Below are 72,089 nucleotides of genomic sequence, written 5' to 3' on the forward strand. Positions count from 1 at the left end.
GAAAAATCTGCAAATAATATCAAATGATAGAAAATATGTAACAATGGCAGAACATGTCCCGTATCGGCACATCTCGGCACGGCACATCCCGTATCGGCACATCTCGGCACGGCACATCCCGTATCGGCACATCTCGGCACGGCACGTCCCGACATGTCCCGTATCGGCACATCTCGGCACGGCACGTCCCGACATGTCCCGTATCGGCACATGACATACCGGCACGGCACGGACCGTCCCGTAGACGTTGTGATACCTATTGTAAGGAAATAAATATTTGGTACTTACCTTTTGCTTGGGTCGTCTCTTTTGAATCTGAGTAGATGGATTGCGGATGGTAACTTTCTCAACACCAGGTGAATAACTATCCTGTCCAGATAGAACCAACTCAAACGCAGACGGGTCACGTCGAGTAGACGTATCAACCTTCAGTGAAGCGCGCCCACGTGAACCGGTCTTCCGTTTTGCAGGCTCTAAAAGAGGTGTACTATCTGGACTTGCAATCTCTCGTAACTTCTTGATCATCTGCAATTGAGAAGCCCCATCTAACTTCTTGAATCGTAGCGCAATCAAATCTAACTCTGCATCACAACTCAACTGAATTGGCTGCACGGGGGGGGTAGGCAGAATATCAAGTTTCCTCCAATGAGGATCTATGCAGTCGAGAGGAATGGGCCGACCTTCCACCCTGTACCGCGCAATCTGGTGAGCACATGGTATACCATGTGTGCGTCGAATAGCGCACCCACAATTTGAATCATCAAACCCAACTGAATTGGCTCGTTTCGATTGGGCGAGGACATGATTTAACGCACTTATAGATATGAAACCTCGCAACTCTTTGAATTCAGCTGGCTTGAAGTTGTGCTGCACTACCAATAAACTCTTCTCCAATGAGGCTTTAACGGAGCTGTGCTGCAACTCAATCAATCCATGTATTCTAGTCCAAGATGACTCGAAACTTCCTTGGCTTGATCCAAGCTGCTTTTTGAGCTTTGCATGTGCACTCTCGACCCTAGTAAACAAATGAAAGTTAGATATAAGAATTGAGGCAAATTAAATTTAAATGAGTCTTTATTTGTGATACCTATTTGTCGTCACATTTCCGTAGTGCCTGCATGTATCAGTCCACGCCGCAACAAATCTTTCCTTGTATTTGCTCAGCAAGTATCTGACACATACTGTAGTGCATCTGGATAGGTACCGAACTCTCTCTGCAGTGCACTCCAGCGATCATTATACTCGTCTTCCGTGGAGGACAGCACTAGTACATTCCAACTCATAATAAATTTATCCCATTTCTCCTTCAATTCGAAAAATTTTTTGCACTTGGCCAAAACATTCCTACTAATATGCCATCTACATAATAAATGTCTAGCAGTAGGAAATACTCTATGAATTGCATTCATCAAAGCCAAGTCTCTATCTGTAACAATCAACTCAGGCAAAACATCATCAGCTATGACACTGCGCAATCTCTCTAATGCCCAAGTATAGCTTTCTTCCCCCTCAGAATTTAAGTATACAAAAGCAACTGAAAATGTCATGTCAGTAGATGTCACCCCCACAATCTCTAAGAGCGGAAGACGATACCTATTCGTCTTGTACGTGCAATCCATTATCAACACACGGGGAAATGCACGGAACAAATCAATGCTGCCAGGGTGTGCCCAAAATAAGTCATGCACAACATCCGTATTAGTACAATTCCTATGCCACTCAATATATTTAGCCTCTGATAATTTACCTAATAGATGTTGCATTTCAGACCTCCCGGCTTTCTCTGCAACCTTAAACCGTTGACGTACATTGTAGATAGTCTTGATAGTCGTAACATTGAGGGCATCTCTTTCCTTCAATGTGGATAATATGTCCTTTGGACGAACCAAACTCTTCGACATATCCACTAACAATTTCGTCTCCTGCTCAGATAATCTCCCTGCATATGAGTGCCCCTCCAGATTCTCTGCAGCGGGATGATTGTGCACTCCACATACGACCAGTAATATCCAATCATCCGCAGTATCCAATTTCTTTCCTCTTAATGCAAAAGGGCATCCACACTTCTTTGTCCAACAGGCAGTCTTTATTCGCTTTTCTTTTGTGGTTCGGTACGTCCCACCCCTCTCACAACCTAACGTAATTCTGGGTTTCTTAGAAATGGTACCTGCATCGGATGATTTGATTACAACAATAAAACCATTTCGCCTCCCAGCTTCACGACACCAATTACACAAGTCCTCTCTACTCTTGAAGATCTATACATTAAACAATTTATGTAAGTACACATTTGTAAAAATAGCTCGCTAAACTAATACAAAATTGCACAATATATTATAATACCTCGTAAGTTGTAAATTCGCTTGTGTAATCCAGTACAAATTCTGATCCAATTATACTCGATTCGGTTGTAGCATAGCCCTACATATAAAATAATTTATCACCAAGAATTAATGAATCAGAGGATCTGTTCGGCACAAAATTCAGCACGGCACGCGATTTGGCACGAGAAGGCTTCTGTTCGGCTGCAGAGTGCCGAACAGAAGCCTTCTGTTCGGCTGCAGTGTGCCGGACAGAAGCCTTATGTTCGGCACTGTGCAGCCGAACAGAAGCCTTCTGTTCGGTAGAGCGTTGCCGAACAGAAGGCTTCTGTTCGGCACTGTGCAGCCGAACAGAAGCCTTTTGTTCGGCGATCCAGTGCCGAACGGAGCACGAACCGTGAAAAAAAAAAAACTTTCGAAACAAGGTGGAACACGTACCTTTGCGGCCGATTCTTCGTCCCAAATCACTAGTTGCTTGTCCATGCTTCGAATGGGGCTTAAATCTCCTTCAAAGATCGCCTAAACGATGTAAATGGATCGAGGGGTTTAAGGGGGGTTTGAGGGGTGGTTTTTTTTTTCCTTTTCAAAACGAAACGGAGGAGGAGACGGAGGAGGAGGAAGGGGGGTGTACTGAGAAAATTTCAAGGGCAATATGGTAATTACACTAAAGGTTAGTTCGGGTATTTTTTTTTGGTTTTTGGGGGGTGTCCTGAGCAATCGGGGGGGTGTATTTAGAACTACCCTCTCCTTTGGGGTGGTTCTATATACACCCCCCCTATTGCTAAGGACACCCCCCAAAAACCAAAAAAAAAATATCCAAACTAACCTTTAGTGTAATTACCATATTGCCCTTGAAATTTTCTCATGCACCCCTCCTCCTCCTCCTCCTCCTCCTCCTCCTCCTCCTCCGTTTCGTTTTGAAAAGAAAAAAAAAAAACACCCCTCAAACCCCCCTTAAACCCCTCGATCCATTTACATCGTTTAGGCGATCTTTGAAGGAGATTTAAGCCCCATTCGAAGCATGGACAAGCAACTAGTGATTTGGGACGAAGAATCGGCCGCAAAGGTACGTGTTCTACCTTGTTTCGAAATTTTTTTTTTTTTCACGGTTCGTGCTCCGTTCGGCACTGGATCGCCGAACAAAAGGCTTCTGTTCGGCTGAACAGTGCCGAACAGAAGCCTTCTGTTCGGCAACCCTCAACCGAACAGATCTGTTCGGCTGCACAGTGCCGAACAGAAGGCTTCTGTCCGGCACTGTTCAGCCGAACAGAAGCCTTTTGTTCGGCGATCCAGTGCCGAACGGAGCACGAACCGTGAAAAAAAAAATTTCGGGAGAAGCCGGCGAGGTGGTTCCGGGAGAAGCCGACGAGGTGGTCGGAGATCGGGAGAATGCCGGCGACGAGAGGGAGAAGGGGGAACGGGGGGGTTTTGGGCGTTGGCGAGGTGTTTTGGAGGGGAAGAGCGGGGTGGGGGGGGGGTTTGGGGGGTGTAGAGAGCAATTTAGGTGAGGGGGTGGGGAGGGTGGGGGGTAATTTAGGAATTTTTAATTTTTTAGGGGTGTCCTTAGCAAATGGGGGGGTGTGGAGAGTATTTAATTTTTTTTTAATTTTTGGGGGGTGTCCTGAGCAATAGGGGGGTGTATATAGAACCACCCTCTCCTTTGGGGGGCTTACTCCTTTGGCGGTCGTCTCACCCAGCGTTTGGAACGAACAAGGTTTGAAACTGCAATCATCAAAGGCGATTGAAAAACATAAAAAAAAGAAAGGGGGGCTTACTCGTGACGATGTCGGGCAGGGTGTCATTTTTGCGATGCTCGCTTCTCTTCCCTTCGTTCCTAGTCCCCCTTCCCCTCCCAAAACCCTAACCCTAACGACTAGGCGGTCTCTCATCTCCTGGGCCACCGCTCTCGTCTCCTCCTCCTCCTCCTCCTCCTCCTCTCTCCTCCCTTCATCGGCGGCGTCACCGCCTCTTCCACCTCGCGCCGCGGGTTTCTTCGAGATCCCGGCCTCCGGTGGGGTCAAGGCTCTGGACCTCCGCGTCGGAGCTGGAGAAACCCCTGTTGACGGCGATCAGGTCCTAAAAACAAATCTTTTGGATGCTTGTTTTACCTTTCTGTTGTAACGTTTCAGTTTGGGCCATACCTTATCGTTTCTTTTATAGGGTCGGACGTATTCTTCGAGAAAAAAAAAAGAAAACAAATCAACTTTTTTCCATTATTTAAGGCATTCTGTGTCATATGATATAACATTTTTTATTTGGTTGTTGATTTATGCTCCGAAATGATAAAACTTTACAGCCTAAAATCTGATGTCCTTGCAATTTCACTTTAAGCAGTATCCCAGTGAATTTTCTTATTATCAATTTTTTGACTTAGCAATTTCAGTGACTAGAAGTCAAGAAGTGTATATGATGTTATCTTTGTGATAATTGCACACATATTCTCTTTAGAAATGCGATTGGTTTTCCCATTAAAACAATGTTGTTATGTAGATATTCATTTTTGTTTTTGTTTTTTTGCTCGTTAAAAGGTGAAATTACTTAGAATATCTTGTTCTTTTTGTATTCATTTTTTTTTTTTGCTTTAAAAAGTGAAGTTGGAAGCAGAGTTAAGTTTAATCGGGTTTTGATAAATATGTTATGTTTTGAAGCTTGTTGCATGACCTTTCAGAGGAAATTATGGTAATAGTAGAGTTAGTTTACCATTTCATGGAATTGGCTGCTGGTTGTAATTTTGGATTAGTAGCTAGTGTTTCCCCTTTTTTTTTAAGGCTGTCCTGTATAATTGGCATGAAGCCAAAAAAATTGGCCAAAATATCACCTCCAACATTAAGTGGACAGTTCAATCATTCTACTTATCATCTTCCTCTCTTCTTCCTTCATATATGTTGCCTATTGTCTCAACAACTGTTGTGATTCATAGACTAACTCGGTTTGTCTTGTGAAGAAAAATTTGTTCTTTGATTGAAAGGAGCTTCTTATTCTGAGTTCAGGCTGAAGACCCTTGAAGCATTGAAAGTGTGGAAGATTTTATCTGCTGGACCAGTCTTTGAAGATCAAAGATTGGGAAAGATCATGAAAACTAAATCGCTAAATTGCTAAAGAGCCAGCTGACTTTCAAAAAGAAGATTGAGTGAAATGTGATTGAGGTTTTATTTTTTGATTTATCTGATAGGAGGCGTGCACAAACTTAATGTTTACTTGGAGAGAGAGATTATTCAGCCTTCTTCTTTACTTAATTCTTCAGAAGATGATGATTCCAAGGATTCCTCAAAGCTGTTTCGTATCCTTCAGCCTATAATATTACTACAGAATTATCGGTTGCTAAAGAATTTTGAGGTTCTCTTGAATATATCAAGGATGATATTATGATGAAAATGGGGATATCTTATGTCTGTAAACTGTAAAGCATGTTTTATGAATGAGAATAACGAAGATACTTTGAAGATTATGTTGTCATTAGTCTCACTTCAAGAACAAGTACCTTTTTTTGAACTGTATGAGGATATTTTCTGTGTGACATCTCTCCTCAACTAGATGATCATTGCAAATGTTCATATTCACAAACAAATAATCTCATGATTTTCACTTATTGCTGAACATAACTAATAGCAAGTACATCACAAAAATATTGGTTTAGTGAAACGTACTCTGAAAGCAACTTTGCATGTTTTAAAATAAAAAAAAACAATTTTCTTTAAAATCACATAGTTCTGACCTTTTGTATAAGGATCCAAAAGTTTTAAGTGTGCAAGGCTTGACTTCAAGACAAGCATTTCCGTAGTGTTAGCTTATTGCTGAAAGAAGGCTCTAGATCCAGTGCAATTTAAGTTTCTGAAGTTTCTGCAGCAATAGCACATGGAATTGTTTTTATTTTATATCGATATGCATTTTGCAACTTGAATTCAATTGGTGGCTCTAGATCTATGTTTTGGCTTACAAAGAGTTTGTCCTAGCTTGGTTAGGCTATTCTGATACAAATTCTTGTTTTCAGATCAAATTAAATCATAACTTGCTAAATATTTTAAAAGTTGAGATTAGTGTTAATTTAGACCATATAATACAGACTTATGACATCTTGGAAAGCCTTTTCAAATTCCAGAATTGCTAAAATTGTCAGTACTGAATGACTTGTCCAGTTGGTAAGTGGGCTAGCGGGCTGTGAAAGTGAAATGGCAACATTTTGGAGATTAATGATCATATCTTGTTTTCAATATTCTAAGGGAGTAAAAGTGTTAGAACTAGTTTGCTTAATGGTTCCTTTGAGGTAAGATTTAAGTAAAATGATCTTTATAACTAAAGTTGAGGCTGTCCCTATTAATTTTGAGAGTGATTTTCTTACAAAGTTACACATTAGGTACCTCCTTTCTCTCAAAAAATACATTAGGCACCTTATGTGGTGGACTTAATGATTTCTTGAGGTGGAATCCTTAATTAAGCCCCTTGTTTTCTTCTTTTATTCCATTTTTTAACCCGACCGTACATCAGCATCATACCAATATATGCTACCAAAATTTATTTTGTTTAAATTATGTTCCTTTACTCGGAGAAGTTCATGAAAAAAAAACATAAATGTAGATGTGAATGTATAAAATGTATATGTTCACTTAGAAATGTACACTTAGAAAGGGGAATGCATATGTTCTCTCAACCTTTGGCAACTAATCCTTCAAATGAAGTACTCACACTCTCTTGCATGGACATCATAAGGCAGGTGCTGTCATGTTGCACTGAAATTTCATCTGAGATCCTCTCACTAAACTTCTCATCCCATATAACCTTTGGAGAAGTCAAAGAAACATGTCAGCTTTTGGGATGACGGATCTGTCTATCCATAAACATTTTAGATTATTAAGCGATTTTATGCAAGCATTTTGGATATTTAATCATCTATCTATCCAGATGTTCTGCATTGAGTTCATCTTTTCCCATAAATGAGGTGGATGACTGGACTATCTATATTAAACCATGGGGGAAAAATATGGCTTTCTTTGGACACCAAACCTTGGCTCCAAAGGAAATGCTTGCATGCCTGCTTACAACTTGGATGTAGGCATAAAACAAATTTTATAACCAAATCAACATGGAGCCATGATCACATCCCTCCATTTGCATTATTAAGATTCTCTTACTGGTATTTGATGTATAGCTATTGGTGAATTGTCCTTTTGTTTATGATGTATGCCAGCTTATAGCTGATGAAACATATAAACTCCAATTTATTCTTCTAATTTTGTAATATCTTTTTGCGTATTGTCATGGCCTAAAAATACTATGTTGTTGGTATTTGGCAATGAAGGTTGCAATTCATTACTATGGAAGGTTGGCTGCAAAACAAGGATGGCGGTTTGACTCCACTTATGATCACAAGGATGAGATAGGGGATCCTGTTCCCTTTCTATTCATTGTTGGATCTGGAAAAGTAAGATAAAGCTATAAGTGGTATTAAATTTATAGTAGTACATGAAATAACACATATTTATTCTAGTATCCTTTAAGCCAAAGAGATATGTGCCCACACGAGCTTCAGAGAGATGTTTTTGCCACATTCTAGAACATGAATGTCCAGGAAAATATTTCGAAAATCTGAACAATATGTTTTCTGATTATCTGTTTTCTGTTTGTTTTTATTTTGGAAATTTGTTTTGGTATATAATGTAGATCTTTCTTCACAGGAGAAAATCTTTCTGTTTGCTTTTGCTGGTCAGAAATGAGGATTGCATTCAACATGATGAATGGCATCAAGAGTCATTCTGTCACTAAGACTTTTGGGTAATATGTCACATAGGTATCTAGAGATCCATCTTTTGGCTATGCATAGATGAAATGTTGTGGTGAATATGGGGTAGAATTGCGAGGGATAGAGTTAGGGATGAGCATGTTTCAGAAAGGAAATGAGATAAAAACTGGTTGCATCATTTCCTGGACATGGCCCCCTTGAATTCAAATTAGAGGGTGGTATGTATTCAGAAATGATGACCAAGTGGGCTTGCATGTAAATAGTGAAATTATGGGAAGATTTTTCATTTAAGAGGACTTCTCCTTGGTCGGAACTAGTGAAGACTTGTAGTTCATTTATTGGCTTGTTTGGATGCCTGGCTACTGTATCCACTGAGTGCTCTCCAAATGCGAGAATCCATGAGGAGGAACAGTGATAATTGGAGAATTTGGATTGGGAGGTTGGTCGGTCCCACATTCCCATAAACTGAAATATACTTGGAAAGGGGTCAGCATGGAGTTTAGAGAGTCTAACAATCTCCCAGCTTTCCTTCTTCCTTCTCTTGTCCTCCTTATCTCAGTTGACTCCTGTTTTTTGGGAGTTATTGCGGGTCGAATATTCAAATTTGCACCAATTGAAGAATGTGGTTGTTCACGGTTGATTGTGCAATAACATTTAACAATGAAAACTTGAATATCTGACAAATAGATCTGATTGAATCTCAGTATACTTTATCAGCGATGCTCTTTTAGCATTACTTTTTTTGCCTCCTTGTGCTTGTAGGAGTGCTGACCTTTTCCCTCTGTTTTTGATGTTTCTAAAATTTTCAAAAATGGTAGAGTAAATGTGCTTTAAGATCATAGCTGAGCATCTTCGGGTCATGAGAAACTATTCATACCCATCTTTCTATATTTATGTGGAGATTCTAGGGAGATCATTTATACTGAAATTTGAATTGCTTTATATCATCATACAGGTTATTTCAGGCATCCAAGCTGCAGTGAAGTCAATGAAAGTAGGAGGTATCCGCCGTGTCATTATCCCCCCATCACAAGGGTATCAGAACCCATCCCAGGAACCCGTGCCACCTAATGTATGTCTCTTACACTTCAGAAGTCAAATTCCTTCAACTGGTTATGATACGTTCAGTGGCTCTCATGGAAGAACTTCCACAATCAAACTATGCTATATATTAGAAAAACACCTGCAATCAAAATGATATAACTTAGCCCTTATAATTAATTAGCTATGTTGTAACCATCATTCATTGAACACCTTCCTATTGTAAATGCTGCATTAAACACAGCCTGAAATCCCAATTAAAGCTATATGTACATTAAAGTCTGTTTCTTTTTGCATTTCAATTATTGAACTGTGTCTTTGAAATTATAATTTCTATTTATGAGTTTGATATATTCTCCTCTAATGTTTCTCTATAATCTGCAGTTTTTTGATCGGCAGAGGCTGTTTACCACCATTTTTAATCCGACTCGTCTTTCCAATAGAGAAGGCTCTACCCTTGGCACTCTTATCTTTGATATTGAGCTTGTGAGCATAAGGCATCCATGAAGGCAGCTATCTAGTGCTTATGCTTGCCTTGCCAAAGAGAAGATGCATCGATCTTGTTGAAGGAAGATAGATTCAATACACGCATCATATGTTCATATATGGAGGTTCAATATACTGGTGGTGGAAGTGCTCTTGGATATCAGCTTGTAATGTTGGGTTATCTTTGGTTATTGATGAAAATTGATGAAATTGCAAACGGGCAATGAAGCAATTCTTACTTAGTTGTATCAAATTTTGAAGCGAGATATTCACAATACTAACGCCGCGTACCTTATGATTGGTGGACTTATTGGTTCATCTGCAGGCGGAACTGTTAATTACTTAACCATCATTTTTGTCATCTTATTAGAAGTATTTTTTATTATTTATATAGCCAAAGATTACGTGCTAATATTTTGGAGATGCACTTTTGTTATTTTTGCTTAAACTAAGAACTACATGGAGAGATGCATTTATTAAAGAAGAGAATGGAGGAGGCCGGGGAGAGCAAATAGCATGTAGATTCGGCCTTTAAATATTTACATTGAGAAAAAGATATGTACATTGATACACCATGCAAAGCCAGATTCATATTATTGATTGCTTCAAAAAACATGCTATTCTAATATCAAATTCAATTAGTAGATTTATAAATGACTCAGTATTACATGTGTTGTTATCTAGGATTGCCGAATTGGTTACCGGATCATACCGATTAGTAATCGGTACGGTATGGGGGCATGTACCATCAAGCTATTCATTGCAAACTATCTATTCCAAGCATAGCTGCATGGTCTTATTTACTTTAAGCTGCTAATTTAATCGTGGAATCATGAAAGGTGGACCTAATCATTGGATCACCTTGTGAGAAACATGGATTTGGCTAAATCTAAACAAAGGTGAACTCTAAAAGCAAGAAACCATTTTCTTGGAAACAAAAAACTTTAAAAGCAAAAGCATAATATCTTTAAAAGAAAGAATCTAAAATATTGAAATTCAAAAACATTAATTTTTTCTGCCGTATGTATTATGCAGAGTGGAAACTTGTTTTTTTATAGATAATGCTTCTATCTAGAGTGTAATGGTGGTTTGTTGGATAAAAGTTCTATTAATCGAGTCTCACAAGTTGTGCTGCTATGATTTATATTATATTGCCTACTTTAAATACAAGAAACATTAGTCTTTGAGCATTTTACATCATATATAATGATTAACTATATTGATTTTTCATTTTGAGAGATAATTGTTGATATCTGTTGAGAAATATCTTAGCCAAATGCTTCTCAACATCTTAGCCAAATGCACTAAAGTAAGATCCATCATTGATATATATTGAGAAATATTATATATTACCTTCTTCCCCGCTCTTGCTCTTTCTCTCTATATAAAGACAAATGAGAGGAAGGTATCTTCTTGAAATAAGACACCTAAATCAAAGATCCATATTATTAATCACAATTAAAATTACTAAAAATGGCTAAAAATCAAAAATTACATATTTTAGTGATCTCTAAACATACTATATTTTTGCAATTAAATTATATAATTCAGAAAACTTAATACACAAGCAAAATATTTTCAAAATCCATGAGTTTTTGCATGGAGACATTTTAGAGTTCATAGTCAATAGTTTAGATTTTGGATTTGCAACATGGATTGTTGAAATTTTTGATGAGTTTGAAGTACTCTTCGGCTATCTACCACTACTCTAGCTCCCCCACTATTTTGAAATAGTAAAAAATAAAACTTTCATACTTTACGTAGTCCTCGTTTCTCCCAGTCTTTTCTTTCTGTTTCTAAATAGACAAGAGATAACTCCTAACAGATAAGTTTGTAACCTTATGATCTGAACATTAGCTCAATGGTCATACCCCTCCATTCACAAATAGCGGATTTGTGGTCGACTTAAACTTCGATTCATAGCCAATCTACCAACTTGTAACGGATAACTTGTTTATGGACCAAGGCTATTTAGTTTTAGTCTTTTTATTAAACGGGCATATTATTTCTTAATAGTTTTGGACCATTAATGCTACAACTTGTCTCCCATTTTAGGTCTAAGCCATTAGATCAATGATCCAATAACTAACATATTATATAATTTATAATATATATATAAATATTGATATAAATATTTCAAAATATATATTATGTAACCCATCTTTTAATATCATCGATTGAAGCATCCTGACTTGAGCTCGACCGGACAGGTTGGGATTGGTTGACCATACTTGACCCATGAATCCAACAGATCAAATATAGGCTGAGTGGAGTCAGATACTTATAATATGGATAGGCCTCTCCATGTTAGGCTCGTTCAATGTCTTCAAAAATATATATAAAAAAAATTCTTCGTACACTTTTAAACTTGATGAAGAATGAAGGTAGTCACAATAAATGAAAGAGATGTATAATTTCTTCTTAAGTAAAACAATTAACATGCGGAAAAATCAAATTAGATTAATCTCATGAACACCATTAAAACAAGAAGCCAGATAAAAGCTTCTTCTTTTTCTTAAAGAATACAAATTAACCCACAACAAACACAATCTCCTTTTCATAGGAAATATTGATCTTCGACTTTCTTTTCTTTATCATATTATATTTTATTTATCTTATAAACAAAAATATCACCTTGTCTTTCTAGAATCTAGCATTGCTAAAAATATATATCTACTTCTCCACCTTTCATTAATAAATATATATATATTTTTAAGTACAATGGTTGCCCACATCAGCCTAGTGTGAAAAATAAAATGGCATAAAAAGAAGAAGCGGACTATGTCTAAAATATCTTTTCAGAATGATAAGCAGCGAAGAAAGCGATCAAGTCAGCTGCCTCATTTATCTTCCGGTATACATAAGGAGCCTGAGATGCTTAAAGTTATTTTTCAAATACAAAGGTGCCCATCTATTCACACAAAACCAATACAACATGCCACGTGCCGGCTCTACGAGCAGAGCAAACAAAACCTTTTCTCGTGACACAAATGAACACCCACTCATCCGCATGTGGCTACACACGTTTGAGCCAACGAAAGGATGTGATGTTGGGTGTCTCGCCGAAGTGGGTGCAAATCCAACATTTTGTAATCATCCGCTATCTTGTCCGCATACTTTTTTGTTTTTTTAAGTCAACCTCTTAGATTTTTCATGGCAAAAAGAACACGAAAAGCTTCAAAATCCACGCCAAAGCTCACGAAAGCGGAAAACGGGGGCACTGATTGGACGGCCCTGATTAAGGCTGGGATACGATCACAAGGACGACTAGTCCTGGGCGGAGCTCACGGTGCCTGCGAGGATTTCTTCGAAGAGACGCGAGAGAGCTCTCGTTCCTTTATCTTTGGAATCGAAGAAGAAAGGAGACCGCAACCCTGTTCTCGAGTTCATCCCCACTGCACCGAAAACTCGTAAGTTCGTAAGATTTTTAACCTCTTTATCAATTTGTTACCTTTTGCTCCTTTTTCCCCATCAAAGGATCTTTGGTGGAGTTTTGGTGTTGTTTATTCGTTTTCTCTCTGTGAGAAATGCGAGTAATTTGATTATATTCTGAGTTGTGATAAGATTTAGGGATTAATTTGCTGTCTGTGTTTTTGATATCTCAGTTTCGGATTGGGTCTTAATTGTGGAATTCCTTTAAGTATCAAGCAGGAATTGTTATTGGTAGAGAGATCGACTGGGTTAGATTGGAACGAGTTTGGAAATTTGTCTGGGATATTGAGTTCTTTATTGTTGGCATGTAGAGATATGATAGGCTATTTGTGTTTCCGAATGAAAATGAGAATAAAGAAAGGATCTTTTATGTTGATTGTTATGGTTTCTGGGGCAATTCATTTGGGGAGGAAACCCGAAATGCCCTAAAAGATTATTTTGATGCTGGTTTTCGTAAAAGGTGTTTCTAATTAATATAATTAGAAGCCGGAATTTGGCAATTCTATGCTTTATCTAGTGGAAAAATTTGTTTCCCTGATGTAACTTTTATTGGAGATAATGGTAAAATCATCATCATTTTTTGTTAATCATGAGGTTTCCAAACATCTTCGCCACAAAAGAAAAGTATGTCTCTGTTATGTCTGCAGATTGCTGTAGATCCATCTAGAATTTTATTATTCATTTCCCTTTGGAACGAGTGGAGTTGCTCTTTGCAGTGCCTAGTTATGAGAATTTTGCATGCCAAAAAAATTTTAAATCCTTCTTTTCTTCCGTTTATTTATTTATTTATTTTGGGTTGATGGAGAAATCTCTTGTAGAAAAAGAAGTGACAGGAAAAGTGAGATGAGGGAGAAAATAAAGGATGCCTATTAATTCTGACACATCAAACAAAGACGAAAGGATAAGAAAAACAAGGAAAAATAACCCCATCGAAACTAGCACCTCCAAAGAAAAGAGCACATCTGATTTGAAAGGTTGAATTCCAATTCCATAACAAACCTATATCATCTTTTGATGCATCAATTGAAATAAGTTTGAGCTCATAACTATAACCTAAACATCCATTTTTCTCTCTTGCTTTCTTGTAAACTATAAGATCATTAGATATGGCATATTTTAGGTCTCCACCCTTTTACATTATAAAGGTAAGCCATTCATCTGACACTTAGCTTAGAAAAAAGTATAACCTCCCTTTATCTCTGCTGAGCTACGGGATAACACCCAAACACCTACTTTATCCTCATAGGCTAAGTATACCCAACATTTCAATCAGCCTAGGAATAGTGGGTCTAATGAGATAATAGGTAGGTTTTTTTGGTGGGGGGGGGATTGGGAATTGGGTATAGCATGTTTGACACGGTGACTTAAATTCCATTTATTTGGAAAATGCCCCTTACTCTTATTTAAATAATACATCGTATTTAATAATAATATTATTATTTTGTAGTAATTTTTGTTAGAATATTGTTTTATAATTTTATTATAGTATAATATCTTCATACTATAGTAGATTATACAATATTATTAATATTATATATTTTAGTACATTGTAATATTACACATATTATAATATATAATGCAATACTATATAATAATATACTACTATATTCTTTATTAATTTATTAGTTTAATGTATTTAATATAATATTACAATAATTTAATATTATTATTTGTTATCAAATGGCCCAACAATAAAGGAAATTGCAAGTACAAATTTGTTATCAAATAGGCCTTATCCCAATTAAACCTACCCAAAATCAAGCCTATCTAGTTTAAAACCTATTTATCCTCAAAAACCTTATTGCTTTTCCAAACTAGGCCATCATGTGGAATCTTCAACACAATCTCACATGTCCATATTATTTTAATTTTTCATGGTTTCTACCTTACATTTACCCTTATATTTTGATCTCTATCATGCTCATGTTATGCTTCTAGACCACCTTGATTGCTTGACACTTCGACTAGTATAATATTGCATGCGTCACTATTATGCCAAACTGTTCCTTAAATCTCAAAGGTATGATTGATCACACATTATAGGTCCCCATACATATAAAACACCTGACTCTAGTTCTCTCTCTCTCTCTCTCTCTCCCCCCACATATATAACTACATGCATTCATGAATGCATATATGTATTTTTATTTGTTCTTCCATATATCTCTTCTAGTTTCAACAATTCTAACTTTCTCATACTCTTGGTGTGTGTTAACATGCATGTGTGTGGGTCAAGGTTTGAAATCTTGTATATCTCCTCTCATTGTTCACATATTAGTATGGTAGAGATGTGGTATGCTTCCCACATGTAGTCATGGTTTGCAGAACTGGGTTATACCCTCTATCAATATGAGTCAATACAGCTTGTGGTATGTGTCGATATGTGTTCAAGACGGTATTGTATCCTAGACAAGCTGAGATTAAGATAAGTCACATTATCTATTACCATAAATTTGACCCGAAACTCATGTTCATTCAATTAAAATTGCATTCTATATGCTTCATTTAATATTACTGACTTTTTGATATTCAAACTCCAAAGTTTTCTCTGTGAACTTTAATCTACCTTTCAACCTTCTCTCTAAGGCTGCGCTTGGTTGTGGGATAAACTGAGATTGGGGCGTTGGGGTTGGGGGGGGGGGGGGTCGGAGTAACCAACTTTTTCTAGTTCATTTCATTTTATTTTATTTATGAGGGTAAAATAAGAAATTAATGAGGCAGTTATCTCTCACAGATTGGATAATTATATTCTGTCAAAATGTCAGAATATAGTTGATCTAATTTATCCCATCAAATTTTATGTCAAGCTATTCTTCACCCCAGCTACCATGACAATATTATTCCCCAACCAAATAGGGTCTTAATGTCTCTCATGTATTTATACTTTATGATTTCTTAATAATATATGCTCTAAACTCTTATGAATATTAACAGTTAATAAATCTATGTTAAAGTAAACAAAATAATGGCCTAATGCCAAACCCTAGTAGGATCAAAATGACTTTGCTATTCCTTGTCTCTTTGCTAACTATCATAGTATTCATATTAAACACCTTTGCATTATGCTATTTTTCCTTAACATTAACGATATTATCTCTTCCATTACATATATCATTAGGGGCAGAGTGAGGATTAGCTTTGATGTTGGGAGGGGGCAACTAAAGAACTATATTAATAATTGTCATTATGTCAATGCTAGTGTCAGTATGGTAAAATAGTTTCTTTTTTGTGTGTGTTTAAATTATTGCAAGTTTCTTCCTATTCTTTCATTTTAATAATTAAACTCTATATACTAGAAAGAATCATATAAATGAAACATTTGTGTTAAAGGAAAAGCATCTCGCATAAAAAAAACGAAATTAAACCCCTCTCTAGGGAACAATCTATTGCAAACAAAGTCCACGAAATAATATTGTTCATCTAATATGAGACTCCAAACAAAGATAAGTAGCAGCTGCAAACATAGATTCCAAAAAGACCGAAATTTAAGGGAGAAGAAAATGGACTTCCAACATGCGAAATAGGTTAATGCCCAAATTCTAAAAAATATTCATTTAACCATTTTAAGATAAAAACAGTTTGGCCCAAACCTGATTAGAAACATCTTCTGTATAATAAATCTTTTAGTTTGTTTTAGGAACAGCTAACAGGAGCTATCTACTCACACGGTTTTACTGAAAATGTCTTCAGTCACAATTCACAACACATATGAAATATTTAACTAAAAGATTTTAAAAGTCCCATGACATAAGTGGCCACTCCTCTAAAACTGGCTCTCTTCATTCATTCTCTTTATCCTTCTGCCTAATGTAGCAATAAGCAATAGCAAGAACACACTATATACATCTATTGATTAATATTGCTAATGAGAAAAGTCAAAGATTATGGCACTATCCTTTCCCAAATCCTGAAGCTTCCACAACTTCAATTAATTTTGAAAATCCACACATTATCGGATGCCTTCTTGGAATGCAATGTTTAACAAGGGAAGTATTTGTGCTTCCTATAACTACTTTTTATTGGAAAATAAAGGGCCTTATTTGGTACTCTAGAATTCATGGGGTTTCCTTGGTAAGTTTTGTTACATTAATTGGAGCCTGGCTCTGCGGGAATTCCTCGAGAGTCTGCATGATACCTGGTGGCTTGGGGTTGGGGGGCATATATTTAGAAGAAATGTACAAGATTTAGAGGGAAATTACTTAGAAATTTTAGGATCTGTGGGTCCTGTGCCCCCTCCACCTCTGTAATGCTTCTCGAAGTCATAAACCATTATATTTTTTTACACCCTATGCAAACTCGTCCTTCAGTTGCTTAATTGAAAACAATAAAATCCATTGTAGTTCATATACACTCTTTATTTCTTATTGTAGTTCATCTACGCTCTTTTTTTCTTATGTATTTGTCCAATAACCTGGTTCTATAACCAATTTAACCAAATACTGTAGTTTTCAAATGTAATTCTGCATTAATTATTGCACTTTTGTTGTATTTATTTTTACAGATAGTTTTTGCAATTTATTCTCCAATTATTTTGAATTTTCTTTATTATAAAAAATATCATTAGATAAACTAGTTGACTAAATTAATCTAGTTTTTTCCACGATTCACCTCTTAATTTATACACTATTAGATGATGTTTACATTTTTTAGTTGCTTTGGTTGTAAGAAGCAGTGAGTTTTTCAGATGGTTGCAATCTTATTTGACTCAATGACTGTTGGATCTATAGAGGTTTTTACATAAGTAGCTAGTTGAGTATTAACTTCTAAACTTCTACAGATGAGACAGAGATGACTTCAGTAAAAGATACATGTACCTTGCAGTAGTTTTTATTGGTGTTTGCAATCAGCTATTCTAGGCTCTCTCTCCCCCTCTCTCTCCCCCCTCTCCCTCTCCCTCTCCCTCTCCCTCTTTGGGATAGGTTCTAGTTGTTTGTTTTGCAAGTTGTTGTCTGCTTTATATTAAAATGGTGCATTTTGCCTTCATTCCATATGCTAACATATGCCTTCTGATTTACTTTACTCAACTTTTGTCTTCTATTAGACAAATATACTCTTTGATGCTGCATCCGAGTGAGCTATAATGCTTTTTAGCAAATGCTCTCTTTAAGATAGCATGTCCGAACAGCCTGACCAAACTTCAAAAAGCTCTAGTTCAAGTCTGAGCAGCAGTTTACAGGATACCGAGGATGACATAACTATTGGCAGCATTTTAGCTGAAGCAAATCAGAAAAATGAAAGAAGTCTTGGAAAGCGCCTGTCTCATTTGGACTCCATTCCAGTATGACCTCTTCCAGTACAATTACAGGCTGTTAGCTATTAAATTAGTAATTGCAAGGCTCTTTTTTATATATAAAATATCAACAACTTTGCATAAGCATTGCCTTGTCAATATTCTTAAGTCTCTCTCTCTCTCTCTCTGCGCGCCCCCCCATGCATCTCCCCCCACCGAAATCTCCACCCGAACACTCATTATTAATAAATGTGTGTGCTTATCTATACATTGAAATGTTGACTATATTTTCCTACTATAGTTTTAGAGTTTAGTAAACATTTTGTGAGATTGAGAGTCTCTTAGTGCTAACACCTAGAGCTTCTTGTTCTATTATTTGACAGCACACACCTCGAGTTAATGGTGAAATTCCTGATGTTGATAATGCAACCTTAGATCATGAAAGGCTGCTACAAAGGTAACAGTGCAAGATATCCTTTTAATATGCCTTTTTTGTTTTTTCTTTCTTTGTTTCTTTTGATAGATAGCATACTCATGTTTGATCTGTGTGTAATTTAGTGTACTAATTTAATGCTTTGGCAATAACATTTGTTTTGTGCTGTCTTCAATACATTTATGTTCTTGAATCTGGATTGATTAAAGAAAGATCTAAAATGTAATCTACTTGTAATCATCTACTGCCATCACTTCAGCAAAAGCCCAATGAAGCCCTTGATGAAAATATATGCCATTATTTTCTGCAGATGGCGACTAAAGGGAAACAAATCTAATGAGATGTTTTTAGCAGAGAACATAGCAAGTATGTGGTATGAAAGGAATGTTTTAAATCGGCAGTCAGTCAAGGAAAAAAAGATGCCGATTGCTAGTAGTGAGGAAATTGCCTTTAAGCTAGCAGCCTATTTATTTATGACTTTATGTTCATTCTTTTCAATGCTGAAATGTGAAATTATGAAGTTATGATATTTAGGTTAGCCAACCTTTCTACCTTGGCTTTTGGTTTATCCTACATCAAGATGCTAATCCACTAAATTAACATGCTAGAAGTGTTTTGAGACATGCTATATTAGACTATGTATCAAAATTTAATATTTGCTTCTAGTTTTCTTTTTCTTTTGGTTCTTTTATTTCTTCATTTTCCTCTTCTATTTGTCTTCAACCTCATGGCATGTTCCAAAGCACCTAGTGTCAGAATCAGGTAGCATGCTATTTGTATCCTCTCTGGCACGTGGACATGTGACAAGAACAGCTAAAGTTATTTGTTGGCACACATTATGCTGCTGGACATTTTTTAAACTCAGTTATATTGAATACTTGATAGGATAGGTTAGAGTAGTTCAAGCAACCATAGATCTAACATCCTTGATGCACAATTAGGTTCTCATATATAATTAGACCATATAATTAGATAATATTGATCATTCTATGACATAAATGCAGTGAATTACACACTATAAGTCAAGCAATGCGCCCCACCCCCACCCCAGAAAACCACCACACCACCACCACACTATATGCTGTATGTTATCATTGACACTCTTAAACTTGCTTACTCAAGGCAGCAATGGGCAACATTCTGCTTAAAAATTTGCAGATACGGTGTCATCGTATGACATAGCTGCGGTTATTGTCATTACTGCCAGTAAAATGCTGATGTCTACTTAGCTGTAAGTGAAACCTTAGTGTTCTCTGAACATAATAATTACCCCATGTTTCTTAGGTCTATCTAGCTGGTAGATCATCTATTAGTATATGATTTGATTAAAATTATTTTTTCCCTATGCACCCCTGTTACTCATTTTTTTCACTCTTGCCAAGTAAGATGCCTGGATCCTTGTCCAAATCTGTTTCTTGTGTTCTCTTTGTGCAATGCTGATTGGCATGATTTATGAGGCTTGGAGTTTATGCCATTCCAGTTAGGCCAAAAAAGAGTTTGTATCAAATGATAGGTTCTTACCTCTTTAAATACCATTTTATAATGAACTTTCCTTACATAGTCGAGTGAAACAATCTCATGATGGGATTGAATTTATTATTTCTAAGGGTAATTGATGGAGCAAGATTATAAGAGGATTACAATGATGTGAGCCCTGATTTTCTCCAGCATGCTAGCAAGCACCATGCTGGTTTAAAAAAGATTTAATAGAAGACCTAAATTAAAGATTGCGTTTCCTATATGAGATTGAACTTTAAGGCAATTCTAACTGATATCTGCCATAATTGATGGTAGTTCAAAAGGTTTTGAGAAAGAAATATTTCGAATTATATTGCTAGGGTTGCAGGATTGATGATTATCTAACTCTTAGTATGCAGGTTCACAAAAGGGTAAAAGGAGAATTTAGATAAGAGATCCAAGATGAAGAGAGGTCTTGTAACTATAGCAAAGAAGGGAAAATTGAAAGGTGCTATTTGTTTATTTTGCCATTGTTCTACTGCTGAGAAGAAAGAAACGAAAAAGGGAAATAAAATGAGAATAAGGGAAAGAGCAAGAAAAAGAGAGTAGAACCTTGGATTTTCATAGAAGAGAGAAAAAAGGAATGGAGAGAAATTGGTAACCTTGGATTTTCATGGAAGTAGAACAGAAGGAAAGGGAGAAGACATTAAATTAGGATTGCCAACAAGATTGATCTAAGGATTATTTACTGTCCATCATCATCGTACAATGCATAGATATATTGTTTAACTAAAATTGAACTGAGAGAGTTCTTGGAAAACTCTTTGCCTACCATCTAATTGAAGCTTGATGGGATATTGTTATGCCTACGAGGGAGATGAGGTCACTACGTACATCATCAAAAAGTCTTCCATTTATTGAATGACTTGAATTGTAACGATATGCACATATAGTTGGTCTAGGATAGCCTTTTTGTTTGTTTAAATTTTTTTTTTAAGTTGCTTCTTATAGGATAGAAACAATCTTGCATTGTGCCTTATGATCATCATTTGCTTATGATTAATCTAGTGCTTAATAATTTATCATTTAATTCTTAATCTTGTCTAATAGATGAGAACCTTCAAAGTTCTGCAGCAGATTTATTTTTTCTTTTTGTAATGGAAAAAGTGGTAGAAAATGTATCTTTTTACAAACAACATGGTCTGCGGAAATGAAGACTAACCTTTAGTGGATATTACTACTTATAAGAGCCTTTTTTCGATTGGTAACAAATAATTGAACATAATTTTAAATTATCCATGTTTATGACTTATGCTGAACTGTTAGACAGAAAAATTGAACTCCAATTCTGAAAAAGGTCCATAAAATGTGATGGATAATTTATCTAGTTTTGTTGGCTCAACCAATTTGTTTTCATCTAGGATGTGAGATTTTAGGTATAGACATCACATATTGATGGGTCTATTTCACTTAATGGATTACTGAGAAATGATAATTTAATTGATTGCAAGGGTATACTTACTCTGTTATATAAGACATACATATGGTCCATCAATAATGTATAATTTGCACGTAAACTTGTCTCTGGCAAATTGGAACATGGTATGCTGAACGACCTGTATGTACGGGCTGGTTCAGCACATACCATACTGGTTTGGTCCCTGACCGGTACGGTACGATGGTAGAAAATGATACCGTTACAAACTGGACCGGTTCGCACGGGTACAAGCCCGGTACTATTTTGTACCGGTGAGAATTAGACTAGTTCGCACCTGTATGCGCGTTCTGTGGCATTTAAAATCCCACAGCCACAGGGTGGCATTTTCTTTGTCATGCCATAGAGTGGCAATAAATGCCACTCTGTGGCATTTTTCATGCCACAGCGCGCCACGCGCGCTGTTGTCGGTCCGGTACCAGTACCGAACCGGTCCGCTACCAGTACCGAACCGGTCCGGTACCAGTTCGGCATACCTTGAATTGGAATGGAATTTGATATTGCTTTGTACATCAATTATATTATTGTTTCAAACTCAAATTCAAATGAAATTTTCAGATATTTGCATGTCTTTCTAGAACTGTCTGTATCTTTAGTCTATATATTTCTTTTGCCCCGCACAGTTTGAGTAGCCACTTCATTACATATGCGGACAAGATTTTCGAGATGAAAATTTTAAACTAATGTTATCACTTTTTTGGTTCCTCTTAAGCACACAGAAATGGAGTGATAATCATCAATCAATTTGGGTGATGGTTTATTTCTCATGTGGCATTTGAAGTAAAAGCTACATAAGCAAATTAAAATGATTTCGTGCAAGTTACGCCGTGTCGGTACCAGGCTTCGTACTAGTGCCACCCTATCACTATGTTGGTACCATGGTCTGCCGAATCGGACCGTACCGGCCGGTTCGGCCCGATACGGACCGGTACGCATGCGTATCGGTCGTGTACTGGCTGGAACTGGTGCAAACCAGCCGGTTCGCACCGGTACGTTTTTTTTCTGAGGTAAAGCGTGCGTGGCCCTTTCGGCCCCGGGCGCAGGGCAGCACGCCCGCGCGCGGGCGCGCGATTCCCAGCTCCACACTGTGAAATGCCGCGCAGGTGATTCCCCCGCCCGCGCGGGGCGGGTCCCCAGCCCGCGCAGGGCAGCACACCTGCACGCCCACGCGGGCTCATTAATGTCCACTCTGTTCCCGCGGGCGTCCGCGCGCAGACGTGAAAACCAGAAGATAAAAAAATGCTTACCGGTTCGTACCGAACCGGTTCCGGTACGAACCGAACCGTACCGGTCCGGTAGGCGACCGGTACGTTTACTGGTACCAGTACGGCAGACCTTGGTACAGTATGATAGGGGGCCCATTCGGCATTCCGAGTGTCGATATGCCCTCCGTACCATGTACCGATACCGACTAGTATGTATGGTATGCTCCGTAGCTCCCGATTGGGTATAGTGTGGCGTACCATGGTTCAATAAGTATTGTGCTTATGGTGAATGTGTATTTGGTTTTATCTGTGTTCCACAGTGGTTGAGAATTTACACTAAAATGCAGATTTATGAGCCTGATGTCAAACCTGCTTGTGTTTCATCTCTCAAGTGCAGATGCAGTGTCTCATCTAGATGTACATCTTGTAATTTGCCTATTCTCTTCTCATTCTACATATACTATATTGAGTTGGAGCTTTTGTTATCAGGCTGACCACATATGGTTTAGCTGAATTGCAAGTTGAAGGAGATGGCAATTGCCAGGTTTGTAACAACAAACAATATACTCTGAGAAAGAAAAGTAGCTAGGTTTTGCACTTTGACACTATTGCTATTCAGAAATTAAATTACACTTCAACAAGAAAATTATATGCAGCTCTGTTAAACTAGTAGTTGTATTCATTCACAGTTCTTTGCATTATACTCCTTGATAAACAGTTTCGAGCTTTGGCTGATCAGCTTTTCCGCAATCCTGACTATCACAAACATGCTAGAAAGGCAGTTGTAAAGCAGGTATTCTTCTTGTCTCACTGATTCACTTCTTGTTCTAGGTCTAGTTTTTATAAATATGACACTTTGGTTATAAGTATAATTTTTTTTTAAAAAGAAAACTTGCAGTGACCAATGCTGTTCAATTGATAGGCTTTATAAGTTCTCTATCTTTATCTTCTTTCAACTCCATGCTAGCTGATTCCACTTCCAGCATGTGAAAATGGATTTCAAAATGGATGCAATTTCTTAGCATTTAAAAACAACTTGAGAAAGCCTTACATTGCTTAATGTTGAGTAGCTACATGTCTCATGCTACATGCATGCAGTAACACAGCCACACAAACGCGACTGCGCACTGCGCCACACGTGCGCCGCACACTTACATAGAGAGAGAAAACAGGTGATAATCAGGGAATAGTGATTAAAGTTACTAGCTAACTCTGTTGACTTTGGTGTAGGAACAAAAAATTTGATATGTAGACTGATGACTAAATTGGTTTTGGTAAAGTTACCATTACCTTGTAGATTTTGAATGTAGACCTAACATTAGGTAGACCAACAAATCATCTGTATTTTTCGTCAAACTTGCTCCTCAAACAAATTTACTACTTTCATTTCTATAGCTCAAATTAGCTATGATAATAAATTTCTTTCCTGAATATATGAACCATATATTGGTATGGGCCTTACATTGCTGCCTGCAAGTGTTTTGAGATTTAGTCATGGGTGCATTTTTTATGATGTATGTTGTTGGCACTTGTGGGACCATATAACAGCCACTTCTCTTTGCTGGTGGTGCTCTTCCAGGTTATGTGAAGCAATGGTTCTTGCATCAGTTATTTATCTGTAACTAAAATTGGAAAATGTCAAGTTTAGAGTTATGATTGGTTCGCAAGATTTTTGTGGGTGAGGCCAAACCGATGTTTGATGTAGAGACATAATCAAGCCCTTGACAGAATCATATACACTAATTTTTGAGCAAGAAGGAAAGCATAACCTTGCTACTTGTCTTGTTAATTTTTTCTTTATGTAAATGCCAGAGCATATTTTACTGAAATTTCCATTTTATTAATAAAAAAATATATGATGTGGAGTATTTGGTGTTGCTTGGGAATATTTGCTGAGTTGTCGCAAAAAGCTGAAGTTAGTTTCTCTAGTTGGATAAACTTGACGTGTATAACATACTTTTGGCTGTTAGAATCCTTCCTGCAGATTGTTTTGGACATGGAAAAGGAGATTGGGAAGTTCTGTGCATGGATAGAAAAGTATTAGTGTTGTACAACAAAAGTCTGATCCAACGTCCACCGAACCGGTATAGGGATCCGGATTGGTTGGCGACCAGTATGGGTCGATATCGGTTTGGTACCGTACCATATGTCGGTACGGGTAATCACTCTTTTTGAATTTTTTTCAGCAATTTTAATTTTAATTTGATATTTTTTGATGTTTTCTTGATATGTTTTGATTTTTTTGATGTTTCTATGATCCCGGTTTAACCTAAATAATGCATCTTATTATTTTAAAATGACACAAATCATAAAATGATTAGTGAGATATTGCTGCTACAAAGAACAACATAAAATATCCTCAAATCAAGTAGTGACATAAAATTTATAAAATAATACAATCACTTGCATATATTTAAAGTACAACATATATACCGCTATATAAAATCGGATCGAGTGGCGATGCCTCTAATAGATATCCGGATCATTAACATAGTCAGGAGGCACATCAGCCCATCCCTCGAACCAAGCTGCATTGTAGTCCTGTACATTCATCCCATAAGGAATACGCGCCGGATTATAAGCACTCTCGGATCTCTCGTTGAAGCTCTGATTCTAAAAGGTGTCTTCTGGCTGATAATATGGCTATATGGAGAGACCCATCCGAATATGCCGATAACAAAATCCGATCCGTAAGATGCTCCGGGCTGCGTAGAGTAGTGGCCACCGGAAGATGCCTCAGACGCACCATATCCATATTCGTATTTATATGGGTCATAGGCTGCCTGTGGTTGCAGATAATAGGATCCAACATACGACTTGGAACCTGATAAGTCTATGGATCCTGCTCTATGTGCGAGGTCATCTGCAGCTACGTGTCCTCTTGAATAACCTTGAGAAGCCCGTCTTCTATATACAATCGTATCCTCGTGGGCTCTACTAGATTATGCACCGCGGTTCCTACCTATGTTGCATGCGTAAACTGGGACTCACTGGTGAATCAAAGACCATAACTTCTGCTCATGGTCTCTACCTCAGAAATTACTTCTGAATTATGTAATACATACTACTAATTTCTTATAATTTTTGATATTATTTTTATATTTTTAATTATTTTTTGAATTTAAAAATAATTTTAAATATTAATATTTTAAAAAATTAATTTCAGTTTAGATCTATGTATAACTCAATAATGGATGCTACATATATTTTTTTAAGGCTATTGGGCTTGCATCAAAGGCTATTTTTTTTTTCATTTTTTTTCAAATTTAGGCCTAGGCGACTGTGTGCATGATCACATCAAAACTTGAATGAATGGATACCAACATTTTATGGAGAGTAGCTTGCATGCCTCTAAATACGTTTCTGATTTTAAAGTTTTTTAATTTTAATCTAAAAATATATTTTTATTTTTTAAACATTATATATATTCCGAAAATTATATGTTCTAGCCGGTGCCAGATGGCTCGACCAGTCTCAGGCCGGTTTGCACCGATTTTGGCCGGTTCTGACCTTTTCGGCTGGTTCCGGTTGGTTCGGGACCGGTTTTGGCCAGTTCGGGACCGAATACCGGCCGAAGTCAAAAAAAGTTTGCGGAAGGAATCGGAAAAAATAGCGAATCGACTCGGTTTCGCACCGAGTCAGCTTGGCACTACCCAAACTAGGCGGTTCGGCCTGGTTTGGTAGACCATGGTCTGATCAATTTAATTATCACAAACAGATTTGAGGAGATAATTTAGTGAAATTTTATGTTTAGAGAACAATATGGAGGAAAATAGAACTTAGTTCAAATATGCTCATCTCAAAGTCATGCGAGTTTGGCTGGATTCCTTAGTTTTATATTCTCCGAAATATAACTGTTATTTTTAGTACTCTGGGACAAAAAACTGAACATGTTAACTGATGCCCCTGGAAACCAGTCATGTAACCACTTAGGCCAAAAATGGGTATAAAAATCTACTATCCAACAAAAGGCCTTTCAAAGGGTGAAGTAAACAAATACTGGTTTTATTTAAAGTTGAGTCATGTTTCTCTTCTCCACTCATTATTGAAAGTTTTTTATGCTTTTCAAGCCAACCATTTGCTTCCAACAATTTCTAGCTTTTCCAAAATTTTAAGGGAAAATTTATTTGGGGTTCACAGACTAGTGCCATTCGATGTCTTGGCTCCATTGACTGGGCATTTTATCCTTGGACCATGGTTTTAATGACATTTTTATTTTTATACAGGCATAATCAATAGGGATAATTGTGTACAAAAATGAGGCCATAACTGTATATCAGGGACTAAAGTAAAAAAAAGACTTGCCCAAGGACTAACTGTAAAAATGGTTGTCAAAAGAAGGGCTGTGAAACAACTTGCCCAGTTTATTTGAACGGTGTGTTTGGTTACCTGCAACTGGGTTTAAGTGAACTCTATTTGCAAGAGGTGGCCCGTTTCCAGTTTTTGGGTACATGCATGTGGAGTCAGACCCATGTATTTGTGGTTGCAGTGGGTTCTCACTTGCAGCAACTAGTGACCGAATCAGCTGCAGGGCAAATTTCAGCAAGTAAAAGGGCGCTCTTAATGGGCTTTTACTTTCCACCCACTGCGCCAGTTGGGGTTTAGGGTGCGTTACCTTCACCTCCTGTGGAAATCCTTCTTTCCCTCCTTTCTCTCGCACTGATCCAATGCTCTAACATCCACCGGCCATCATCCCCATCCTTGGAGCTTCGCCAACCACTTTCTACTACTTGAGATTTGCTTCCTTATCCTCTCATCCTCTCACTTAACCCTCCTCTCCTCCCTGCTTTTCTTCTTGTCTTTCTGCTCTTGTTGGAGATCCTTCTCCTCCTTCCCACCCTCTATAGGTCCGATCAACATCTTAATGAGGTGTTCATTCACTCTAGGGCTAAAACTTTTAACCCTAGCCTCAATTTTTACCTTAACCCTAACCACACCATCATTACTTTCAACAATCTCTATGACTTGGAGCTCTCCATGGCTGTCGACCTCAAGGCTTTGCTTGATCTACTCCAAATCTAACCCTAACCTTGACCCTAACTCCATGTAATTTCTGTTACTTGATACTTGAGAAACATTAGGTTCATAGGTTGTATGATATACATATTATTCTGGCTTTGATTCGGAATCATTAGAACTAGTTAGAAATAAATAAAAATGTAAAGTATTGTACTGAAATGGTTGGAAATGAAAAATATTCTTTTGAATGTAAACTTGTTTGAGTAGACTGTATTAATTTTATTTTGAGCATAATAGTTGTTGCATTGGATTGTTATAGCTCATGGTAGTTTTAAATTGCGTAGCAGATGGGTGGGTAAGCGCACCACCCCATTTTAGGGATGATGGGATACTCCCAGTTATGTGAACAGACAAATGGGTGAATTGCAGTTGCAGCTTCCAGTTATTTGTAAACAAACAGTAGAAAGCAAGTTGCTGCAACTGCAGTCCCTGCAAACTAAACACTGGTTTGTGACTCAAGATCTAGTAGTTCCACCTCCTTGTAACCCCCACTAAAACTAAGTGGGAGTTGCAGGTACCAAACACACCCTAAACAAATTCTCTTGATAGGCCCATATATGTAATATGAATGTTTCATTGAAATGGAAAGGGATCTGTATATCTCGATGGGTGGTTTTTAGTATAGAGTCACCAGTCTTCACTAAATTTTCATGGCACACCCCTCCAACAACAATTTACAAAAAAAATAGAAACCTCCATTTATGTTAACCATCAAGCTTTTAAGATGAACTCCAGACTCTCCATCCAGATTCACCATTTAACTCCACCATCCTTTATAACTGATTTGCCCATAACTCCACCATACTTTATAATTGAAGCTTCAAATGTCTTATTCTCCTTCCATGCATAGTCACCATCAACCCAGAATTCTACTATCAGACCTCATCTTATGTCTTCACCCTTCTATGCTCCCGCTTGAGTCCTCATAGGGCTGCAAGTGACTTGGTTTGGAATCAGGATTTAGCCCAACCCAAATCCAATCTGGATTTTGGTTGGGTCAAAAAGTTTAATCCAATCCTAATCCATTTTCACTGGGGTTGAGTCTCATTGTCTTTAAATTTATTTTATTGATCTGTTGGGTTTCTCAGGCCGAATTGGGTTATGAACAACCCAAAGCACAAACAATATGAAATATGTATAAACATGTTATTTGATTATATTCTGAACATGTTATAAAGTGACTAATGGCTGAACAACAAGCAGACACTATCAACAACCCATTCCACATAAGATTGATTTTCAACCACATCCAAATTATCATCAACAACACCAACTGATGATTAATTACACAAAAAAGAAACTTATTTCTAAAGCAGATTTAATTTCTTAAGTTAAACTCATGTTGAGTTGTGATAAATACAGTGTATTAATTCTGTGTCAGTTCAGATTCATAGCAAGTCACTTACTGATCCATATCTGATACATGATTGAAAGTCGAAATTGTCATATTTTTTGATCCAAGCCTCATTCAAACGACTTTGTTTTGGGTTGGTTCTAGTTCGGATGCATGTCAATACAATCCACTTGCTAAGAGTTTTTTTGGACCCACCAATCTTCATTGCGCTTTCATGAATTCATCTCAAACCTCCATATACACTACACTGAAAGCACATGTCTGCTGTTAAGTTAACCATCAAGCTTTTAGGATGAATTCCGGATTCCTTGTCCAATTTCTGTCTAATTCTACCAATTTCTTTTAACTAAAACTCCAACATCCATCCCACTTCTATCTGGATTTACATTGACCTGGAATTCAATTTTCAGATCTCTTCCAGTGGCGTCACAAAATTTTATACTTCTGTGTTATTCCACCTCTCCTCAATCTAAATACGTCCTCTAGGCAATTGACTTTTGACTTGTCTCTCTTTATTGAAGAACAAATTTAAGGACCGTTATACATGAAATTCAGTAGATAACTTAATCAGCAAGACATTTAGGTTAAATGCCACATTAGAGGTCTCACACCTTAATGTTTCTCAACAGAGCAATCTATGAATAGAACTACCAGTTAAGTGATAGTCAGGACTATGGTATGCTGTACCGGTTGGTACTAGTCGGTACCAGGTGTACCGTACTGGTACCGGTACGGCGAACCTTGGTCAGGAGCTTAACATCTTCCATATCTATAACCAGTTGACTAGAAATTTTGTGTCTGACAGCTAGGTTCTGCAAACATCTGCATGCCGCAAACATCATATGACAGTTTGTCTTTTTTCTGTGTTTTAAGATATATGAAGTGCGATTACTTCCTGTAGATCACATTGAGTTCATGATAATATATAATGGTATCTTTTTCCCTTTTCAGCTCAAACATTTCAGGAAAAATTATGAAGGCTATGTCCCAATGAATTATAAAACATACTTGAGGAATATGAAAAGGTTTCACTTCTCAATTCTTCCTTTTTTAATAAAATATAACTTAAGTGCAACACCATATGTCTAATATTTCATGGCACAGTAGCTGGCTAATCCCTATTCTTGTTTTAATTGTCAATGGCTTTAGATCTGGGGAATGGGGAGATCACCTGACTTTACAGGCAGCTGCGGACCGGGTAACATTGCGTTTCAGTTTCAAGTTGGTTTTCTTTATTTAGGACCTGCCAGACAAAGGTTTATGCTTGATTTTGTTATTTATTCATGCTGTCTTCTTAATAGTTTTCAATTTACCATGTATTTTAACTGAATCTTGGTGGGCTTCTGCATTTGATGTAATGATAATAGATATTCACATTGAAGATTTACAACCATGCAGATAACAGAATGAACTGGAGAATATAAATAATAGAAGTAGATGAAGTAAGACATTCTTTATCACTAAAACATTGAATCTATAAATGACGGATGTAATAGTGATCTATTATAACTGCATGTTGATGATTTGATGACTCAAACATATTAATGTTCTTATTCCTTCTTCAATCCAAAGTTAACATTGTGCCTAGTTAAATTTTTTGGGTACCCATTTGCCATTCATCTCCAATAAGGTGCATCAGTTCAGCTGAGAAAAATGCTGGCTAACAACTTGAAGATGTTTCTCACCATAATCTGACTTAACAACGTTTATTCTTTAACAATTACAATATTCTTGGCATCTTTTTGGTCATTCAAATATTCAATAAGTGGTGAACTGCAAAAATATTAAGGAGAATCCTTGTATGCTTTATAAGTATGTCAGGTACAGCGTTGACCATGTCAATGAAGACTTAATGCTACTTCAGCTGAAACTTGTGTTGTTTAATCTATCCAACCTCTATCAAGTTTTAATCTTTGATAAAATCCGACCTCTGTCCTTGTTGGCACTTCAAGGAATTTTCTGTGCATGCCTGTACATTCTTGGCCATATTTCTTTCATGTTTTCCTCAATGTCCACTTCTATGTTCTTAAATTGTAACTGGCTTTTATTATATTTTAATGGAGAGATGAATTTTATTGACTTTTAATGTTTGGGTGTGTTGTGCAAATAATTTGCAAAGCGGCAAAGATTAACTATTTCATTGTATTTATTGATGCCTTTTAACTGCACATGCTATCTTAATAAAGAAATGGATTCACGATGCTTAATGCTTACTTTTCCTACATCTGCAAGTTTTTGTTAACCTAAACTGTATTAGTGATTTACGAATGAACACTTCATAAATCACAATTTATTTTCATACATGTATTATTTTCCATCCTTATGTAGTCTCTAGAATTTTTAATAGGCAAGATCATTTAATTGTTTATTTTATGGGAAGCCAGTAACATCTATTCTTCCTTACAGTTTTGTGCCAAAATTTGTCTGGTTACGTCATTTAGAGAGACTTGCCTCATTGAAATTGTTCCCAAAGACCAAAATCCTACAAGAGGTAAAGAAATAATCTCTCTAACATCATACTGATTCATTTGTTTATTTTTCATGTGAAATTGCATGTCCTATACTATTTTTTTGTTTTAATTATGAACTTTATGTTTTTCTTAATGTTTGTAAATGTAATTCGAACCGAACTAAATATTGTAATGATTTCATCATCTATTTTGCATTTTTCTGAGAGCCTATGCACACATTTTTCCATTTAAACATCCTGTATCTTGTGGTGCTCTTCAATTTAAATATTATGTTTATCACCATCCTTATCAAGCAAGGCACGTCGTCTCGATACCGGCTCCATACCGGTGCCACCCTATCACTATGTCGGTATGCCCGGTATAGGGCTGGTTCGGCGTATCGAGTGCGGTACGCTTTTTGTACCGTGTACTAGTACTGAACTAGTACGGTATGGTATGCTCTGTACCATCCAGTTTGGTATGATATAGCGTACCATGCTGTCAAGATTCTCCACCTTTTATTTTTTGGCTGCAACTGTGAACCGTTGGATGACTAGAATCATAGTTTCCAAATTTAAGAGTCTTTCTCAAACCGCTAGGCTAGATTGTCTATATTTTTATAGCCACTTTGAAGTTTCATTTAGTTGGTTTTATATTTAAAGATTGACCTTGCTAATTTGGTGTGTCAATATTCTTCTATCTACTGTCTAATTGTACTTCCTTTCTTGATTACTTTAAGAGTACTTCAAAGAAAAAAGCTTCAACTTACTAGGGGTGGAAGAAATCTTACACATCTTATATCTCAGTTGGGTCAAACTAGTTCTGTTCTTTAGAAGTTTGAATCTTAATTTATGTTCGGTAAATCATTAGAAGAAATATTTTTGGCAATGTATTAGAAAGATCAAGGTTGCATATTAACTTATCTGTATCAGCTCTTGTTAAGTTATCAATCACTACTTTGTAAATATTTGTAGTATTAGATTTTTCTGTGACATTACAAATTTGTTATATGCACATGTTTGGAATGTAAGTTTGAGCACTGAAGATATTGCAACACTGCAATCACTAAAAGAGGCGTGGGTTCAGGGTTGGGGGGTGTGGGTATGTGTTGTGGAGTTGATTTAATTCGAGTAGATAGAACTGCAATAGATGATTGCCAGCCATAGGATACACACACACATGTATACATTAAATTTACCACACTACAATAATGTGCAACTGTGAAATACAATGTACAACATCTTCGACATGCCTTTTTTCAAACTCATGACAGATCAGATGGGGTACATTTTGTTTCTAGCACAAAGCAAAACTGGATGGTCATGTGAGTCCTGATCTATTCCATAAGTTAATTGTTAACACGGCCCTCAAGCTATTCAATTGGGCTTGCAAGCATTCGTATCAATGAAGCACAAAGAATGCAGAGGGCCATGGAAGATTCGAGAAGAAGAAAAGAGGAAGAATTAAAGGAGAGATTCAAGGAGGAGAAGCTGCATGAAATCCGCCAAGATAATCCAATGATCTTAGTAATCAAATCACAAAAGCTATGCTACAACACTTTGCGAGCTACCTAAATAGACACTCAATAAAATAAACCCTAGACAATTTTTAAACTAGACTCTTGCATCTAACTAAAGGACTCCTAATATGACTAAAGGAGAGATTAATCTTTTGAGCAACTTTCGATCCAGCAAATATTATAATTTGGCCTGAGAACCATGAACTATCAATTGTAAATCTCAAAGAGACCATTCCAGTGAGTCCACGATCACTGAAACCCAATATATGTGCAAAAAGTTATGCCTTTCAGAAGCTGCTGGTTTCATGTTGACCGTGGTGGGCTTCTTCCGTTCAATCTCATAGATATCTAGATCTATCCTACATCACATATGCAAGGCTCTATATGTTTATTCCTTAAATTTTCTTTGGTAAATGGACTCTATATTCTTTGGTGGACTGACCTACTATGCACATTTCTCTATTTCCCTCTAAATTATAAATGTTTGTGGTGAAAATTTTAAAAAGATGACAGAAAATCTTATTTTTTTCTTAGATGATTATAGCATTCATGCTATATGATGCTCATTTATGGTTGCACTAAAAATATGCATTATTGCATGACCTCCTTGGTCTGATGGTTCACATCCTTGCATTGCAGAGCTTTGGCTAAGCTTTTGGAGTGAAGTGCACTACAATTCCTTGTATGGAGCTGATGGTAACTCTTGACACTGTCCCTGCCATTGGTTTATAGCTGTCAAATGTTTTGATATATTTACAGATGAAATATTATTTTGCGTGTAGATCTTCCAACTCGAGTAACTAAGAGAAAGCACTGGCTTTTCTAGAGGTCTCCTCCCTCGGTTCCATCCCATCGAATGGCCATACATGGAAGTCTCGACAGAAACGTGCTTTCTTTCAAATTGGATCAGCTCTTTGTAGTATCATTTCAGGTTCCTAGTTGTGATTTGTTATCATTAACTCTGCCAAATTTCACCATTTACTTTATACTGTAAAATCTGTATCATATTCTTTATGGTATCATTTTATACTGTCTTAATAGCTCATGACTTGGTTCCTTTCCACAATGTTTTGTGGTGCAGACCCGATGGAACTTATCACTTGTGTGATTCAATTTTCCCTTAAAATGATGCGTCACAACTATCGTGCTGAAATCTTTTGGCACTCAAACTTTTTTTTTTTCTTTTCTTTTTTTCAAAAGAATGGCACTCACCTGTTATGAGTGGGAGATGAATTGAATCTGGCTGTCTCAATTTTGGTTCAGTTTGTTTTTGGTTTAAGCCGATCTAATTTATTTCCTTTTTCTCTATCAACGACGATCCCAGTTTGAGATGAGAGATAAGATCTCTGCAAAACCGAGGTTCTGATATAGAAAATTGCCAGAGCTATGGAGTTGGAAGTCAATGTTATCAGGTCATTGATATGTCAAATGTTTCCCACGTGGTTGGTGTTCTGGCTTTAATCAAGCACCTGGTTTTCAGATATTCTAGAATTTGGTATTCTTTATATTCATTTGTTTATTTATATATTATCTATGAGTATTTGATTTAATCATAATTTTTAGAAGGTTAGTATCTATGGTACGTTGTACCAGCTTGAATTGGATAATACGGGACATATCGTAACGGTTCGGTACATGGTATCCAGTATAGATGGCGTATCAATATTCGGTATGCCAAAAAAAAATTTCGTACCATACCATACTGGTATTGTATTAGTATGGTATGGATATATGGTCCGGTATCGAGACGGTAAATTTTGTTCACATCAAATTCTAATCTTGTCTTTATTTGTGGACAATTAGGTGCATGGAACCTGAAGGAACCAATTACGAAGTGATAACCAAAAAACTGTGGGAAGGCATGTTATTTGTAAGTCATAATGCAGGAATTGCATGCCATGATGGTTAGCTGAAAGAATCAACAGAAATCGGTGGAAGGTTTGCTCTTGTAAGGTTTGCAAGTTAGTCATGTTAGTAGATCTAACCTGACCCAAGATCTAACCTGGCCTTACCCAATCTTGTGAAGTTGTATTTATACATTATGGACCCAAAATTAAATGGAGGAAACAAGTTTTCCTGTGGAAATTTTGAGTCATTTGATGTAAGCGAACGAATACCGAAATGAGAGATGGAACATGTAACAAAAAGGTCGATAAAAATAAGTAAATAAATGATTGTTATACTCTAAGAAAATTCTAAACTATTATATTTTAAAGATAAGACATCCTAGGCAATCTTAACTAAGAAACATGAAGAATAGTTACACTTCAAAAACTAAATTAAAGACCCATATTTGTATTGTCATATTAACTTGCAAAGAAATCTGTTCTGAAGAAAAAAAAAAAGAAAACAATACTTGTGTACCAAAATATGAAAAAAATTTGAAGTTGCAGATTTTTTTAATAGAAATAAAATGGGGATGCCACCGCTAGGGTTCAAGTCTTATACCTCTTCCAAATGGAAAGGGGTGCCAATAGGGCTGAAAACGAGTTGGATACGAATTGGATACTGATATATCTATATTTGTATTCATATTTTTCAACGGATATGGATATGAATATTAAATGGATATCAAAATTAATATTTATATTTATTTTAAACAAATACAATACGAATTGAATATCAAGCATATCTATATTTGTTATAAATGTGTGTATATACAAATCAGATTTCAAACATGTCAATATTTTTTTATCCGAATATAGATATAAATTGGATATTTTTTGTAGATATTAATCAAATTTGAGCAAAATTTAATGATGCAAACTGGCAATGAAGATATGATCATAAATAAAAGATTTAATTTAAAAAAATATAATTTTAACAAGCATATATTAATAATAAAAACTAATAATTTCATAAAGGATATATTGCTCAAGGTTGCTTGTCACCGAAGTAGACGAAATTTATGTCACCTCTAAGGCATCTCACGATCGTCACTGGTTGTAATCACCGGGTGGAAACTAAAAGTGGACGAGATCTTTGAAACATTAGTTGCTTGAAGATGATGAAGAGAAAAGAGGGATGAATTAGATGAATGAGAGGTTTGAGCCTTTCTAGCATGCAGAGTGATTCGAAAGGTTTTAGTTGAATTAGGCATTCCGTATTCACGATACTATCTTAAGTGACGATCATTCGATATCAGTGTTCCTTTTAGTTTAGCTTTGGTTAATCACTTAATTAGTTCCTTGATTTAACATAACTTAAACTTCCCTTTTTCAATTATCCTTATTATACGGATATCTGAATCCGAATCCGAAAAAATCAGGTGGATCCGCATCATAATCGTATCTGGAAAATTTTTGAATTAATAATCCAGATCAGTATTTGGATCTGATTGGACCAAAAAAATAGCATCTGAATCTTACCCAAATCGTATACAGTTGGGTATAAACCGTCTTGCTTTCGGCCCTGGGTGCCAACCTGCCGTGTTCTAGTTGGTGTTGAAAATTAAATTTAAATAGGATTTGAAGCTTCTATTTTATGGTAAACTACACTTGCTAATATCATGTATTTAATACGTTTATATTCTACCGAATTCATGAAAAGCTTGTGTTCACGATGGTACCAGCCGCGAAAGTTTGTAAAATCTCTTCTTGCGGTTACAAGACTAAGCATGGCAATTGGTCGCGTTGGGTTAGATTCGGGTTGGATGCAAAAAAGCATTTAATCCATAAACAACCAATCTTTGATTGGTTTGATAACATCACATTGTTGGAGCCAATATCCAAGAGAATAGAGTAGTAGAAGAGAGAGGATGTTGGAGTTGTTTGTAGGGGAATGGGGTGATAGGAACCAATATGAGATCTCTCGCTTCTTTGACTCCAGTTGTTCGAGGCCTCAGTTCAAGTTGTTGTAGCTTGAACTGTAACAACCCACGACCTCATTCAAAAAAACTTGCCGGAAGATATTTTTTGGGTTCTTTGGTCCTATATAAGTACCCAAGATTTTTTCGGCAAATAACCAATGTAAGACTAAATACACGCCTGCACGAATTCTCACATATATTTTAAGTTGCACATAGCTAGTGTTTTGAGTTACCATCATAAGTGACTGGCAGCTGCCAAACAAACAAGCTGACCTATTTACTCGGCCTAGACCTTAACGCAGTTAAGTTGCCACCTACCAAACAGCTCTTAGTGGGAAATACCATCTGATTAACAATTGAAATTAGTGTATTGAGTAAAAGAAAATTGGCCATGAAAAAAAGCCAACGCCCATCCACATTTCATGTATGCTAGCCAAAAAAAACCGCATCATGCTGCAATTTTTTAATTAGGAAAGAAAGCAAAAGGAACATATGGAATAAATACGAATTTCAATATCCAATTAATAGTTGCAGAATCTATTGGTCCGCTCATTTTTTCCACATCGATAGGCTGTGAAGAAGAAAGAAAATCTTTAGAAGCATGCAGAAAACATGTTTTCTTTTTTATTTTTTGTTCAAAAATATTGGGGGGGGGGACCTCACCCACGTAACTACCCCCACTGAGCGCTCCTTCCATCAGAAAATGTTCGATACAGGCCGCAAGTTTCTACATACCTTTTCCAACCCGTAGGCTCCCTCCACTGGGATTCACATGTTCAAAATATGTTATATGCATATGTTAGATTATCTCGTATGCATTATTTTTTTAGAACGTAATTCAATTGGGTTCCTGATTCTCTTAAAAATTAATTATGTTTCCTCATTTTTTTTAAAAAATAAAACTAAAATAAAAAAGATGTTTATTTATTTTTTCATTTTCTTCTGTCTTTCCAAGATACTTTGCTATCGCCCATTTGTAGCGAAACTATGAAAAAAAATAGAGGTATTATCTTTAATTTTATTTTAATTACCTTTATTTTTTTAATTATATGTTCTATACTGATAAAAATAATTATTTTTATGCATATATTTTTTTTTATGCAGAGGTTAACGGACAGGTGCATAAATGTAGATAAACACATATAAAAAAGGAACTCCTGCTATGTGTAAGTTAAAAAAGGTTAAAGCCTCACTTATAAGGTCGAGCTCTATGAATATGTGGTGGTTGCCTTGTTTCTTGTCCATACCTAGACTATTGAATTCGGGCAAATTGTGTCCGAAAAGTTTTGATTTCTAAAATATCTATTTGTAACATAGAGTATCACAATATTTGAGATTACCAAATTTGGGCAAATTGTATACAAACTCTAAGTCTCGATTCCTGAATTATCCGTCTTCATCACTAGATAGTGTTTGTACTTAGTGATCATAAAAGTAACTAATTAATCTTAGAAGTTAATAGTGTTCATGCTTAATGATGACAAAAAAATGTCGTTAAAGTTATACTTAGCTAGAGTACTCATTTCTAATATCAGGGGCTACTTGATTTCGAAGGAAAGAAGATGCATTGCAAGTCAAGTTGCATGCTACTAGAATTGCATGCAATTGAGTTAAAAGCAATTGAATCTATCTTGTTTGGAAGGTTGCAGATGTCGATGTTGTAGTAATAATTCTGTTTTGCTTGGTAAGGTTGCAGATAGGAGTTTCAAGTTCAAAAAACTATTAATTGGATGCAATAACAGAGTATACAATCACTTAGAAATCAGGGTTAGGATTGGAGATACGGCCAAATCTAGGCCTATCTTCATGGATGTTAGCAACATAGCCTTGTTGGAGTCAATATCCAGGAGGAAGAGGAAGGTGGAGGAGCAGATCAAAAGAAGAGAGTAGATAGGAGGGAATGAAGTTACCAAGATCGGCGGCCTCAAGGAGATGATGTTGGAGTTGTCTGGTGGCTCTTAGAGGAAGGAAAAGCAGTGTAATTTGATAAGGAGAGGATGTTGGAGTTGTCCTGCGGCTTCATGACCTTGATCTTGAGCAAATGTAGGGAATGTGGCGATAGGAACCAATATGAGATCTCTCTTGTATTTGTCTCCAGCTTTTCGTGCTGTTTTTCTTTTGATGCAAAGAGAGGCAAAAGGAGCCACCTAGCTTTTATTAAAAATTAATTGTATTTACAACAGAGATGAGGGGCAGAGTCAAGAGAGGAGAGAAATAGATGCGAGAAAAAGAAGCTAAATAGCTTCAAACCAAGTGTCTGATAATCAGGACAAAGAATGTTGATACTCATAAGAAGAAGCAGTGGAGAAAAGAGCTGTTGCAGCTCATCTTGGCCTCAGGTCAAGTTGCTACAGCTTGGGTCTTGAGCTGCACATAGCTAGCGGTTTGGTTGCAGCCTACCGAACAGCCCTTTGCAGAAAATACCATCCATATTTCATTTAGTAAAGGAAATAAGCTGTAATGAGTAAGAGCGAGCAGGTGAAGAAAAAGCCAACTCCCATCCGCATTTCTTGTGCATTATAATGGTTGTTCTTCTTGCCTCTATTGACTAAAGGCTCTTCCTGCTGGTCCCTCCTTCGGGGTCAGCCTGGCCCCACCTCCACCAACTTCATAATTCAGATCTCACATTATCTCAAATTCACTTCAATTATAATAAACTAATATAAGAGCTATATGATTGGTTCATTAAACTAAATTTAATAAACAATCATAACCTCAAATTTTTGAATTGATGGATAATCACTAATTGAAGGGTAAGAATTGATGCATCTAACTATATACTTGATATAAATATATCTTTCTATTTTCTCCAACTGAATATCTGCATTCGCATGATGTTTATGTTATATATAAAAATGATAGTTTTGAAATCAAGAAATATTCGCTCTTGATTCTATCTTGCATTTTTATATTGTGAATGCCTCTTCTATTTATCTTTTTTTTAAAAAAATCAATTATCCCATCAACTTCTTATTTGTGTTAACTAGCAAATACTCTCTCTCTCTCTCATTTTTCTAATCAAATTGGACTTCTTTGATAAGACTCCCTAGCTGCATGGACTCTTTTATCTTACTTGATTCAGCTCCCAAATTGATTCTTTGATTTGACTCCGAAACACATTGGATTCAATTACTTGGTCTCTCTTATCTTTTTCCTCAAACATGTATTGCATGTGTAATTGCTTGTATTATGTATTATTTAGACTTGGTATCACTGGATGCCTAGGTTTCCTAGATCACAACGAGACTTTACCCAAGTTTAAGTCAAGCTTTCATGAACTAGGAGGATCACTGAATTTGTTCTGGAACCATTTGCCCACTTTGAATGTCCACTTTTATCATTTCATGTGCCAAGTCAAAGCTTTTGGGAAGTATTACGCAAGTATGAAGACCCTGTCTTCTAAGGGATTCATTGCAATCAGCTTATATGGAGGTTCGGCAATGTCTGAAATAGGCTTATCGAAGAAAAACTTTTATTTTTAGATAAATATTTAATTGGATGTATCTTTTAATTGTGGAAGAATTAGGTGATGTTCAAGTAGACAAGGTTGATACAAATATTGAGATTATGCGATCTCTTACTATTTTTAAGAAACCTTTCACCTTTTTCAACTAGAAGAGGAATTAGATCCTATTTTTGAAAGACCTTGATAGTATAAATAGAGGCTCTCTATATGAGTTTATAATCAAGTAATAAAAGCAAAAAAAAAAAACCTAAAGCACTTTCAAAATTCTTATTATTTTTTATGAGATGTTTGATTTAAGTAGATTGAAGAAATTACTTCCTTCTTTCTCGGATCAAATTATTTTATTTTGGAGTCCTAGTTTAATCCAATTTAAAGAACATTAGCCTAGCCATAGTAACCAATTGCTTATTTACAATCAAATTGTAATATGGTTGACAAGGAACCATGTCAAAATAAGTTAAGCACTCTGACATTCTACCGATGATGGGCCAGTAGCCTAATTTGCACCCTTCTAAACAGAAAGTTAATGTGGGTTAGTTTAGAATTCTTATGAGGGATTTTAATTAGTTATTTAAGATTTTTGTTTTCTTTTAGTCTATATGCATAATTATTTTTATTAGAACTTAAGAAGATTCAACTTGGTTTCAAATAAAAACAAAAATTTTAATACAAAGACCTCAACCCGAACAACAAAAGGCCAATAAAAAAAAAAACCCCAAAGACAAAGTTTTATCAATTCTTATCACGATTTTCGAAGACTACTTGTTTTATTGTACAAAGGTGCATGGAGTACATATAAGCAGCACTCAAATATGGGTCATTGTACAATGATGGTCATTGCATAATGGGGTAATCCTAACAATGGCCATGTTTTTAGGCAAAAATGGTGGTGTATCGATACTCGATATGCCAAAAAAATTTCGTACTATATCGTATCAATATTGTGCTGGTATGGCACCGGCATAGAGTCAGATACCGAGACGGCGAACCTTATTATTCGTACACAAGCAACTTTTCCATATAGCTATCATAGGAACCTTATTCCCCAGAATACTTTAGCCCTTCGAGCATCGCTAAACCTTTGTGATTTGTGCATGTGGTGAGTGAAGAAGCTCACTTTAGCTGCCACCAGAGATGTTCAACTCGAGTGAATGAACCTGGAACACCACATATAAACTTCTATGGGGACTCGATTTATGCTGTAAGAATTTGTAAGTTTGTAACTATGTTCTCCAATTATCAAAAAAAAAGTTCGGAAAAATACTATCAATTTTCTCCTTGGATATCTGATTCTTTGAATTGTACTCCATGAAAGAATTTGTTCAATAAAGACTGTTCAATTATTCATGAACTACATGCAGATTTTTATGATTTATTCATGAATTATAAAACACTCAATTATTATATATTTTTAAATTAAACATATCAAGTATAAGCATATTTTATGCCAAACATATTATATATATTAAAATTATTTAGAAAAGAAGAAAAAATTATATCTCATACATCATGCAGGTTATAAACTAGTATATAACTAAAATAGAGGCTCAGGTGGCACAAAGCTCTCCATTCACTATACAGATACCGGTATTAATGATGTTGATATTGATATGCTTGACCATTATTAAAGATATTTTCTTAATATAGAATATATATTAATGATATTAGTAATGTGCTCAACTATCATTAAAGTTCATTGTTTAATATACAACAAAAATCTGGTTATTCAAATATTCTTTTGTTATAATTTGTTACATTGTCATATTATATTTCAAAAGTCAGTTGGAAAAAAGAGAGGAAAAATGACCTTGCGCATCGCATATGGTTGATACTAATGATGCTGGTATTAATGAAAAAAGTTTCCGTACGAAGGCTCAGCCTATGTAAATTTCTCCATTTATCATATGATTACCAATATTGCTGGCTGGAGTTTATGCTCGATAGTTATCAAAGCTCAACGTTTATGCCATGAAAATTTGATAATTGAAGTTCTCTATTTATCATAACTTATTATATTTCTACATTACATTTTAAAAACAATTGAAAAGAAAGAATTGGAGGAAAAGTATCCATGCACCATGCAGGCTATGGTACTAGCTACTAAGCTACATTGCATGAAACATTCTGACAAATTGAATTGGACTCATTGCCTATGTTATGGCCAAAGTAACCTTTTCTGTTTTTCTCCCTTGTCCCCTCTTCCAACCAAAGATTGAAATCATTACCCCATTATGTTGTGATCCCTATCAAGTGGATTATCTCCCTTCTGCCCTTCTTCTGGATCTGATGATCACGCTGCCTTGAGGCACCACCATTATCACCATCTTTAGGTGGATTACTAGGATCCAGCCTAGCATCATGTCCACACGATTGGTGCTACTGCTGCATTGCCACTCGACTTACCAAGGAGGTGGTAGAGTTGTAGCAAGAGCTCTAGCTCATGTAGCCTCGCTCCATCCAAGCCCCAAGAACAACCGTAGTTAGTAGAAGACGGAAAGTAAAATCCCTGGAGTTGCGTCGAGGTATCGATCTTTTCTCCCTGTCGCGATGGCCGCTAGGGTTTCTTTCTAGGGTTTGGTTTCCACACTTTGAGACAATAGTGGGAGGTGTCGTGACGCAAAAACAACTCAAGAAACCTGCCTTTAGCCATAATGATTAATTGGGGATCAATGCTCGTTTTTTTATGGTGCCCTTACTCAATGAGTCAACTGATTGTTAATGGCTCGTTATCTCATAGGGCCTAGCCATTCCATTCCTTTAAAGATAATTTTCTTTTTTTTAAAAAAAAGAGATTATATCCCTCATCTCTGGTATAGATTCTGCTTGGCAAAAAGATTCAATACTTTCGATCATGCGAAGAAATGACTTTTGAGGAGCATTGAGGATAATTCATGCCGATCTGGTAAAGTCACTGATTAGCGTAACATGATTTGAATCTTCTCCAAGTTCGAAAAAATAATATCCATTTGAAAGGCAAGCGAAATCTGAACCCTTTTTTCAGCTGAAACAAGCTTCCATCAAAAACATGGTTAATGGTTGTAGCATATATAATTCCTCGAGCACAACTTGTAATTAGTTAACTTCCATGAGCATTAGAGAGAACAAAGTATCATGGTGCAGAACAGAAAACAAGTGTATCCAAAAACATGAATCAATCTTACAAATAAAGCAAGAAGCAACAATTTCTTCTTCAAACAAAAAGGATTTTCAGGTTGAATGTCTATCAATATTTGATTGGGGCTAAACTAAAGATCAGCAACCATTATGAGGAAAAACATAAAAAATTCAACATGAACAACATTATGAAATGTTGTGCATAAAAAAGTTGTATCATCTGTTGAGTAGAAGTCAATAATTGCATGTACACACAGATCTGCCTGACGAGTGAGCTTTAGAAGACAGATCCAAAAGAGCTCAACACCACTAGTAAACCTAATTGGTATGAGATAGAATAAAAGAATTCCTCTCCCTAAATATACAACTTTCATTCCCTGAACTCAGCTTTAGAATAGCCTTGCTTTCCAGTTGCTATAGCATGAGACATTGTTGGTCCCATAGCTTATGCTTTGAAGGCTTGGAGCAGACACGTCTGTCATCCACATCTTTGGGCCCCTGGATTCTCCCAAGATATTGTAAGCATATGAAGCAGGCCTGACACCAACTCCACATGCCCTTGTAATACCCAATCCAATCAGCTTTTGGGTCCTTGATAGCACTATAATGCTGGAAAATGTAGAGAAACTATTGCCGACAAAGACATCGGCTCTTGAGCAAACCTCGCAGTCAATTGCAGATTGTATAAGGTAAGGGTATTTCTTATAGATATCCCAGACCCCCAATCTCTTTTTATCGTAAGGAAGAAGACCGTCTTTCCAACCACTCAATATAGAACCATCTTCTAAGAGGCTGTCGGCGACTGCAAGATAAACCACAGCTGGCTGTCGTAGGCCAGTGATGTGGGCTACCCTTTCTATAATCTCCTCTTTACTACTGCAGATCTGATTGACATTAGATTTTTGCTCCAACTTCTTACAATGGATCATCCAGTCTTTCTCTATCCTCATGTGGACAGCTATGTAAGGCACAGGTTGGTCTACTGAACCATCTGAGTTGAATTCTTTAGCAGCATCAACCTTACTTCTTGCCTTAGCCCCTATCTCTCTGATCCTGGATATAACCTTCAGCACCTCATTTTCTATCTCATCAACCAATACTAGGCACTCAAAGATCTTTGCATAGTCCTTGACAGGCCAATGATCATGCCAAAGGAAGGGATGCTTTCCAACAATCCGAATTACTTCAAACTTGTCGATCGGGTGCTTTCTGCATTGTTTTAACTGACTCAAGTCTCGCTCTTTAGTCCACTTCCTACCACTCCCCTTCTGGAGCTCAAATGGCTCGGTTTGATTCAAGAGATCAGAATAACGACCCAATCGGACAAACCTGTTGCAGAGGTAATTAAACTTCTCAAAATGGAATAACTTATCGAATGAAATTGGATCCAGTAAGTCTATTTCTTTGTAGAACAGAGAAGCACTCAAGCTAGGCATTAGAAGAGTACGATTCAAGAATCTAGCAGTCAAAATGGCTCTTGCAAGTGCTATTTTTTGATTGTTTAGACCCCAAATAATCTGAGGAACCTCAAGGAATTTGTCTGTTCTGACACCTAGCTGCAAGTTTGAAGCGGTGGAGGTGGTTACCCAATAAGAGCCCCTCTGTTGAAACCAATGAAAACCACGGAGAGGAGAAAGAAGAACAGTTCTGAATAGAAGAATGATGACTGCCAGTACAAAGAACCTGCATATCATTGGCTTCATATGGCAGCTGATTAGCTTAAGAAATTTACAATTTGCGAGATCCATCAAGATCATACTTTTCTCATCCAATGATTCTACTTTGCCTGAATCTTCTCTTATGACCTTGGCATGCACAGACAGTAATGATGTCCCAAACCCAAGAAGGTCCACTTGTTCTCATGGATCTTCGTATAAAAGGAAAAGGAGGTGAAGAAATAGAACATGCATCTGAATCCAGCCTTAACCCTTGAAATAGAACTTCTCCAATCTTCAGTTTCCTCCTCTTCTGCAAATTAAAAGTGAAGAAAAAAGGATTCAGAAATCTACATTCTATTTTTCTTGAGGAATAGATATTCATTGCTCATCATAGCCGAAGCACCAAAAAAGTTTTACTCCATGCATATATTTAGCCTAAAATAAGCCATCATTACTTTCAAGAAACCCCAAAACACATAAACATCATTTCTTTTTTTTAAAAAAAGCAAAACAGTGGCAAATCACCTCACGTTTCATTATAGTAATGAAATGAGAACCACATAGCATACGATTAAGAAAGAGAAATCTTTCAAATTATATGCTTCCCAATCTCTAAACGACCTAATTTCCTCAGCGAATATTAATTAGCAAAACTCACGAAAAAACATTTTCATGTTTCTAAGCTCCAAAATCTTCATCTCTTACATTCCCAAGACAATACAGTAGCTTCACTGAAACCCATGAACCCAGTCTTTAAATTTCTTGCAAAACCAGAGGATATGTTTTAGTAACTTGAAGAATCTAAATCCTCCTACAACTACCATTCAAACAATCCCCTCCCAAAAGCCCAACTTCAAAAGATCCTATGGTCCAAAATTACCCATAAAAAAATCCAAGAAAAGTCTATTTCATAAAAAATAATTCAAGGGAATAGAAAAAAAAAAATCCCAAGATGAAAATCAAAAATATTCCTAGTGACTAAAGCCTTCAATCCAGCCCTAAGGAAAAAAAGAAAGAGAGCAGACTTCAGAGCTCATCCTTCCTATTCATTAAAAAGAAAAACAAATTGTACTTAAAAAGGACCGAGAAAGGATCCTGAACTGGAGAATCCTTATACAGTTTCCAATAATTTATACAAAAAGAAAAAAGAGAACCTCTCAAAGATTAGCTACAGAAAAACTTTTAAATTCTTATCTTCTGCAACTTCCCAATAAAAGAATTCAAGAGAAGCTCATTTACGTTAACAAAATATTTTAAAAAAGGATTGTTCACCCATTTCAAGTCCCAGCAGTCCCCTGACTTTTCACATTCATGACATAAACCAAAAGTGACAACAAAAGTTAATTCCCATCCCCATTTATCCAACAAGACCTCCCAACCCCAACCAAAAATAAATAGAGAGAGATGCTGAAAAATTACCTCCCTCAAAAAACGATGGAAAAAATTCAAGTTCTGACCCAATCCAAGCTGCAGAAAACCCATTTCGTACTCATACCTGCACCCAAAAAAAAAAGTCCCCAAAAGCCACCTTATTTATAATCGGAAATGAAAAAAACTCTATATAACATCTAAATCTGAGCCTCTGCAATCAACCAGCACATCATATAGGATAGTTATAAGGAAATCCTTCTCAATCAAAACAGAAAAGCTGAAAAAAAAAAATCCACCCAATCCAATCTCCAAACCAGAAGCCCCCATCACACATAACCATGAATTTTAACACCTAGATATAATTCAAACAACGACAAGATCTTGCCATGAATGTGTAACTGGTAAGGTCAACCCATCTGGCTTTATAAATTAAAGAAAAAAAAACCACTTTCCACTCAAATCCATGTATATAAGAAAAAGAAAGAAAGAAACAGGTTCCAATCCAACACAAAACCGCATATCGCATCTAGAAATGATTGAGGGGAAATTGATATCATGAAAGTATAATGCAAACTCCAACACCACAAAAACACACCCTGACACCCAGCCTCTTTAATGCGCAAGTTTGGAGAAAACCAGTCAACAAATCACATAGAAAAGGGATGGGGAAGGGGAGGGCTCTCATGGACATGAATAAGGAAACAAGAGGAGGGATTGCAGCTGCACAATGTTGGGGGTTAAATTTAGAGAGACAGAGAGAAATGTACCTTGCTTTTGTGCTTGGGATCAATCAGAAAAAGAAGGAAGAGCCAAAATGAAACAGTTGGCACGTGTGGGGAAGGCCTCACTTCCCTCTTTTGGGGTCCCCAATATGCCCCTCTATTTTGTGGCCTTGGCGGCCAGCTGGCAGCTAATTTGGGGACTTTTTTTTTTCAATCTTGTTTGGGCGCCTTCAGTGGACCATGTGGGATTGATTCTGATTTCTTGGGAGAGAAAGTTCCCCTTTTTGTCAGATAAATCAATCTATAATTTTTCCTTTTATAGAAAAATCAATCTATAAATATGTTTCAGATTGTTGCCCCATTGTCAGCTTCCACCGTGGCAATCAAGCTAAGTTGTTAAATTCCTCAACCACACTAAACATGAGAAGAACTAGGTAGAAATGGCTCTTCCATAAATTTGTAGAATCACACTGTTTAAATTATGCTAATTTACAGGTGAATCATGTGGAACCATATAGAAATGCATTGAATAATTTTACTCTTTGGGGCGAATGATCTGTGAAATTTGGCAGGATCGGAGGCGAAAGAGTATGCCAAAGGAGAAGAGCAAGGTAGCTAGAGCAAAAAGAAGAAGATCGCTAGGGTCGTCGACCTAATTCCTGAGGTCTTTATCTAATTTTTTTTTAATCTGATTGAGAATGAAAAACTAAATAAGAACTTATTCCTTTCTGTATCATACGGGAGGACCAATTTTGCATGCATGCATATCAATGAAAACATAAAAATTAAATTAAAAATATTCGTTAAATCTTTAAATTAATAAATTCTAGAACTTAATTTGTAACAGTGATAATAACTGTTGTCCTGCTAGTGCACCTTCCCACCGATCCAAACTAGTTTAACTGCCATATTTTGATCAATTCATTAGGTCCATGAAACAAGATACCCCACAAAATAGACTATCTAAATTCATTTAATTATGACCCTTATTTTCAGCTTTCTATTTTATATATTGTTTCTCACATCATTTTTCTTGGTGGCAACTATGGTTGTTTGAAAATGATGACCTCGGTCTTTGCTACATTTACAAAGTCCAACATATTAATGGTTCAAATTTATTGCTAATGACTTTAACCGAAAAAATAATAAAAAAAGAATATAAAAAAAAATCTATTGGTCTTAAGTAGGTGGGGTACACTAACTATTTGGAAACTAGGTGAGGGCAAATAAGGCCAACTATGGTGGCCGCCGTCATGGTCACAAGCATCTTCTAGGGCTTTCTCGTGGGCCGTGGGCCCTACAGAAAGGGAATTCCTAAAGGACTGGTGGAAGGAATCAAGGAACAAAATGCTTCCGCCTTTTCTTTGGCTTTTGGTTGTCAACCTCGCCCGGAAACGTACAACCCCCTAGAGCCAGTTTGCTTCCTACCTCTCAACAAAACCTTTGTTTTAAACAGGGCGGGCCGAGTTATAATTGTATTTTTTTGTTCCTTTTTATGGAGTAGGTAGAGCTTTCACTTGGAATATGTGGTTTGCCCTTTGCTAGCTTCACTAGATTTTGTGCTCAATAACTTGGGTTGGTTTGCAAATTAATAACTTACACAAGCATAAGAAATTAGAGTTTTAGTGGCAATAAAAAGTTTGTCACTAAAAATGCAAAAGTTTGCCGCAAATAATTTTAGTGACTCTACACTAATACTCAAATCACTGATGTAGTAGTTACGGCTCTTAAAGTTGGTCGCTATTAGTCGACTCAATAATTACGAGACCATGGCCACTAATATTTATGATAATAGCGACAATAAAATGTGGTCACTAATATTTGCGATAATAAATACTATCTAGTGTTTGGGATTAGAGGAGTTTACCATGCCAGGTGCATTATTGCTTGATTCTTGGCTGTCTTTTGGGGAAAAAAAAAAGAAGAAGAGAGAAATGCTTCAAACGGTTGTTAGCAGCAAGTTGAATCCATTTCACTTGTAGGTACTATCAAATGATTGTAGGTGGGACATGATCGTAGATGATTTATTTTTCTCCATGCATGAAAAGTCCAAATAAAACCAATAATACTTTGAATTGCTTTATGATTTATATAGTTGGAGTTATTAGGGCAATCCAACAACTCAGCCTCTCCCTTTGGCATAAAGCTAAATGTAGTCTTTATTACTGTGCAACATCAGTGCCAAATGCTCATGAAGCTGCATAATAACGAAGCCATATATGTGGTTGAGATGTTTCGTGTAGGTTACACTAAGAACTCTGAATAAAACCATTCATGTAAGTATTCAAAGTTGTATTCCATGATTTCACACCCCCCCCCCCCCCCCCCCTTCCCTCTTTTCTAATTGATTCTTCTGATTCTTTAGAAATTTATAGGGGCAACTCATTGGTAGAAAAAGATAGGGAGTTTTTACATCCTAAATATTAAATTTTGCATAAATATCCTCTCAAAATTAATATTTGCACGTATATCCTCGTAAAACAATTTTTTCTATTATACTCTTTTTTTATTCTTATTTTTTTATATGTACCCACGCCATCTAACGTCATTAAAAAATTAACGGTTTTAAATAATACCCTTAATGGGTAGATGTGAAAAAAAAACATTTATAAGATGATCGCAATGGAAGAGAAAAAAGTAATTTTAAAATTTTATTTTATTTTTAATTAAAATAAATATGGTTTTTATTAATGGTGTTAGAAGAACCATTATATTAGGAGCATTTGTGGAAAAATAATGTTTTATGAGAGTATAGAAATAAATATAAATTTTAAGAGTGTATTCACACAAATTTGAATTTTTAGAAGGGTATTCATTCAAAAAATCCAAAAAGATAATGGATCAATGGATAAAAAACAATCTAACTACTAATTTGTCTGCCTAATTAAATAATGTTGGATGACAAATTAGAAATGCTCAAGAAATTAGTGTGAACTGAATTACAATTGTTTCTTTGTACTTGCATTCTGTAATTGGCAGCAAATCTGCCATTAGTGTTTTATGAACTCATTTTATTATCCCGTACAAGATGTAAGATTGAATTAATAGAAAGTGAATGTTAGGAGAGCATAGCATCAATTTATAACATTATTATCTATACATTTATATTGTACATGTATATAAACTATGCTCTTTAAAAGAAGAAAATATCTACTTTTTTCGATTCTAAAATCAATAATATAATATTTAAATTAAAGATCTACATCATTAATTTGATTTATATACTAAAAATATTTATAGATCAAAATTCGTATATTTTGGTTATCTTCAATCTATATGTTAACAAAAAAAAGATTAAAATAATAAAAATAATAAAAATTAAATGTTGCTATAATCTAAGTATTAAAATTTATTGATATATATAATTAAAATCATGGTAAGTAAGATAGATTCTTAGTTTAAATATTTTATTATATACTTTAGTATAATATAAGCATAATAAAAATATTTTTTTATACTATATAGATTAGAGATTAATAAAATATATGATATTTGGTTTAAAATTATTTTTAGTAACATATATTGCGATCGTTGTTATGAATTGTAATAAGTTATAAATAAATAAGCTAAATGTAAACGGAGGTGTCCTTTGCATGCCCACGTGGAAAAAGGACATGCATTGTTTAAAAAGGATAGCCGACAAGGTAGAATTTGAAAACACTGTTTGATAGTGACGTCAAACAGACATTTCGAAAGCACAAGCGACGTCTCCTTGGACGCATGGTCGGCACCGTGGAGACCGGAATCTTTAGACTTTCAGGTATTCTTTAGTTTTTCCTTGTATTATTTCAAACTGTTACCATCGAGGCCACTTTTTTGGAAGCTTCTTTGCTCTTTCACCCATATAGCTTCTTCTTTAAAAACATTGATTAGTTTAAAACATTAGGTAATATATCTTAATGTCAAAATCTTGTCGGACGATGGAGATCTGGAAGATATCAGTCAATCTGTGAAGAGCTACTGATTTGCATACAAAAAGAAGATAAGAGCTCGCCAAATTAACTGCAGTCAAACCCTCTGATTCTTAAGTCAAGAAGAGCTTTAGCAGAAAATAAAAAAAAATGAGAAAAAAATTAGTGCAAAATTTGCCTTTTTCTAGTTGGCCTTTTTACCTCAGCCTTTCACCTCAGTTTTTTTACCTCACCCTTTCACCTCAGCATTTTTACCTCTGCCTTTCACCTCGGCCTTTACACCTCGGTCTTATCATGTTGGCCTTTTTACCTTAGTTTTTTTTTTATCTCGGCCTTACCAGGTTGGCCTTCTAGTCATCCTTGGGAGCTCGATCTTTGGGAGCTTGGCCTTTAAGAGCTTGGCCTTGGGCTCTTTACCTCGGCCTCGGACTTCACCTCAGTTTTAGCCTTCACCTCGGCCTCACCTCAACCTCAGTCTTTACCTCGTCCTCATTCTTCTCACCTTGGCCTTGGACATCTTCTCGACCTCAACCTTCACCCTAGCTTTAGCTTTCACACCTCGGCCTTCTCACCTCAGCCTTGGTTTTTATCTCATTTCGGCCTTAGCCTTCACCTCGGCCTCGGCCTTCTCATCTCGGCCTTGGCAACTCATAGACTTGCTGACCTGCAATAAAGAAAAGCAGAATGATGGATGAGGGCTTGAGAGCCCTCACCATGAGAGCTTTGAGCTATTGGAGCTTTTAGCTATAGAACTTATAGCTATAAGAGCTCTCTTTGGGGTCCTTTGGTTCTATTTATATAGGTGAGGGAGCATGAGTCCATTACAACTAGAGGTGGAAATCAAGGGATAAGCCTTAACTCCGTCCTTATGAGTCATAACCATCCTTATAAGCTATAATTTGCTTTCATATGAGCCATAACTACTCTTCTGTTTTTGGATCCTTTTAATTGTAGAGCTGTAACTGTCCAGCATTCAAATCTTTTCAAAATTGCTTACCACGTGTCCATCCACGATAGGCAGATCGGTTTTATGCCATATCATAAACCTCCCACTTCCAATCTTAAGTCGTTTTTTCTAGCTCGACTGAAGGAAGTAGTCAGATGGCTCATTGACCAATTTCATGATCAAACATTTTGAGTGTTACTGAAAGCAATTTTATTTTTGTTCATAACTTATGATGTCTGTATTTGAGGTTGGCTTAGCGAACTCAAGGTCAGCTTCTTATCCCAAAATATCTATTTCCAGCCTGAAGACGTTGGGTTATAGGAGTTTAGCTCGGAGAGGTTTGAAGTAATTATGGTCGGCTCGGACTTTTGTCCTTCGCTCTTAACATTGCTAGGTCGCCGCTATGGTTGATGGCCATGGGAGATGGATCTCCTCGAACCCCAAACCCCTAAGGGTGGTAAAGTTGGCCCGGTCAAAGTGCCACTATGGTCGATGGCTATGATAGAGATGGATTTCATCAGACCCCAAACCTCTCAAGGCAGCAAAGTTGGCCCGACCATATTTTTCGGTCTTGGGTAACAAGTTACCTCGTTGGCTAATGGCTATGAGAGATGGATCTCCTCGGTCCCCAAATTCATGAGGATGGTTAAATGGGCCCAACCAAAGTGTCACTATGGTGGATGGCTACGATGGAGATGGATTTTCTTGGACCTTAAACCCTTGAAGGCAGTAAAGTTGGCCAACCATAGGTTTAGCTCTTGGCAGTTATGCTGCCATTCTAGTTAATGTCGGAGTGATTCCTTCTTTTAGGCGACATAGCTTTTTATCCGCTTTCCCACAAATAATGCCATGCTGTTAATGCCAAAATCCTGTCCAACTATGGAAGTTTGGAGAGTGCTAGTCAATCCATGAAGATATGTTGATCTGCATACAAAAGAAGAGAAAATCTTGCCAGATTGGCTCCAGTCGGGCCCTCTGATACTTAAGTCGGGAAGGGTTTTGGAATAACATTAGAAAATAAAAAATATAAGAGAAAAGATTAGTATGTAATATTGTCTTTTTCTGATTGGCCTCCTCTAGTCGGCCTCGGGCTCCTCACCTCGGTCGCTGGCTTCTCACCTAGGTCATGGGCTCCTTACCTTTGCCTTCTCATCTCAGCCTCGGCTTTTACCTTACCTCGACCTTAGCCTTCATCTTGGCCTCGGCCTTCTCTCCAGCATTGGCAGCTCATAGACCTACTGAGCTGCAAGAAAGAAAAGCAGACAATGGATCAGGACTTGAGAGCCTCTCACCATAAGATCTTTGAGCTATGAGAATTTCTAGCTATAAGAGCTCCTCCCTTTGAGGTCCCTTGGACTTGTTTATATAAGCGAAGGAGCATGAGTGTGTTATAGTTGGAGGCAAAAATCAAGAGATGAGCTATAACTCCTTCCTTATGAGCTATGACCATCATTCTGTTTCTAGATTTTCTTAATTGTAGAGTTGTAACTACTCCAAAATCAATTTTTTTCAAAATTGCTTGCCACCTGTCTATCCATGATACGGATGTTGGTCCTATGCCATATTAACAAATATTTTTACAGAAAAGGTTGATTAGAACCTACTCTACCGAATTTCAAGTTAAATCTAATCAATCCTAATTGGATGGATTTTTGACGCCAATGAGAAACAATTCGATATATTTTTTATCTCTAAATAGAAAAATTATATAATTTGGATACTCCAAATCTATACATAAAATTTTAGAAAAAAAAGATAATTTAAATAAGATGAAATAATGTATATCTTTTAACCACTTGATTCATAGGCTAGAGGTTCCTAATGTTAGATGTATGCCCTAGAAGCCAATCTGGCTGACACATTATTAATTCTAGGGACATAATTTTGTACTTGACTATTTATTATTGAATAAATAAAAGGCATCTTTTCATTCATATTGTTTATGTGTCTATGAATCGTCCAAGAAATTAATAAGATGATGATACATATTCTCAAGAGTTGAGAATTTGAGCCATGTATCATTGGTGATTAATTTCTAAATGCTCCTGATCAATGGATCATCACGAGGACGGTGATCGATCCGATCAGTGCACAGATCACTTTCCTTCTGGATGGACGAGACTTGAGTCCACAGTGTAGGGACACTGAAGTGATAGTGCAGGTGCTTGTTAGAGAACAAGGGTACTGAGCGTGACCAAGACAAGAAGTCACTTGGATGTCTATCCACTCGTCAGTGACTTGCTTGATGTTGCAGTAGTGTGACTGGTCCTTTGACCTGCGGTGCTTCGGCTACTCACAGTGAGGTTATTGTAGTTTGACTGCACACATACATGGTCTCTAGCCATATGGGTCCATGCAGTGTAGATTGGCTGCAGTAGGTTCACTGTAGGAGTAGAGTATGCACCTATAAGGAATCTATCGACCTTGATAGAAGAGGAGTGATCCTATGTGATTTGTTAGACTGAGTTCTAAGACCTTGGCCAGGGCAGTAATATAAAGTGGAAAAAGAGTTTTCCACTATCGAACTCAAGTCGAATAAATCTTGACATATGACAGACGATGGGGTTTGACGAGTTGTCCATGACCTCCGTCCTGTAGGGATCCACAATAGTAGGACTGTATCACATGTTAACTGCACCTAGAGGTTCATCATTCCATTCTGCTGGGTAGCCACTACATGCTGCTAGGTGTCACTGGTGGATGGTGGGACTCACAGGGATTATCTCGATGATCGATAAACCCTAATGAGTTGAGTTGGAATCGTTCCAACCCATTGAAAGGAGTTTTCAATGATATTGAGATAGAGATCACAATATATCTCACTACCAGTCAGAATAGAACCTATGGGGTCACACACACTAGAAGTATTGACCGATCCGATGGTTGAAATCGTGATTAAGAATCACAAGTAATCAATTTGATTGATAAAGAAGTTGAAGAAGGAACCAAGGGAATTAATTAATTGGACTTGAAACAAGAGTCCTACTTCGGGTAGGATTCCTAGAATCCTAATTGGATTAGGACGGAAAATCCTAGTTGGAGTAGGACTGAGATTCCTACTTGGAATAGGATTCCTACAATCCTAATGAGATTAGGAATTTTGAATTAAAATAGGATTCCTACTTGGAGTAGGATTCCTAGAAATCCTAATTAGATTAGGACTTCGGATTCAAATAGAGTCCTAATTGGATTAGGACTAAAATTAAACAAATCCTAATTGGATTAGGATTTCTTAAGTCTAAATTAATTAATAATCTAATGAATCAACATGACTCCTAATTGGATTAGGATTGAAGAGTTCAATTGAGTCATGGTTCATTCAAGTCCTAATTGGATTAGGACTAGCATAGATTGAACCCAATTTGGCGAATCCTAATTAGATTAGGATTAAACCATGAGAGAGGCACCTAATCCTCTTTGAAAGAGGATTAGGTTAACCAAGTAAGAGGGACATCAGCCCCTCTCCACTTGGCTAGGGCGACATGAAGAGCTAGGGCCGGCGCCCCTTCTTTGGTAAGTTATCATGGAGCTCCTAATTGTTAGGAGCTCCACTCACTTTAAAAGGAGGACTAGGGCCGGCCCCCCTCAAGATTGAAACCTCTCTTCCTCCAAGCCGTGGCCCTCTCCTTTCCTTGGTGTTCTCAGCCGCAAGCAAGGGAAAAGCTCTCCAAGTGTTGGCGGCCTCCTTCCCTTCCCTTCCTTCATCCAACACAAGGAACAAGAGAAGGCTGCGTAGGGGATCATCTTCTTCCTTTTCTTCATCCTTTTTCTTCCTCCTTCTAAGCACAATCAAGAGTTGATTGAGAGGGAGGACATCAGCCATCAAAGCTATCTCTGCAAGGGAGCTAGCACCCCGGTGAGATAGAAAGCTTGGATCGGATCCTGCTTCGTGTGGATACCCGTAGAGGCCGGACGTTTGAACGGCTTCAAGCGAACCCTCTTCCAAAACCACGAATTCAGATTTGCGGTGATCATCTACCCGCGCAAGGTGAAGATTTGATCTTCCTAATAGTTTTAAAAGTTTTAATTCTTACCTAATTACGAAAGGTCTCGAAACAACGTTCATGCGATGAACGTCGAACCCGTGCATGCCGATTCCGCTGCCATCTGAAAATTTTTTGAAATATCAGCGGCATGGGCGGGTTCCCAACAGTGGTACCAGAGCCTAGGCTTCGTAGATTAAGGTAAGAATTAAATATCTAAAGGCTTATAGATCTGAAAATTGAATGATCATGCATGCTGAAAAATTCTGCATGCAGATTTTTCAGGGGTGCTGATTTTTGCATGCTGATTTTTATGTGATAAAAAGATGATTCTAATTGCATTGTTAATGGGATTACAAAGTTTAGAATCATGATTAGCATGATCAGCGACCTATGTCATGATATAATCAGTTAGTTTTCAGATCTGAAAATTATAATTGTTGCATACGGTGATGATCATATGATTCAAACCCTTTTGGTATCAAATGTAATGACCTGCGATGTGATCTGCGATGTCATGTAATTTTCAGATGCTTGCATGCATCTTATTTGATGTTTTGAGAGGCCTGCGTGCCTCCTAAAAGGAGATGTAATTTATTTTTATTTTTATTTTACATCTGGTTGTATTTCTGTGATGTGATGTACATCAACGATCAAGTTGAAGCAAAGGCATGAGATGAAAGGTGATCTAAGCGGTTGATGGCGATGGGATCAAGAGTTGATCAAGGATCGAATCAAGGAGGCTTAGAACCAATTCAAGAGTTGAAGACCACTTGATCGATTGATGTGCATGTGCTTGTAATACGACCTAATTAGAATCCATGATCATCACCTATTTAAAGTTTAACTTTATTTGATGCTGCGATTATAACTGCCTGTGATGTACCGTTTGCATGAGATGTGAATGCGAGTCGGGTAGATAGGTTTACATGTGATGTAGCAAACCCAATTGAGACCTAAATCAAAACCTCCTCAATCAAGTCGAGAGTGAACCGACATGAGCAAGTCATATTAGATTAATTGATCTAATTGGTGTCTAGGAAAGCATGAAAGGTGGTTACTTAATTAGGACCTTACTCTCTGAGTAAGGGGAGCCTCCCACCTGCTTACCTGGCCAATTGTTCGATTACCTCTTATGAAGGGCTCAAGTTGCAAACACTAAGACCTGATTAACCAATATTAAGTCAATAGGTCTTCCACTGTAGTAGAGCTGCTAAGGCCTTTCTGATGTTGATTTGTCTCGGCTGGACACAGTGGTCAAGTTGCATCGGGGGGCTGGACCTCTCTATAGACATGAGATGTTGTAGGGTAAAGGTGGGGTTGGGCACCAATAACTGTTAGGTGAGGACCCAATGACAACTTTATTCCTACGGTTATACGGTGGGTCTGACTTAACTAAGAAATGGGACCAATAACTGTTAGGTGAGGTCTTCATGGCTTAGAGACCAAGTTACACTGCAACATGCTTGAGAAGCATTGTACAAGAGTTGTACACTCATCCATCTATGTGTCACCAATAACTATTAGGTGAGGTGGCATGTAAATTGGTGGGACCGCAGTACCCACTAGAAATCCTAGTCGTGTGGGATTTCCGTTTCCTACCAGGAAAGTGTGAGGGATTCGAGAAAATAGTGGGAGTTACATTTGTTCTGAAAGACCTTAGAACAGATTAGGATCAAGTACAAAAGTCTAACTAGAATCTTTACTCTCTGCAGATACAATGTCAGCTTCAAACCCTTTGACCCGTATTCTTGAGACCAACCGACTGACCGGAACCAATTACAAAGACTGGCTTAGAAATCTCAAAATAGTTTTGGACTGTGAGAAGATAGGCTACATACTCGATTCAGATATCCCCACACTACCAGCACGTCCTACTGATGTTCAGCATGAAATGCATAAAAAGTGGTTGGATGATGACATTAGAGTAAAATGCTATATGATGGCATCCATATCTAATGAACTCCAATGCCAGCATGAAAATATAAAGACTGCTAGGGACATACTGGCACACCTGCAAGAGTTGTATGGTGAGCAGAGTCGCACAGCTCATTTTGAAGTGTCCAAGAGGCTCTTCAAAGCGAAGATGCGCGAGGGGCAGTCTGTCCATGATCACGGTCTGACCATGATCAAGGACCTAGAGGAGCTTGAGAAGCTCAGTATGGACATGCACAAGGAATTACAAGTGGATTTGATCCTACAGTCACTTCCTGATTCATTTGGTCAGTTTATAGTAAACTACCACATGAATAAGATTGAATGCACTAAGACTGAACTGATAAACATGTTGGTAACTGCTGAGGGAGCCTTGAAAGGTTCAAGGGGCAATGTCCTTGCTGCTGAGTTGACTTCTGGTTCCAAGAGAAAGTCTACTTGGAAGAAAAAGAAGCCTGCAAAGAAGCAGAAGAAAGACAAGAAGCCAAAGAAGGAAGTTCAAAAGAAAAAGGCTAACGACAAAGGAAAATGTTTCCACTGCAATGTCGAAGGCCACTGGAAGAGAAACTGTCCTTCATACCTCGAGAGCCTGAAGAACAAGAAAGGTGACACACCTTCAGAAGGTATAGACTTGCTCATAATTAAAACTAATCTAACAGTTTCTTCTACTTCTAGTTGGGTTATAGATTCTGGTTCTAGTGCTCATTTGTGCACTACCATGCAGGGTCTAAAGGAAAGTAGAAGGCTGGCGGAAGGTGCGGTAACCCTTCGGGTTGGCAACGGGGCAAAAGTTGCTGCTGTGGCTGTGGGCACCTACCATCTGCAACTACCGTCTGGATTTAGTTTAATACTTAGAGACTGCTATCATGTACCTGTTGCTAGCAGAAATTTGATTTCTGTTTCATGTCTAGCACAGGAAGGTCATGTTTTTACATTTGACAAAGACTGCTGTTCTATTTATTTGAGAAATAAAATAGTCGCACGTGATTTCATGATTGACAGTCTCTATCATTTACATATGGATGTATCTGTGAATGTTACCGAGCAAGATGTGAGTGCCAAAGGATCCAAAAGATCCAGAGATGAGATAAACCAAAGATATTTGTGGCACCTCAGACTTGGCCATATTGGAGAGGATAGGATGAACAAAATGGATAAAGATGGGCTTCTCGGCTCATTGACTTCCGAGTCATATCCAGTTTGCGAGTCCTGTCTTCAAGAAAAAATGGCTAGACTGCCCTTTGTAGGACATGGGGAGAGGACCACTGAATTACTTGCCCTAGTACATACAGATGTATGTGGCCCATTCGATGTGCTAGCCAGGGGACGTTATTCTTACTTCATTACCTTTACCGATGATTACTCACGGTATGGGTATGTGTATCTTATGAGACACAAGTCTGAATCTTTTGAAAAGTTCAAAGAGTTCAAGAATGAAGTAGAAAAACAAACTGGAAAACCTCTTAAGGCTCTTCGATCAGATCGAGGAGGAGAATACCTTAGTAGAGAATTCCGGGACTATCTCAAAGAAAACGGCATAGTCTCACAATGGACACCTCCGGGTACACCTCAACTCAACGGGGTGTCAGAGAGGAGGAATCGGACCCTATTGGATATGGTCAGGTCCATGATGAGCTTCACTGATTTACCTATGTTCCTTTGGGGAGATGCCTTACTCACAGCGATTTATTTATTGAATAGAGTTCCCTCTAAATCCGTTCCTACCACACCGTATGAGATATGGCATGGTAAGAAGCCAAGTCTGGGTCATCTCAAGATTTGGGGATGTCCGGCCCACGTCAAGCGACTACAGGCGGACAAGTTAGAGGCTAGGACCATAAGTGCTCGTTTTATAGGATATCCTAAAGAGTCATTAGGATACAATTTCTACATCTCAGAGGATCACAATGTGTTTGTGAGCCGTCATGCCATCTTCTTGGAAAATCAGTTTATCCTTGATAGAGGCAGTGGGAGGAAAATTGAGCTTGAAGAGAAAGTCTCTGAAAAGCAACGAGTCATGGATCCTATAGAACCCATTCATAAAGAGCCAGTACACGATGTCCCTCAACCACCTCGTAGATCTAGTAGGGTCTCGCATCCTCCCGATAGATACTTAGGTATACTAGAAGAGGATACCGAGGAAATGTTCCTAGTGGGAGATAGGGATCACATACAGGATCCCAAAACCTACAACGAGGCGATATCTGATATCGATTCCGAGAAATGGCTGGAAGCTATGAGGTCAGAGTTAGACTCCATGCATTCCAACCAAGTCTGGACCTTAGTAGATCCACCAGAAGGTATTGTACCTATTGGATGCAAATGGATCTACAAAAGGAAGATAGGTTCGGATGGAGAGGTAGAGACCTATAAGGCAAGGCTTGTGGCGAAAGGGTATAGTCAGCGCGAAGGCATTGACTATCAGGAGACCTTTTCACCTGTAGCCATGCTAAAATCCATCCGAACATTGCTTGCCATTGCAGCATTTCATGATTATGAAATCTGGCAGATGGATGTGAAAACTGCTTTCCTGAATGGATATCTTGATGAAGATATCTATATGGAACAACCTTTGGGTTTCACTTCCAGTGATGGAGATCACAAGGTCTGCAAGCTGCAAAGGTCCATCTATGGACTAAAGCAAGCATCTCGGAGTTGGAACACTCGTTTCGATGATGCAATCAAAACGTTTGATTTCATCAAAAACGAAGAGGAACCGTGTGTTTACAAAAAGGTTAGTGGGAGTGCTGTCATTTTTCTCGTACTGTACGTAGATGACATTCTCCTGATTGGGAATGATATTCCCATGCTAACCTCGGTCAAGGTCTGGTTGTCAAAAGAATTCTCCATGAAAGACCTTGGGGAAGCATCCTATATTTTGGGAATAAAGGTCTATAGAGATAGATCTAAAAGGATGCTTGGCCTTTCACAGAAGATGTACATAGAGGAGGTGCTGAAGAGGTTCAGCATGGAAAACTCCAAGAGGGGTCTCTTACCCCTAAGGCATGGAATTCATCTCTCCAAGAAGATGTGCCCCAACACATCTGAAGAGATTCAACGCATGAGCAAGATTCCTTATGCATCGGCAATAGGAAGCCTCATGTATGCCATGCTATGTACACGACCTGATATAGCTCTTGCTGTGAGTGTCACAAGCAGATATCAGTCGAATCCAGGTGAAAAACACTGGACAGCTGTGAAGAATATTCTTAAGTACTTGAGAAGAACTAAAGATTTATTCTTGGTTTTTGGAGGATCATCAGAGTTAAAGGTAGAAGGGTACATAGATTCAGACTTCATGACTGATGTCGATGACAGGAAGTCAACATCTGGATATGTGTTCTTGTGCAATGGTGGTACGGTAAATTGGAAGAGTTCTAAACAACCGATCATTGCTGATTCTACTATGGAAGCTGAATACATCGCCGCCTCTGAAGCTGCTAAGGAAGGCTTTTGGTTCAAGAAATTTATTGCAGAGTTGGACGTGATGACATCAGATGCCATAACACTCTACTGCGATAATAATGGCGCCATAGCCCTTGCTAAGGAGCCAAGGTCTCATCAGAAGTCTAAGCATATAGAGCGGCACTTTCACCTCATACGCGACTATGTGGAGAAGAAATATGTAGAGGTGTAGAGAGTAGACTCCGCGGATAACGTGGCGGACCCGTTCACTAAGCAGCTGAGTCAGCAAAAGACTGAAGCCCACCTTGAGAAGATGGGCCTAAGATATATGACCAATTGGCTTTAGTGCAAGTGGGAGATTGTTAGATGTATGCCCTAGAAGCCAATCTGGCTGACACATTATTAATTCTAGGGACATAATTTTGTACTTGACTATTTATTATTGAATAAATAAAAGGCATCTTTTCATTCATATTGTTTATGTGTCTATGAATCGTCCAAGAAATTAATAAGATGATGATACATATTCTCAAGAGTTGAGAATTTGAGCCATGTATCATTGGTGATTAATTTTTAAATGCTCCTGATCAATGGATCATCACGAGGACGGTGATCGATCCGATCAGTGCACAGATCACTTTCCTTCTGGATGGACGAGACTTGAGTCCACAGTGTAGGGACACTGAAGTGATAGTGCAGGTGCTTGTTAGAGAACAAGGGTACTGAGCGTGACCAAGACAAGAAGTCACTTGGATGTCTATCCACTCGTCAGTGACTTGCTTGATGTTGCAGTAGTGTGACTGGTCCTTTGACCTGCGGTGCTTCGGCTACTCACAGTGAGGTTATTGTAGTTTGACTGCACACATACATGGTCTCTAGCCATATGGGTCCATGCAGTGTAGATTGGCTGCAGTAGGTTCACTGTAGGAGTAGGGTATGCACCTATAAGGAATCTATCGACCTTGATAGAAGAGGAGTGATCCTATGTGATTTGTTAGACTGAGTTCTAAGACCTTGGCCAGGGCAGTAATATAAAGTGGAAAAAGAGTTTTCCACTATCGAACTCAAGTCGAATAAATCTTGACATATGACAGACGATGGGGTTTGACGAGTTGTCCATGACCTCCGTCCTGTAGGGATCCACGATAGTAGGACTGTATCACATGTTAACTGCACCTAGAGGTTCATCATTCCATTCTGCTGGATAGCCACTACATGCTGCTAGGTGTCACTGGTGGATGGTGGGACTCACAGGGATTATCTCGATGATCGATAAACCCTAATGAGTTGAGTTGGAATCGTTCCAACCCATTGAAAGGAGTTTTCAATGATATTGAGATAGAGATCACAATATATCTCACTACCAGTCAGAATAGAACCTATGGGGTCACACACACTAGAAGTATTGACCGATCCGATGGTTGAAATCGTGATTAAGAATCACAAGTAATCAATTTGATTGATAAAGAAGTTGAAGAAGGAACCAAGGGAATTAATTAATTGGACTTGAAACAAGAGTCCTACTTCGGGTAGGATTCCTAGAATCCTAATTGGATTAGGACTGGAAATCCTAGTTGGAGTAGGACTGGGATTCCTACTTGGAATAGGATTCCTACAATCCTAATGAGATTAGGAATTTTGAATTAAAATAGGATTCCTACTTGGAGTAGGATTCCTAGAAATCCTAATTAGATTAGGACTTCGGATTCAAATAGAGTCCTAATTGGATTAGGACTAAAATTAAACAAATCCTAATTGGATTAGGATTCCTTAAGTCTAAATTAATTAATAATCTAATGAATCAACATGACTCCTAATTGGATTAGGATTGAAGAGTTCAATTGAGTCATGGTTCATTCAAGTCCTAATTGGATTAGGACTAGCATAGATTGAACCCAATTTGGCGAATCCTAATTAGATTAGGATTAAACCATGAGAGAGGCACCTAATCCTCTTTGAAAGAGGATTAGGTTAACCAAGTAAGAGGGACATCAGCCCCTCTCCACTTGGCTAGGGCGACATGAAGAGCTAGGGCCGGCGCCCCTTCTTTGGTAAGTTATCATGGAGCTCCTAATTGTTAGGAGCTCCACTCACTTTAAAAGGAGGACTAGGGCCGGCCCCCCTCAAGATTGAAACCTCTCTTCCTCCAAGCCGTGGCCCTCTCCTTTCCTTGGTGTTCTCAGCCGCAAGCAAGGGAAAAGCTCTCCAAGTGTTGGCGGCCTCCTTCCCTTCCCTTCCTTCATCCAACACAAGGAACAAGAGAAGGCTGCGTAGGGGATCATCTTCTTCCTTTTCTTCATCCTTCTTCTTCCTCCTTCTAAGCACAATCAAGAGTTGATTGAGAGGGAGGACATCAGCCATCAAAGCTATCTCTGCAAGGGAGCTAGCACCCCGGTGAGATAGAAAGCTTGGATCGGATCCTGCTTCGTGTGGATACCCGTAGAGGCCGGACGTTTGAACGGCTTCAAGCGAACCCTCTTCCAAAACCACGAATTCAGATTTGCGGTGATCATCTACCCACGCAAGGTGAAGATTTGATCTTCCTAATAGTTTTAAAAGTTTTAATTCTTACCTAATTACGAAAGGTCTCGAAACAACGTTCATGCGATGAACGTCGAACCCGTGCATGCCGATTCCGCTGCCATCTGAAAAATTTTTGAAATATCAGCGGCATGGGCGGGTTTCCAACACCTAAATCATATGATATTTGATATTTAAGTGCTTAGACATAATAGATAATGTCTACTAGCTTGGATTATAGGTATCAAACCCTTATCATCCGACTAGCACTGACTGAGACTGACTTAAAATTTGGTCAATCGGATTCTAGTTCACTTCTTTTTACCAATGTTGCTAGTATTCAGGTAATATTTTTATAATCTTAGGCCAAATAGATTTTTAAAACCTAATCCCCAATCTCCAAGCCATAGTACACTAGGTCATAGACTACTCCAAAATAATTAAAAGTCACTAATACACACAAATATGTGCTTTTCACTATCTCATCACCTTTACATCCATAATACCTATCCTACTTGTTGCTAGAATTTGGACTCGGTGGCGACCGCGGACCGAGGTGGAGGAGCTCCGGCTGGTGGTACGACGGCTGATGGCTGTCTCCGGCGGACCTGCAAGAAGCCTGCGGGCTGGGGGTTCCAGCGCAGGCCCTCCAATGCTTAAGTTAGAGGGAATTTTTAATGGAGAGGGATAATAATGAGAAGTAACAGAGAGAAGTGATGGCCCGGGAAGGAAGCCCAAAAGTCCCCTACCTAGAGCTCTCCCCCCATTTTATAGTAGGGGATGTAGCAGTTATCTGTGATCAGGCGTGATTGCACGAATCAATGAGTTACCATAAACGATTCGAGATTTCGGGCTAGCTGGCGATCCGTTGAGATCATGTGTATTCAAATGTTGACAGCCGTTAAGGTAGAGATCGCGGGATTTGATCTCGAAGATGGAGGGCTTGATTTTCGGTGTAGTGGGGAGGTTTACGTCTTTCTTTGACTGGGTCTTTCTTGGCCATGAGGTCGATCGGGCTCAACTCTGCCGAGACCGTGCCTGCCAAGGTCATGCCGAGATCGAGGTTGTGAGCTCTGTGGTTGTCGATGCCAAGACCGAGCGCTTTGAGGTCGGGCATTCTGAGGTCGGGCGCTTTGAGGTCGTGATTGCCGAGAGTATGGTTGCTGTCGTCACATTCGTCATCGAGTGCCAGCGATTTGACCACGTGCTTGGAGTGGTCCATTTTTCTCCCAACACTACTCCCCGACTTCCAAGTTCGAGCCATTTTCGAGCGCGGGCGAAGGTAGTAGCTATTTCTGTCGTGTCGGCGAGATCAGGCGGCTTTAAATTGTTCCGCTGTTTTGAGTGCTTTAGGACGTCTTCAATGATAACACGAGGCGGCGGCTTTTTGCTTTTCGAGGAGGTTTCGAGCCGTGGGTTCATGATGAGGCTCCAGTGTCCAACGAGACGCCGCTTCAATTTTGCTTTTAAAGCGCCGATCCAAGTTGATACGTTGCTTCGGTTTCTAAGGTCAACATGTGGCGTGATCTGGATGGGAGGCGCGGTTTGTCCTTGTCGATCTGAATCGTTGGAAGGGTCTATATACACCCTTGGCCTGGCCCTAAAAGCCTTTATTTGGCCACCGTAGCTCTTGTCTTCTTCCTCTTTTGCTTTCTTCTTCTCCCGATCATTACTTAGCTTTCTCCGAGGGTGCTTCAAGGCGTTCTTTGGTGATTCTCCTTGGTTCTTTGCTTTTGACCATTAGCCTTTTCAGCGAGGTCCATGGTAGGTTTTTCTTTTCATGTTCGCTCGGAGGATTGTCAGTCTTTCTTCTCTGTTCCTCCATTTTTCTTCTTTTCTTCTTTTTAGTACTGTGAGTGAGACAATGTCAAACAGCAATTCTTCCTTTGCGGGGGCTTCTCCTTCTCGGGGGAAGGAGCTTGGGCCTGAGGTGAGCAATGGTCCAGATGGGATCGGGTCGAGCTTGTCCAGAGAAGAATTGGGCACGATTCGGACCCAGTTCTTCTTTTCGTGCAAATTCGAGCTCGAATTCGCAGGGTTGTGGGACCGAGTTACTAGGCCCCCTCTCGGTCGGGTCGCAGTGTATGTGGAGACACTTCGAGCCGGCCTGAGAAGTCCCCTGCACGAGTTCATGAGCGAGCTCCTGGAGAGGTATCGCCTCGTCCCAGCGCAGCTCGCTCCGAACTTATGGAGGATAATAATTGGTTTTTTATCCCTTGCCTTGCTCATGGCATACCGACCTCGGTCAATATCTTCCGTGGATGTTATATGCTGAAGTTTAACCCCGCGGATGTAGGGTGGCTATACTTTGCCCTTCGAGAAGGTAGGCCGCTGTTCCGAGGTGCTCCTACCTTCATCCGTGGATGGAAGGAGAAATTCTTCTTTTTTTCCTCCGAGCGTCCGTGGGGGTTTAACCCGTCGTGGGGCCAGCCTATAGTCAAGGCCAACAATAGGGTCCCCGAGCTGACCATGAGCGAGTAGAAGATCCTTGAGGCTCTTTGCGGTCTGAAGGGGGATATCTCTCTGAACGACCTTCTGAGCGAGGAGGCCCTAGTAAATATCGGCTTGAGCTCGGCGAGCCTTGAGAGTAAGGGCGGTTGTACCACTTATCCCTTTTTCATCGTCCTTCATTTTATTTATTTTCTCTTATTCTTTTTTCCTTTCCTCTTTTTTTGGGTGTCGGTCTGACACTTGAGTTCTTTCTTCCTTTCAGACATTGTAGGGATGGTGTCTAGTAATGCGCCTCTCCTCGCCAGGTACAAGAAGAGGGCAGCCAAAGCCGGCGGAGCTCACCCCATGCCCAAGAAGAAGGCTAAGCCGGTATCGAGGTTAAGGACCTCGAAGCTGAGATTTCCAAGCTCGTTCGGAAAAACAGCAAGAAGAAGACTGGGGAGCGCAAACCGGAGGAAGCTCCCCTCGTCGAGCGCGCAACTTCATCCGGGGCTGCAAGAGATCCAGCGACCCCAGCATGCTCGACCCCGATTTCTCAGCGACCCTGCTAGGTCATCCGCTTGCGGCGCTCGGGTCCCGAGCCGGGCAGCGATCTCGGGGTCCCGAGCTCTTCTCATCGTTCTGTGCCGAGCTCTTCAAGACCAAGCCTCCCGAGCTCTTCAAGGGTCAACCTCTCGAGATCGTCGAAGACTGGGGGCTGCTCTGAAAGGAGGCCCTTCTGCCCAGAGTGGTCGGTCTACAGGATGACTCGGCCCTCCATAATAGTGACGTCGCGCGCGAGGTTGTTCGCTGCGCGTTGCTTCCAGCTGACCGTGCCGAGCTCGAAGCTGGAGGTTGTTCGCTGCGCGAGGTTGTTCGCTGCACATTGCTTCCAGTTGACCAAGCTTACTGCTCCGCCGTCCGAGTAAGTTGTCTTCCTGCTTTGGTTTTCATATTCTTCTAAGTTTTCGATCTCGGCTCACTTTCATTTTCTTTTCCACAGCACCTCCATGAGATTGACATGCTGGTCGCCGTGGAGGCCGAGTGCCAGCATCAGGCTCAGAGGAGCCAGAAGGGGCAGGAGGACGCCGAGAGGAAGCTCGGTGAGGCCGAGGCCGAGCGAAGGGAGGCCACTGCGAGAATGGAGGCTGCTGAGGCCGAGCTTCGATCCAAGGCTGAGCACTTTGATGAGGAAGAGGCCTCACAAGCTCTGACCAGGTCAGACCTTCGTGCCTCTGAGGCATGTTTGGCTGACGCTCGCTCTGAGCTCGTCGGCCTAAAATATGAGGCGGGGGTCCTTCGGTTGAAGATCGAGCAACTTGAAGCTTGAGAGAAGAAGGCGCTGGAGCAGGCTCGGAATGCGGTGCAGATCTTCCGTGAGTCAGATGAATTTCGGGAGCTGCTAGAGGAGGAGGCGGTTGATGGGCACATCCGTGGCATCGAAGATTTCCGGAGGCAGATGCTTAGGATTTGCCCCAAGCTCGACCTCCATAGTCTTCAGCCTCGTCTAGGGGTCGTTGTGGATGACATCGAACCCGGAAGTCCTAAGGATGAGGGCGCGCTCGATAGTACGCATGAGAAACCCGAAGGCGAGCCTGAGCTACTGCCACCGAGATCGAGATCGGGGGGGTTGAGCAGGTTGCTCGCGAGGCCCCATTTGGAGAAGCCGCCGAAGGTGCTCATGAACAAGCTTCTGAAGCTGCTCCTGAGGCCGCACACGAAGTTTCACCTGAGGTCGCAACGTGAGGATGATAGTGTTATTTCGATGATTAACACAACAATTAAGGGAACATCAAATTAAAAATACAGTTTAACATGATATATCACTAATAAATACGACACCCTCGATACATTCATAATATATTGAGAGAATGAGATCAAGACGACTTCTAATGATTAACAACGAGATAAAATTTGTAGTAAAAAAAATGATAGAGAGCTTTTAAATCTAATTTAGTAAAGTTTCAAGTGAAATATCAATAAAAAAAGAATTATTGTAATATCATTTGGAATGGTGCTGCTGTAATGAATGGAACTCTGAGTAATGGCATTTACATTTTGTCACAGCCTGTTCATGTAATGTACAAGTCCAATAAGCGCCCTAGAATAGATAATGTCATGGATGTCTATCTTTGGCATCATAGGCTAGGACATATTAACAAGAATAGGATGAACAGGTTAAGTAAAGAGGAAATCCTCGATGTTAATGATTGTAAATCATTGACAACCTGTGAATTATGCCTTCTTGGTAAAATGACCAAATCACCTTTTACCGGAAAAGGTGAATGAGCCAGTGACTTATTGACCCATGTACATTCTGATGTTTGTGGGCTAATGAGCACAAATGCTAGAGGTGGGTATTCATATTTCATTACGTTTACAGACGACCTTTCTAGGTATGGTTATGTCTATTTAATGAGACATAAATCTGAATCATTTGAAATGTTCAAATTATATCGTAATGAAGTAGAAAAACAAACTGGAAAGAGTATTAAAATTTTTTGATCAGATCGAGGAGGTGAATACCTCACCAGTGAGTTTTTGACATATCTAGAAAAAAATGGGATTCTCTCTCAATAGACTCCTCTTGGTACACCACAGTATAACGGTATATCAGAAAGGAGAAATCGAACTATGTTAGACATGGTTCGATCTATGATGGGGTTTGCTGATCTACCATATCCTTTTGGGGATATACTCTTGAGTCAGCCTGCTACATTCTAAATAAAGTTTCAAGTAAGTCTGTAAATAAAATACCACATGAGATGGACTGGACGTAAGCCGATGCTCTTCACCTTAGGATTTGGGGGTGTCCAGCGTACGTTAAATATTTGAAGACAGACAAACTTGAACCCAAGTCTGACAGATGTTTCTTTGTTGGTTATCCTAAAGAAACTAAAGGATATTACTTCTACTTTGCTGAAGAACAAAAGTTGTTTGTAAGCAACAGAAATGTTTTCTTAGAGAAAGAATTTCTTAGTGAAGGAACTAAAAGCTCTAATGTTGAGCTTAGGAAAGTTCAACATGTAGAAGATCTGACACCATCCACTGAACCAATTGAGTCGGATTTGATTAGATCAGATCCAGAACCCATCTTAGATGCACCATTAAGGCGATCAGGTAGAGTACCACGTCAGCCGGACAGATACTACGGTTTCTTGGTCCGGAACGGGGATCCTGTCGAACTTGATGAAAACGATGAGGATCCGATCACCTACATGGATGCGATGCAGAGGTATGACTCTGATGCATGGCTTGGAGCCATGCAATCCGAAATGGAATCCATGAAGGTCAATGATGTATGGACATTAGTTGACCCACCTGAAGGAATTAAACCCATGGGTGTAAGTGGATTTTCAAAAAGAAATGGGGCGCAGACGGAAAGGTAGAGACCTATAAAGCCCGTCTAGTTGCCAAAGGATATCGTCAACGTTATGGTCTTGACTATGACGAAACATTTTCTCCTATGGAAATGCTCAAATCCATTCGGATTATGCTTGCGATAGCAGCACACTTAGATTATGAAATCTGGCAAATGGATGTAAAGACCGCTTTTCTAGAAGATTTAGAAGAGGAGGTGTATATGATGCAACCTGAAGGTTTTATATCTGCAGATGAGTCTAAGGTGTGCAAGCTTCAAAAATCCATTTATGGATTAAAGCAAGCTTCACGGAGTTGGAACATACGATTTGATAAGGTGATCAAATCGTATGGCTTCATTAAGAATGAAGAGGAACCTTGCATTTATAAATGGGCAAATGAATCAGTTATCATATTTCTTGTTTTATATGTGGATGACATTCTTTTAATCGGAAATGACATTCCTGCAATACAAGGAATAATGGTTTGGCTATCATCTCAATTTGCCATGAAGGATTTGGGAGAAGCATCTTACATCCTAGGGATGAAGATCTACAGAGATAGATCTAGAAGATTGCTTGGATTATCCCAATCCACATACATTGATACTATACTGAAAAGGTTCAGTATGATTAATTCCAAGAAAGGCTATCTTCCAATGGGCCATGGAATTAACCTCTCTAAAAGGGATTGTCCGACAACCTCTCAAGAAAGAGAGAGTATGGATAGAATTCCATATGTTTCGGCAGTGGGATCTATAATGTATGCCATAACATGTACTAGACCAGACGTGGCATACTCACTAGGAGTAGTGAGCAGATACCAGTATGATTCAGGTAGCAACCACTGGAAGGTTGTAAAAACCATCCTTAAGTATTTAAGAAATACTAAAGATCAGTGGCTTGTCTACGGTGATTCTGACTTAAAACTTGAGGGATATACTGATTCAAGTTTTCAGTCAGATCAAGATGATAGCAAGAGCGTGTCAGGATATATCTTCACTCTTAAGGGTGGGGCCATCTACTGGAAGAGTTCCAAGCAGCATACAGTGGCAGATTCTACATGTGAAGCAGAATACATCGCAGCATCTGATGCAGCCAAGGAAGCCGTATGGTTGCGCAAGTTCATCACCGAGCTGGGAGTGGCACCTTCCATTGATGGTCCAGTTCCTATATTTTGTGATAACACTGGAGCCATAGCTCAGAAAAAGGAACCTAAAGCACATCAGCGGACCAAGTATATTCTACGATGCTATCACCTGGTTCGAGAGATTATAGAACGAGGTGATATTGATCTTCAGAAAATTGACACAAAAGAAAATCCAGCTGACCCATTTACCAAAGTCCTCGGCATCAAAGAGTTCAACGAACACAAGTCGAAGATGGGTATTAGATACTGTGCCGATTGGCTTTAGGCTAAGTGGGAGTTGTTGGAAATTGTATTCTAAATGTCAATCATCAGCATATTGATGATTGAATTTTGTAAATGAATTGACAAATTAATAAAGTATTATTTGACATTATTCATCATTTCATCTTCAAATGAACTCTTATATGATGAAGTCCTTAGGACTTATGTTATGATAAAGGAGGATTTATCTTTGAGTCCTTAAACTTGTTCGCGACCAAATGATACGTTGTTACTAGGACGACAACATTATCGAGATTAGGTCGTTGTGTGATATATACGTTGGTTGTCCTCTTAACCAAGGAGTGTGGAGACACTGGTATGCCATACAGGTGAAGTGTAGGAGTACATTTCACTGAACGTGACCAATTTCGGAACGCTCTACTATCAAGAGACGTTCCGAGTGGATATGGGTATAAGTTTGGCCCTCTGACCTGAGATCGCAACCTGTGACTAGCAAGCAACTCACTGTACTTTGGTACCAGACTATCTGAACTTCTAATTCAGTGACGGAAGGTCACTGGGTGCAGTCAAGTACTTGCGTAGTGTTGCCCAAGGTGACAAGCCAAGAGGGGGGGGGGGTGAATTGGTTTCTTTTAAATTTTGGTGTTTTAAAAGTTTTCTTAATTAAGTGCGGTGGATGCTTTCTTAAATTATTTGAATGAGTTAAACTAGAACAAAGATGGAAGATAATGCAAGAATAAATGTAAGCACATGCACAACACAAACACAACAATATATAGTGGTTCGGTGCTCTCCTTAGCACCTACGTCCACTCCCCAAGCGACCCCTTGGGAATTCACTATAATCTCGCGGATTACAGTTGGATTGTTTTCCGGGCTCACAATCCAAAAACCTTTGTTGGTTTTACGG

At 38.3% G+C, this 72,089-nt stretch overlaps 3 protein-coding genes across 11 annotated transcripts; 2 read left to right on the forward strand and 1 right to left on the reverse strand.

The window, feature by feature from the left end:
- Positions 1 to 4,106: 4,106 nt before the first annotated feature.
- LOC120112746 (peptidyl-prolyl cis-trans isomerase FKBP17-1, chloroplastic-like) lies at positions 4,107 to 9,951 on the forward strand. 5 transcript variants are annotated; one of them, XM_039132554.1, is made up of 4 exons: positions 4,109 to 4,394; positions 7,618 to 7,740; positions 9,014 to 9,130; positions 9,484 to 9,951. In XM_039132554.1, the coding sequence occupies exons 1-4, from the start codon at positions 4,131 to 4,133 to the stop codon at positions 9,604 to 9,606; spliced, it is 627 nt and encodes a 208-aa protein (XP_038988482.1). In that variant the 5' UTR covers positions 4,109 to 4,130; the 3' UTR covers positions 9,607 to 9,951. The 5 variants fall into 5 exon arrangements, with proteins under 5 accessions (XP_038988484.1, XP_038988485.1, XP_038988482.1 ...); XM_039132555.1 differs by having other exon boundaries at positions 9,014 to 9,093; XM_039132557.1 differs by lacking the exon at positions 7,618 to 7,740 and having other exon boundaries at positions 4,108 to 4,394.
- A 2,824-nt stretch (positions 9,952 to 12,775) lies between these two features.
- LOC103709846 (OVARIAN TUMOR DOMAIN-containing deubiquitinating enzyme 11) lies at positions 12,776 to 34,246 on the forward strand. 2 transcript variants are annotated; one of them, XM_008795370.3, is made up of 10 exons: positions 12,776 to 13,003; positions 18,059 to 18,295; positions 18,631 to 18,704; positions 23,328 to 23,382; positions 23,557 to 23,631; positions 30,163 to 30,236; positions 30,361 to 30,409; positions 31,618 to 31,702; positions 33,820 to 33,876; positions 33,963 to 34,246. In XM_008795370.3, the coding sequence occupies exons 2-10, from the start codon at positions 18,131 to 18,133 to the stop codon at positions 34,004 to 34,006; spliced, it is 678 nt and encodes a 225-aa protein (XP_008793592.1). In that variant the 5' UTR covers positions 12,776 to 13,003; positions 18,059 to 18,130; the 3' UTR covers positions 34,007 to 34,246. The 2 variants fall into 2 exon arrangements, with proteins under 2 accessions (XP_008793592.1, XP_008793591.1); XM_008795369.3 differs by having other exon boundaries at positions 12,803 to 12,995.
- Positions 34,247 to 43,719: 9,473 nt separating this feature from the next.
- Positions 43,720 to 47,397, reverse strand: LOC103709847 (O-fucosyltransferase 23-like). Of its 4 annotated transcripts, none has more exons than XM_039132559.1 (3): positions 47,365 to 47,397; positions 46,646 to 46,721; positions 43,720 to 45,536 (listed from the first exon to the last, which is right to left on the reverse strand). In XM_039132559.1, exon 3 carries the CDS (start codon positions 45,323 to 45,325, stop codon positions 43,958 to 43,960), a length of 1,368 nt encoding a protein of 455 aa, XP_038988487.1. In that variant the 5' UTR covers positions 45,326 to 45,536; positions 46,646 to 46,721; positions 47,365 to 47,397; the 3' UTR covers positions 43,720 to 43,957. The 4 variants fall into 4 exon arrangements, with proteins under 4 accessions (XP_038988487.1, XP_026661524.2, XP_038988486.1 ...); XM_026805723.2 differs by lacking the exon at positions 47,365 to 47,397 and adding an exon at positions 47,193 to 47,287; XM_039132558.1 differs by lacking the exon at positions 47,365 to 47,397 and having other exon boundaries at positions 46,646 to 47,290.
- Positions 47,398 to 72,089: the final 24,692 nt, after the last annotated feature.

Source organism: Phoenix dactylifera, chromosome 12 (genome assembly GCF_009389715.1).
Source record: "Phoenix dactylifera cultivar Barhee BC4 chromosome 12, palm_55x_up_171113_PBpolish2nd_filt_p, whole genome shotgun sequence".
NCBI lineage: Eukaryota > Viridiplantae > Streptophyta > Magnoliopsida > Arecales > Arecaceae > Phoenix > Phoenix dactylifera.

Bases quoted from the DNA above. Each gene is read 5' to 3' on its own strand.
- LOC120112746 (XM_039132553.1), top strand. From the start codon at position 4,131: ATGCTCGCTTCTCTTCCCTTCGTTCCTAGTCCCCCTTCCCCTCCCAAA. The intron at 4,395-7,617 runs GTCCTAAAAACA...TTGGCAATGAAG, and splicing joins CCCCTGTTGACGGCGATCAG to GTTGCAATTCATTACTATGG. The intron at 7,741-9,013 runs GTAAGATAAAGC...ATCATCATACAG, and splicing joins TCATTGTTGGATCTGGAAAA to GTTATTTCAGGCATCCAAGC.
- LOC103709846 (XM_008795370.3), top strand. From the start codon at position 18,131: ATGTCCGAACAGCCTGACCAAACTTCAAAAAGCTCTAGTTCAAGTCTG. The intron at 23,632-30,162 runs GTATTCTTCTTG...TTCCCTTTTCAG, and splicing joins GAAAGGCAGTTGTAAAGCAG to CTCAAACATTTCAGGAAAAA. The intron at 30,237-30,360 runs GTTTCACTTCTC...CAATGGCTTTAG, and splicing joins TACTTGAGGAATATGAAAAG to ATCTGGGGAATGGGGAGATC.
- LOC103709847 (XM_039132559.1), bottom strand. From the start codon at position 45,325: ATGATCTTGATGGATCTCGCAAATTGTAAATTTCTTAAGCTAATCAGC.